At 48.4% G+C, this 72089-nt stretch overlaps 1 protein-coding gene across 1 annotated transcript; it reads right to left on the reverse strand.

Annotated features, from left to right (window-relative positions):
• Positions 1-29352: 29352 nt before the first annotated feature.
• Positions 29353-33137, reverse strand: LOC144132561 (uncharacterized). The gene has a single exon (XM_077665054.1). It carries the CDS (start codon positions 33060-33062, stop codon positions 32445-32447), a length of 618 nt encoding a protein of 205 aa, XP_077521180.1. The 5' UTR covers positions 33063-33137; the 3' UTR covers positions 29353-32444.
• Positions 33138-72089: the final 38952 nt, after the last annotated feature.

Consider the following 72089-nt stretch of genomic DNA (forward strand, 5'->3'; position numbering starts at 1 on the left):
CAGTTTTGGCGCAGAATAATTTATAGCAAGAGAGCTATTTAAGTCATTTTGTTGGAAGGTTTCTCATTATTCTGTACTTAATAATGTTGAATTTATGAATTCCTGCGCAATTTATTTTTGAGTAATGTTCTTCATTTTGATGAAGGCCGCGAAAGCCACTAGTCTGCGAAACGAAAGCTTAGGTATTCAAACTGTCGCACAGTGTTCGATCCCAACTCACCCGATTTCTGCCAGAGTCAAAGTGTGCGACCTTCAGTTTCATTTCTTACAAAGGTTGGTCATAAACTAATGCACAATGCACTCTATTTAGGAAACGGCAACCACTAGGGAATTGAGTATTTTATGTTGAAGCATTGGAGAATTTGTCCTTTGAAAATGCCAGTGTACATTTGATCCATTTGAATCGCTGCACTGCCGCCATCTTTATTCCCATGACACGACTGCGCGACCGTAAAGCCCGTGAGGTTTTTCATTTAACCACTTTTTCACAAAATCATTGAGCTCGTGGTTACGTCGAACCAGTTTGACGCGCACGTGAGTCTGTAAGCGTCCACAAATAAATGGGATGGTGGTTCATGAGAGAATTACTTCATGAAAGCATTGTGCACGCCCTCCATCAAAATTTGGCGAAGGTCGTCACATGCAAAGTTCCTGATTTGCATCACTTCTCTTGTCAAGAGCTGTGGAAACAAGCAAGCACAAATTTTTCTTTACCACAATCGTTCGATTAAAATTAAGACGGGCCCTTTAGACATACCCCTGTGCTGCATGATCTGGCTCGTAGTGATGCATCTCCCATTTTAGATGAGTTCATGAATAACTAATACATTTTCATCCGTTTTGTCGCTTGACGGTCCACCTGAGCATTGTAAGACATGGCTACTGCAATTACCATGTCTTAACTTCTGAAGCTATCAAAATACATTACTTTGATTCTTTGTTTTGTTCCAATAGGCAGGCGTCAGTTTAATGCGAATCGATGTTGCTGACTTGACGGCATATTTGTTGAGGAATTCAATCAATCAGAACCCATTGCCGTTCTAACGTTGCGTTGATCTTCCATGGTGGTTTGTGTGAAACAGGAGAAAAAAAAGTAGGCATATTTTAGGATATCAAGGTTGACTGGTTCTACCTGCAAAAATTAACTTACCGAGTGCTTACCATCACTTACCTGCAACGGATTTTGCGTTTTATGCCCAACTTCGATGGACATTTGCGAGGCGTACACGCTACGCGCTTACACGCCTAGCGCTGCACCGCAACGGACGTCCAAAGCTGCACCTATCTCCATGGCCAGTTGCCGGTGCGCGCCGGTAGCCCGGTGCTCGCGCATGGCCGCGCTTCCGTGTCGTTGCTAGACTGTAGAGGCGGACACGGCCAAAACTCTTTGACTGCCACTTCAAGCGTGTAGCTTTTGAAAGCGGCAGAAGTAAATCCATTCATAGACTGAATTGTAGTTTGCACAATTGATTTTTGTGTTGTCGGCCTGGACGGCCACAAGAAGTGGATCGTGACTCAACAGCATGACGAATGACGTTTTATTAATGGCGGGATGAGTTTTTATATAGAGAGATCACATGACATTCCAAAGCACTGATGCACATAGACAAGGCCAACTCTAATCCAAGTAGTAGCCGCCGCGGTGGCTGAGTGGTTATGGCGCTCGGCTGCCGGCCCGAAAGACGCGGGTTCGATCCCGGCCGCGGCGGTCGAATTTCGATGGAGGCGAAATTCTAGAGGCCCGTGTACTGTGCGATGTCAGTGCACGTTAAAGAACCCCAGGTGGTCGAAATTTCCGGAGCCCTTCACTACGGCGTCTCTCATAGCCTTAGTTGCTTTGGGACGTTAAACCCCTATAAACCAAACCAACTAATCCAAGTAGAACGAATCAGAAACCGAAACCTAGGACACAACAGTGTTTATTCAAACACGCACGCATCTCCCGCAATTTTCTTCGGTCTTTATCGTAATCTGCACCACGATCGGCATATAGCATCGCTTCGATCTCGGGTTTCCGTTCAGCTCGTCGGTATTGCGCTCCTCTCCAAGCATCATGATTTGGAATAGTGCCAGCAGTGTGTGAACGAATACGAGTTATACTGCTTGCGGTAAGAACAGCGCTTCGGCTCATTGTGAGGAGGTGGCAGGAGCGTCGCCAGCGGAGACGGAACCGCTGGCAGGTTCGGCTAGTGTTCTCGGCGCGCAAGCAAGAAGGCCTATATCACACAGCGGTAAGTATCTTCGTTTCCTCTGCAAGTGTAAAACGTCCGTGTAGAGTATTGAAAAGACATTCAGCGGAACAGTTGTCTTGCGCGTTATGACAGCAGCGGCACCCTAGGGGTTAAAACATTCGTCCCCTATGCCGTAGGCGCGCAGTTCGGTCGCCAATGCCGGCGGGTACCCACTAGTGATACACTGGGTACAGTTCTACAGAGATGCTTTCCCACTGGCCTGTGGTCGGCCTTGTGCATGGAAGAATGTTTTGTCCCATGCGGCTATTCCATCAATGGTTTGATTGCGTCTACACATTGCTGTCACTTATAGGTCCCCTAACAACTGCGGACGTAATTTAACTGGCAAAGTAAAGCAACGCAACAGAAAATACTGATACATTTTGTGATGCTGTGCAGTGGTACGTGCGGACAGAATTCCAGCAGCAGGTACATAGTCGGGTGTGCAGAACTGTGAAAAAAAAAAGTTCGCTGCTGTGTTAGCTATGGCCAAAATGAACTGCAATTGCCACTCTGGACAGCGAACCCAAACTGAAACAAATATGAGTGTTTGGATTTGAGATGCAATGGTTATGAAAACAAAGCCAGCTTCCAATACGCCATCATGCATGTTTTAATGTTATGTAGTGGTGTCCACAGATACCATTAACATACGAAGTGACATTCAACACCGGGAGTGGGCGGGAAGGGGGAGTTAGTGACAAAAAGGAATGGATGCTTCTGTGCAAATGGAACTGCAGTGCCGGCAATTGCCTTGTTGGATAGAACTCAATCAGCAGTCTTGTTCCAGTAGTGTAAGCATGAAGTACCAACTCGCCCAGCAACTGATTTTAAGCGTGTTCCTTCTGAATTGAATGGTAGACACTCAAAGCATATCCATGGTGTCCCAGCTAACTTCAGCCAGGGTTTATTAATACGCCGAAGCACTTTAAGACGACGCGACCAAATGCATGCTTTTGGCTATTTATGTTGCAAGTCACACTATTTTTGTACTGCGCTTAATTTCATAATTAGTCGAGATTAATTGACCAACTTCGCAAGCAAAGAAGATTACCAGCATTAGCAGCATTTGTCGCGAAGGGGTGTCATTGTACCATCGCACAAATGTTTTGCATTCAACGACTTCGGTAATGCTGTTGCTTTCCAAAGCTTAACTGCTGGCAGTTAAAATCTGCTACATTTGTCTGGAGCCCTGGTAAGGGTCACTCATTTCCCATTAGGAAACAATTCAAAGCGTACCTGCTGTTTCATATTACCTTCGTATCAGAGTTTCATGTGCCGTAAAAAAAAGTTTATGTGTAATACTTCACTCTAATTGCAGATCATTAGCGTCTTTATGCATGTTTCAGAAGAGAAAAAAAATCGGGCAAGATGCGATTAGGGGAAACGAATAAGTCCGCGAAGCCCCGGTTTCCATCTTTCTGCTGCATAGTGGTAAGTTAGAGGATGAGTACTTCGAGATTTATGCTCAAATAACGTCTAGCTGTATGGGTAGCTGAATCATCGTCCCGGAAGCCATGGGGGATGCGCACACAGTCAGCTCGTTTGGGAGAGGAGGTCGCCCTCCTAGCCCGTAGTGGCTATAAATCTAGCACGCAATAAAGCGTGACGTTCATTCCCCTGTACCCGTGCCGTCATGTTCTATGGCCGCAGCAGCCGATACAGCCGATAGCAAGATCCGATAGCGATAGCTAGCTATCGGCGGCAGCAACCGCTAGCTAGATGTAAACATGTGATCTTGTCGAAACGTTGTCTAGCGGGCTTAGAGTCTTCCTCGATCCTTGGTCATTTTCTTTCGGACTTGGTTATAAAATAAGACCCATTGAGCGAAAGACTGGTGTGAAACCACGAACAACGATAAAGAAATCGGCTACGAATGGCTTAGAATCCAGGAAATTAGTCGCCCAGTTGTTTCGAAATGAAATACTGCAAGGGACACATACGTTTTGCCTTAAGATTGTGATGCCATAGCGTTAAGGGGTCATACCCATATATACGTATATGCACAGTCATATAGATCCTAGGGAGGAGTCCCCCATGCCACTCCTGTCGCATTAATGCAGCGGTTAGACGATGTAAAACTGCCCTGCGATGGCAGGTGCGGCTACCGGTGGGGCATATGCGACACAGGTTGCTCTTCCCGAACATCCTCTCGCGACCAAGCATTAATTTAACGGCAGCCTGCCGCGGTCGGCAGTTCGCTCACAGTCCGTTTGACACGTTATGATGACGCCATGTGGTTACTTGACAAAGGTGCCCCACCAGGACTGCTTCTCCTGGGATCTTTCGCTTTGCACAGCGCCCACGACGCCGCCGCATTTTCTGTAGAACGGCAGCCTTACCACTTTCTCCTTAGTGATGAAACTCTTAAGGTCGACCAACTTCACGATTAATCTTTTCAGACATGATGCGGCTAGCAGTCGGCGCAATTGTCAGTGCCGCTCTGCGCCCGTGCCAATTTTTATTCCTTTGTGCAAGCACTGATAGCCGGGGGCGCCGTGTTAAGGGCGATGGTATAGTGCTGCTTCTCGAGCCGGATCTGAAACGCGCTTGACTAAGCGGAAGCGGCACCAAATGCTGATTATAGAGTATAGCATATACATGTCTGTGCTTCGAGCAAGCCTCGATGTTTGAAGCAACAGCGATGGTGCCAGGAGGCTGAGGGGCACTGTTCAAAATTAGCCATCAGTCTGGACTCTCCGAGCGCCATCCTAAAAGATCATGGTGGCGACGAAATTAGTTTTATCCCACGGTGGTGGCTCAGTGGTTAAGGCGCACGTCTACTGAGCTGGATAACCCGGGTTCGAACCCGACCGCGGCGACCGCATTTCGATGGAGGAGAAATGCAAAATGCCCCCGTGTGTTGTGCGATGTCAGTGCACGCTAAAAATCCCCAGGTGGTCGATATTACTCCGGAGACTTCCACTATGGCACCTCTTTCTTCCTTTCATCTTTCACTATTTCCTTTATCCATTCCCTTACGGCGAGGTTCGGGTGTCCGCCGATATGTGAGACAGTTACTGCGTCATTCCTTTCCTGAAAAGCCAAGCTTCAAATTTGCTTTACGCATACATGACATGTCTGTGACACTTAGAGGCTTTGAGTGGTCATTGGAGCTTTAGAATGGTCGATTTTAATCAATATAGTATATTGTAAGCATCATAACAGCGAACACGGCGAAGGCAAAAGCGGAAGCGCCTGTGAAGGCAGCGAGGAATGGAAAAGCGTCTCTTGAGATCAATGCGGTAAACATGGATCTATTGCGGGGTGCGAGTTGCGCAATACGGTACATTAACAATGCACCCCGTTTCACTAAATAAACAGTGGCCACCAAAAGTTCTAGCATGCGAGAAAACATGCACTAGGCTAGATGCATTTTTTCTCTAGACCACCGGTGCGGTGGACTAGTGGTTCCCAATATTTCTTATTAGTCACCGAATCCCTCACAATATAGCGCGTACCAAACCGCTGTAAGCGGCACTCATTTTTGAGCAGAATTGGCTGTTTACGTCGAGCTAACACAGTCTCCGCGTTTAAAAATGTTTGCGGTTTGTTCACGAGGTAGTAAGGCGTCAACAAGCAATAGCCATTAAGCAAAGCGTTTAATTTCCTCCCGTCAGCGCGGAGGCAATACCCATGACAGAGGCGACCAGCAGAAGGCTTCAAGCAAAGCATGAATGCGCCAAAATTGCGTGGGAAACTTTTTACGGGCTAAGCTGTTATAAAGAGCGTACCCGCCAGGCCGGAACTTCACCCTCAGCCGCATTTACAGCTGACAGCGCAGGTCAAAGGCCTCCTCACTCCCCCATGACCACTCGTTCGCCGGTGAAGCGTTGGTGTTGATGGTGGTGATGCAGCAAATCACATGACTTGGCCGAGCGCAATTCACGCACCGATGGCTGTTTTGTCTGTGCGGCTGAAATAAAATGAAAAAAATGAAAATTGGTTTTTTTTTGGAAAGGGAATGGCACAGTATCTGTCTCACATATCAGCGGACACCTGAACCGCGCCGTAAGGAAAATAATAAAGGACGGACTAAGAGAAGAAAGGAAGGAAGAGGTGCCGTAGTGGAGGGCTCCGGAATAATTTCGACCACCTGGGGATCTTTAGCGTGCACTGACATCGCACAGTATACGGGCGCCTTTGCGTTTCGCCCCCATCGAAACGCTGCCGCCGCGGCCGGGTTCGAACAGCGTTTCAGCAGTAGGGCGAAAACGATAATGCTCTCCGTGGGGCCAGCATACATGCTTAACCTACACAGGGATGTTACTCAAGGCTTAGTGTATTGCAATATGCGATATCTGACATTAAAAAGGGTCGTCCAAAAAATTAAAGCCGATTTGCGTAATATTTAATCAAATGCGAAGTAGCTGCGCTAGAACGACGCAAAGTGTACCGGCGTTCTTTCAGGCCGCTTCGCCGGCTAATCCGCCAAGACGCGTGATACGGCGTCGCCACCGTCTTCTTCGCGCTTCAAGCTCATGGAGAGAAAGGGAGATCAGCGGCGGATTGCACGAAGCAAATAAGGCCGTTTCCAGTCTGCTGATATTCGCCGAATAAAAAAAATCTCGGTTTTGATGATGATTCTCATGACTGCGGATTTTTATGGCGCAAGGGCATCTATCGCCAAAGAGTGCCGTGACACAAGGTATTTTCGACTTCGCAAGGTGGGGTAAACGACCCATTTCTCAAGCATTTCACCCTAAATAAGCCGATCACCAGACCAGGGGAAAGGTTGCACACATTGTATCACCGGTGGGTACCCGGCGGCGGTGAGGCTGGTGAGAAAAGGCACATAGCTAGTTCTCTATGTCGGTGGTCGCCTCAAGCACGCCACGAACACCCACTAAAACACTGAGTTAAAAAGCTTTTAGTCGGCTTTAGTGGTGCGCTTGAGGTGTCCACCGACAAAGTGAACTAGCTATGTGCCTTTCCTTTTCTAGCTATGCGCCTTTCCTTTTCTCAAATCCGACAGAGGTTTTAGATCTATACTACCCCAGGCTTCGGACTGCCATTGGCAAAATGCGTGATTACGGCTAGAAGTGCTACGCACAAAAAAGTCTGAGAAGGAATGTGGTGCTCTACAATGTGAAATTTGAGCGAAGCTCTGTTTGCGTTAGTGGCAAAAGCAGGAGTGTCCTCTCGAAGGCGCCACCTGTTCTCTGCTTCAGCACCGCGAACTCCTGGGTCCTCTCAACCGCAGACGGTTTATCAAGGCAACACTATGATCGGCTTGGCCGACGCGGACAATTCATCGCGTGCAGCACATTACACAGCATCGCCCGACAACGGAACGGAGCGTGGAGCCAGCGCATGGGCGCATGCTGCTGGGGACAGACCTCCCCACCCCTAGCCATGTCACCTGCGCTCATGGAAAGCAGATGAACGATGGCGCGCGCGCACAACTATGGCTCCATCTATGACTCCATCTAATGAACGGCACAGCCGGTCATGAGCCCGCTCATTACCCCCTGAACAGCTTTCACTCCTGCACCCAAAATTTTGACGTCATGTCTGGCAGGCTGACACAGCAGCTGCATCGACAGCGGCATTATTTTAGTCTCTGCGGTTCTTTCTTTCACGCTCCCTGCGCCGCGCGGGCCGCTTGGTTGCAGCGGCGTGGTCGCGTTTGTCGTCTCTCGTCGTTGTTTTGCGGCAATTTTGTTTCCGTGTGCGATGTGCAGTGGATACTAAAATGCCGAATGCCGAACAAGTGTCGTGTGCCGGAGTGCACCGGCAATTACGATGCGGCAGGAAGATACAAGTGTTTTCTTTCCCAAAAGACTACGACACTTCCAAGAAGTGGTTACGCGTCATTCTAAGGAAGGACTTCGTGCCCACTTCGCACACTAAGGTAAGAAATTGTTATTGTACTGTTATGTGCTCCTGGTTGCTTTTACTTAATCAGCACGTTTACTGTGATACTTCCGAAGCCCAGATTGATTGTGGCCACATTTATTTGCTGCAAACACGCCTATACACAAAGGGGCTGGCATTAGGCCATTGTAATAGGTGGATTCTGATATGTTTTCGAAACGTTTGTACGTTTCTGCAGGTTTGCGCCGATCATTTCGACACTACATGGATCAAGACGACGACATCGTACACGGATCCAAGAACAGGAAATGTTCTTACAGTTCGATTGCCAGTACCGTGGTTGCGCCGTGGATCGGTGCCTACCGTATTTCCCAACTGACCTTCGTACCTTTAAGCACCAGACAACCGCAAGAGAGAAGCACCCGATGCTAAGAGGAGCCGACTAGAAGCTTCCCAACTCGCCAGTGCGGTCAAAGGATCACTGACGTCATATGAACCGAAGCAGTAGAGAGACCAATTTTCGTCACTCGAACTAAAGGCGCGCCTGCAAGTGGCCGAGTGTAAGTTAAGTGCACTGTGATTCATAAAGAAAAGTGTACGATGTTTTTGAACATCACCAACGATCGCGAACCTTGGTTGAAGGCGTCATTGACAGTGTTCCAAAACCTCCAACTCTCCGCCTGCTACCAAGGATCTGCGATCAAAAATCATGGTAGCGCTTTTGTACCAGACTCGGTTTGCAAAGTAAGCTCCTTGCTGGAAATTTTGAACAACCTGTGCATGCTGTCTGACGAGTCTGGCGAGCGTTGTAGTTCTCGCCACCTGTCGATGCCAGTAAATTCCCTTCTAGACAAATTGGATGCAAGCATTAATGAAAACAAGAAAGGGGCTGTGAAATTTCTAAAGGAACAGCTAACACTGCTCTCCGCAGAGCGTATTCAGTACAGCACACAGATAATGGTGTTTGCATGCATTCTCCACACAATATCGCCGCATGCCTGCTAGTATTTGAGAAAAACAAGTACACTAGCCTTGCCCCATCCCAGCACTATTAGAAAGGTGTGCTCATCTGTACAAATGTGCCCAGAAATTGACTCTTGTGATGCAACTTTTCTTCACTATGTTTCCCAGAGATTTACATATCTGCAGCCACATGAAAAGACAGTGATGTTGATACTTGACGAAATTCATATCAAGCCTTGTTTTGATTACAAAAAGGGCAGCATAAGTGAAGCTGCAGTGAATTCCAGCGAGACAGCCACATCTGTACACGTGTTTATGATACAAAGTCTGCTGAGCTCATTCAAGGAGGTAGCACACATTCTTCCGGTAAAAACTATACAGGGCGACCAACTTCATGCCATACTGAAGAAGGCGATCATACGCTTAGAAGAGATTGGGTACAGGGTCATAGCCGTTGTTTGTGACAATAACTCTCTAAACACAAAGGTAATGAAGATGTTTCTCCCAAAGCGAATGCCTCGTCATGTTTATCCACATCCGGCAGATCCAAATCGGCCATTATTTCATGCGGTACATGCTGTACATCTTTTCAAGTGTATCAGAAACAATTGGCTGAATCAGAAAAATGCGGGGCCTTGCTTTCAATACCCATGCTTTGAGCTTTCAAACAATGATGTTCGTCCTGAATGCAAAATGACTGCCTCGTTTAAGAATTTGAGAGATTTACATAAAGAGGAGTCATCACTACTGATAAAATCTGGGTATGGCTTGACATCCAAGGCACTTAATTCGAGCAACTTGGAACGGCAAAATGTGAAGCTGATACTGCAGGTTTTTAATCCGCACGTAGCCACAGCCCTGGCAGCTCGCGGTGGTGAAGCTGATTTTCAACATGCGGCAGCAACAGAAAATTTCATCAAAATCATTCATCGCTGGTGGAGTATTGTCAACGTAAAAACGCGAAATAAAGGCTTTCATCATCGTACTGTTTACGAAGAACCCATGTCTTGCAGTACAGATGACCCAAAAGCAGCTTTTCTGAATGATCTCATTACCTGGCTTGATGTCTATGGATTTTATAGGCATGACACTGGGGTTCTTACCCAGAACACATTGAGTGCCCTAAGGCTATCTGCTCAATTCTTACTGGCATTGGCAAAGTACTGTATAAGTGAACTTCATTTTAAGTACGTCCTACTAGGGAAAGTTCAAACGGGTCCTCTCGAAAGTCGTTTTGGACAGTATACTCGCAAATGACTGGTGGGCAGTACCACATATCTGTTCGACAGCTTTGTGAGACAGAGGGCAGGATTCGCCTTCAAAGTGCCCTGCCAGAGATGAGCACTGATGGCTTCAGAAACATCGAAGAGACAGTGTCAGAGATGTAGGAACCTCCTTTAGTGTTCAAGTTGTAGACGCTGACCTTGATGCACTCCGAGAACGAATGCCAGTTATTGGTTATGTTGGCGGGTGTTGTGCGCATACTACAATGAAAGTTTTAGTGTGAAAGTTGCCGAGGACACTTTGTTGTTACCAGAAGTGAGACGGAAATGGAAGAAGACACCCATTCCTTAATCGCAAAACTGGACCGAGGTGGACTCAAGCTTCCCCCTGCCCTTGTGATTACAATAGTCATGTACACGGAGGTTGTAGTTACAAAGCTTGTGACACAAAGTGCCTGCACACAATTTCTCCATGGGCCCAACCAAAGTAATGTCGTTCGGCAACTGACGCTCAACTGCCTACCGGGGCTTGAGGACATAGTTGCATGTGAAAATGGGCATGCCTACGAGCTCCTTGTCACACTTGTTGCAAACTGTGCCGCAAACATAATGCTTAACAATTTATGCAAACAAAGGAATGATCAACTTCATATTATAAAAGAACAGAAGGCATAAGACAGAAAAGCCCAAGTCTTTCTTGAAAAGTAATTTTCCATAACTTGTACGTACCGCACATTTAATTACTTTAAATTGCACTGCAGGTATTTTATTGCAGTTTCCTCATGTGATTTCTTTGGCGAACGTCTGCCTGTTGCAGTGCAATGAGCATTCTTTTGTTTGCGTCATGCAGGCTTTCTAGCCAAGATTTTAAATGACAGTTCTTTGTTTTTAATCTGAAATTTTAAAGTGTTTTGGCATTTAAGTGCAATGTTTTTTTTTACTGAGCTGAACCTCAGACAGTGCCTGCTGTGGTAGGCGAATGACTTATTTGTCACACCTTTTGTGTGTATGTGCTCTTTTTCTGCAGTGTCTATTATTGTACTATTGTCGCAGTGTCTATATTATGTATTATTGTATTAGTGTCTATGTTAATGTGCAATGCAGTTTGTGCAGTGGATTCCTTTTGCATTCCCGTACCTGCAGCAGTGAAATAAGTGGTTCTTTGTGTCACTTATTTATTATAACCTAGTACACATTTCAGTCACAAGTGTGTTTAATGTACTGTGGTATCTTTGCATGTCTTCGACTCTACAAAGTAATATGTTGTGTTTTATGCCATTGAAGGGCGGCCACCTGTTTTGAAAAATGGATTAAATAATATTTTCTTCTAACCTACAGTTAAGATGCGAGTATGGTTTTCGTTTTCTACCTCTTGGCATTGCAATGTGCTATGTTCTGCTCCCTCTCATTCATCTCAAACTCGTAATGTGCCACAGGGCCTACTTTAATATACAGATTGGTATTGTAACTGTGTGTATCTCTTATCGCTGCAACAACTTGTTTTGGCTGTCAGTTGTTTACGATTTTATAGCTCGCAGTATAAAAGGCGACATCCGTCTACATTACAGCGCCATATCGATTTCTGTCTGTCATGTATTTTGGCCCCGAACGATGTGTAGTTCTAAATATCTGTAAATATGCATACAGACAAATTCTGCTGTGATAAATAAATATGTGTAATTTTGTCCGTAATCTCAATTATTTGTCTTTGCCGTGAAAAATCGCGCGGACCTGGCGTTCGACGAGCCTGTCTGTGGCATCAGTTCCAGCGAGGCGAGCGCGCGGCAGTCGCTCGCGGCCCTCAGCCGGCGCGCAGTGACGTCGTTGACGTCGCGTCACGTGACGCGCAGAACTGAAAGCTGTTCTGGGGGTAATGGCACGCTCCCCTCGTACTCCTCCCTCTCCTCGCGCTCAGTTACGCTTGCAACTCCAACGGATTGTGCGAGTAACGAACAATCCGTTGTAGCTAGGCAATGGTAAGCACTAGGCAAATTAATTCTTGCAGGTATAGTCATTGTTCCTTGATACTCTAACACTTGCCTACTCTTTCTTTCCTGTTTCACGCAAATCACTAGTGATGACCAACGCAACGTTGCAATGGAAACGTGCAGTGATTGAATTCCTCTAGGAATCCGCGGACAAGTCAGCAACACCAATTCGCAGCAAACTGGCGCCCGCCTATCGGAACAACTCAAAGAATCAAAGTAGCGTGTTTTGATAGTTCCAGATGCTTATACATGATATTCATGTGATTATACATGATGTTCAGGTAGAGCGTCAAGCGACATAGCCGATGAAAATGTGTTAGTCATTCATGAACTCATCCAAAATGACAGAAACATCACTAAGAGCCAGATCATAGTACACTCAGGTGTGGCATAGGGCCCGTCTTAAATTTAATCGAGCGACTGGGGTATAAAATAATTTGTGCTTGCTGGTTTCCACCACTCTTGACAAGGGAAATGATGAAAGGAAAGATGCATGTGGTGACCACAAAATTTTCATCAACAGCGCGCACAATGCTTTCATGAAGTAGTTCAGTCATGAAGCACCATCCTATTTGAGTGTGTGGACGATTACAGACACCTCCGCGGCAGACAGGTTCGACGTAACCACGAGCTTGATCAATGCATGTGTGAAAATCTGGCAGTGGCTTAGCTCGCCTATGCCAGAATATAGGTAGCGAGAGGTACGTTTCCCTGGCTGAGCTTGTTGTGGTCACTGTATATGTTTAGCAATGAGAGACGGGCATACACGTCTTTTATTCATTTTGCTTGACAGTGACGAAGACTGCCCGATGGTCTGTGAAGTAGCATGCAGCGTTCTCAATATTGTCGGCAGTATTTCGATTTGGTAGAGCCTCTTTAGTATACAAGTTCTAGAGTATTTTCCCATTGTGTAGTCTGGAAGTGAGAGTCCGAAGCTAAATTAAAGTCAGACTTTTCTTTCAAACACTGTGTGACATTCCTTGTGTGCTGCGAGGTTCCACGTTCCACGGCGCGGCGTAGACGGAGACCCAGATGACAGCGGCATCATCAATTACCCAGCCATGCTCTTTGAGTGACGACCAGAACAACCGGACCCGCCGCCGCCGCCGCGGGGAAACAGGCTTTATCCTCCCCAATTTCCGGTCACATTCCAGGACAAGGGAGCTGTCAGCGGGCCAGAGCGCGCCGTACCACAGCCGACGCTATGCGCTACCGCGAAGACAACATTCTTTCCCTCCTTCCCCTTTCGACGTGGGCTATCGCCGGGAAGGCACCCACAGCTTCCCGCCGTGCCTCGTGAACAAAAGCGCATTCCCAGAAGGGCCGTGACGGACACCTGTCATGGCGGACAGGCAGTACTCGCCAAGAATGTTGAAAGACAGGCGCTAGTGAATTAGCTCCGAAGAGAGAGCCTGTGTATACTCTCACTTGAGAGAGAGTGGTGGCGTTTTTGTTGTTTATTTAGTTTGTATTGTTAACAGACTCTGGGTTCGAGGCTAAGCCCAAACCAAGGGGTGGTCCCCATCTCGCATGTCATTTTGGATTGGAGAATTGATGCTTTGGGCGGGCCACTGGAAATGACCGCCCTTAGTCCTTTGTTAATCAAGTGCTTAAAAGCACATGTAAACGGATGCAGTGCAGTCTGAGCTGAGGACGACATCGTTCGCCAAGAGGGCCTTCAGCGCCGAAGCCCGACGGCGTGCAGCTTCTGCCAGCAACCGCTCGAGCCCAACTCCGGAGCCACTCCATCGCCCCCATGAAGTCGTCGGCACGTAAGCTCGGACGCCCCAGCCTCTGATGTATAATCTTAATCATGTGTAATTATTAAATATACCTGTTTGTTTAAACTGAGCCATACGGTGTCTCTTTGCCTCTCCGTCCCGTGTGGACCTGCGCATTAGGGGGGTCATCACACTGGTGTCAGAAGTGGGGTCTCAAAAGCAAATGTCCTCTGAATGCTGTGACATTCATGACTTCAAAATTGTAATCAAAAGGGAATCACGGGACTGATTGTGGGACTTTTACCCCCATTTGAAAGGCTTGAGGCACTGGAGGGCTTGAAAAAAAAAATGACTGTATCTGAGGGAGCTCCCACTCCACAGCCGTCGCTCGGAGCAAGCATGCTGGCATTAGGAAGCGTCATTCCGACGTTTACGGGAGATAAGACAGGGGTTCCAATCTGCGATTTCTTTTCCATGCTAGAAGAGATTGGGAAAATGGGGGGATGGTCCGATGCTCAAATGCTGGGAATGGCGAGGTGTAAGATGGCAGGAGCTGCTCATGACTTTGCCTGGCGAGACGAAAAAGTAAAATCCACAAAATCATTTGCGGAATTTAAGAAGCTCGCGTTTGAGCATTTCGACACTGAACCACGTCACGTGCGGGTACAGAGGTTCCGTGACGCCGGACAGATGGTAGGGGAGGACGTGCGAACATTTGCGTCGCGGCTTCAGCGCCTAGCACGCGATACGTTAAGCAGGGAGGAGGAAGGAGACCAGCTAAGGAAGAAATACGCGGAGGATATACTTAAAGAGGAAATGACCGCTTTGTTCGTGGTTGGTCTGCAAGACCCCGTGCGCCGGTTCGTGCTCTCGCGCAAGCCGAGCAATTTCGGCCAAGCCGTGGAGGCCGCATTGGATGAGGAACGAAATGAGGCGTTAACGACAGCCGCAGCGAGAGTACGCGTCATAGAGAGAGCGGTGCTCAACCCTGAGGTTGCTCTCTTGACAGAGCGGTTAGATCGCTTGGAACAGCTGCTAACTCAGCAGGTAGAACGCCAGGTTGAAGCGCGCGCTCAACAGCGCCCATTCGCTGGAAACCGGAGACCGCCACAAAGCTACAGGCGCGGTATGCGAGATTTTGAAGAAATCGTATGCTTCGCTTGCCAGGGTCGCGGACACATCGCCAGGTTCTGCCAAAACGTGCGCTGTGGGGAGCCACAAAGAGAAGCAGGCGAGACACGCCCTAAGCAAGCCGACAGCGGGACTCCAGATACCGAGACAAAAAACTAGTTAGTCCTCCCCAGCCTGAGGAGCGTGGGGAGGGAGCAGTAGATGATGAGGTGGTGGTAGTTTGTGTGGCCGACGAGGCATGCCCTGTTGTGCGTTGCAAGTTAAATGGTTGTTGCATGGAATTGTTGATAGATACGGGGTCAAAGGTGACATTGCTTAAGGAGAGCAGTTTTAACACGCTTCGAAGGAAGGGGGACCGCGAGGTGTTGGAAGCGTCTGGTGGTATGGCAACCAAATTTGTAGGCATAACGGGGGATCCTCTTGGCATAAGTGGACTCTACCGGTTACACTTCTCTCTCGGCGGAATTGCATTGGAGCACCCCTGCTACGTATGCCCGGACACGGTGTCTCTGCCAAACGGAGTGTCAGGTATATTAGGGCAGGATTTTTTGAGAAAAGGGAAGGTAGCAGTCTCATTCTCTGAGGAAGAGGTTAATGCGGGCGGCTCAAAAGTTCCGTTTTTGAACAGGAGAGGGGCTGAGATTCGCATTACCGATATTGACACCCGTCAAACAGTGGGATCATTGGAGAAGGTATATTCGCGGGTTGCCGTCCGGCTGGTCGAGGAGGCGGTCGTCCTTCCTTGGTCGGAGCACATTTTGTACGCGTTTGTGCCTTCAGATGTAGAGAGCGGCGCCGTGGGAGTGCTTGAGCCGGTCGACTCTCTCAGCAATGGCCTGAAGGCAGCCGCGTGCCTCGTGACAGTTAATGACGCCCACAGAGTGCCGCTACGGGTGGTTAACTGTAGCCAGCAGCCACTGAGCCTTCCCAAGAACAAAACATTGGCTTTCTTCACCTCTGCGATAGAGCAACGTGAGCCCACCGATACGGTACTCGCAACTGTAGAGCATGCTAGTCCTTCGGCTGCTCCAAAGGTGTCGTTCGATCTTTCTCACGTAAAATCCAGGGAGAGGGAGGCTCTGGCTGGTTTGCTGAACGACTACTCGGAGGTATTCGCCGCGTCCAACCTGGATTTGGGCTGCTGTGGCGTTATAAAGCACAGGATAGAAACCGGCACTTCATCGCCCGTTTACCAGCGTGCGTACAGGATTCCTTACTCCCAACGTGAGGAGATGGAGCGGCAGGTGCAGGACCTGATTGATCGCGGCATTGTCGAACACTCAAAGTCACCCTGGGGAGCACCAGCACTATTGGTGGAAAAGCCAGATGGCTCGTATCGATTGGTAGTGGACTACCGCAAACTAAATGCCGTAACTCGCATCGATCCATACCCCATCCCCAATATACAGGAGACGCTTTCTCAGCTGGGCTCTGCCAGGTACTTCACGGTAGTGGACATGGCGGCGGGATTCTGGCAGATAGCAATGGATCCGGCAGATGCCGAGAAAACGGCATTCAACACGCCCTCAGGGCACTATGAATGGAAAAGAATGCCGATGGGTCTGGCCAACAGCCCTGCTGTCTGGCAGAGAACCGCTGATGTTATCTTGGCAGGTCTTCTGGGGAGGCTGTGCTTCGTGTATATGGATGACATTATCATATACAGTGACAGTTTTGATAACCATTTGCGCGATATTGAGCAGATTTTCGTGCGACTAAGAGCAGCGGGTCTCAAGCTGAAGCCCTCTAAGTGCCAATTCCTCAAAAACGAGGTGAAATACCTCGGGCACGTTGTTTCAGCTGACGGCGTGCGACCGGACCCTGAGAAACTAAGGTGTGTCTCGGATTTTCCATCCCCGACTAGCGTCCGCCAGGTCCGGCAGTTTCTCGGCCTGATCGGTTACTACCGAAGGCACATGGAGGAGTTCGCCAAGCTCGCTAAGCCGCTCACCGCCTTAACAGCCAAAAATGTCGCCTTTCGCTGGGACGAAAACGCGGAGGATGCTTTTGGGGCCCTGAAAGGGAAGCTAATGAGTGCACCGCTTTTGCGCCACCCGGATTTTAATTTGCCCTTCGTTATGGCCACAGATGCGTCAAAGTTCGCAGTTGGTGCCGTGCTATCTCAGGTTATCGAGGGCAAAGAACATCCCGTTGATTTTGCTAGCCGACAGCTGAGCCCCACAGAGCAAAAGTACGGAGCTACGGAAAGGGAGTGCCTCGTCGTTGTCTGGGCAGTAAAGCACTTCAGATGCTACCTTTACGGCCGCAAATTCAAGCTAGTCACAGACTGCCATCCTCTGAAATGGGTGATGAGTGTCAGGGACCCTAGCTCGCGACTCGCTAGATGGAATCTACACCTGCAGGAATACTGCTTTGAAGTTGAGCACAAGTCAGGAAAGACACATCTGAATGCTGATGCACTCAGCCGCACAGCTGCCGTGGCAGCTATAGATGAGTTTGTCCCCGTAGTCGACCCCGCCGAATTACGCACAGAGCAGTGCAAAGATCCTGACCTGAAGCGAATAATCGAAAGCCTAGAGGGCGCACCGTCTCACCCCGAACAGCTAGGTTATTTCATTGGCAAAGACGGCAGCCTGTGTCGGCGCACGAGGCCAACCAGGAAAGGGAGACCAGAGAAAACCGCTTGGGAGAGAGTCGTCATACCTCGGTCGTGGACAGAAAGGGTTCTTCGCGCGTTTCACGATGCGCCATGCGCCGGTCATTTTGGCGTAGCGAAGACACGCAGGCGTGTGGAGCGTTTGTACTTTTGGAGTGGCATGCGACGGGATGTTAGAGACTACTGTGCGAAGTGTCATTCCTGTCTCGAAAGAAAAACACCCAAGGGACGAAGACCAGCTCCAATTCAGCCGTTCCCTGAGGTTTCGGCTCCCTTCGAGCGGACAGGTATGGACATAATGGGCCCATTGCCCACGACCACTTCCGGAAACAAGTACATTTTAGTATTTGTCGACCACCTTTCAAAATACGCGGAAGCGGTAGCACTCCCAGATCAGAAGGCAGACACGGTTGCAAGAGCATTTGTCGAACAGATCCTGCTCCGACATGGACCCCCGAGGCAACTCTTGACAGATCGGGGAACGAACTTCGTGTCGCAGCTAATGAGGAGAGTTTGCGAGCTGCTTAAGATCGCTAAGAAGCAGACAACACCGTACCATCCGGCTTGCAACGGCGCGGTGGAGCGACTGAACCAAACCGTGGCCGGGTTCCTGTCGCATTTTGTTTCGCGCGACCAGCGGGACTGGGACTTGTGGCTCCCGTATGCAATGTTTGCCTACAATTCCGCAGCACACGAGAGCACGGGCGAATCGCCATTCTTTCTTCTCTACGGCCGAGACCCGGACCAGCCTAGTGAAGTGCCAGAGGGCCCCCGTCGTGTCCCATACGCTTCACTGGACGACTATAAGGTTGAGCTAGAATCGCGCTTGCAAGTGGCGAGGGACATCGCAAAGGAGGCCTTAAAGAAAGCGGCGAAGCGCAGGAAGGAGGTGCACGATCGCAGTGCTAGAGACGCGCCGTTTGATGTGGGGGACAGCGTGTACATTGAAAACTGCCAAAGGCAGATTGGGCTAGCTCGTAAGTTCCAGACGAAGTGGAGAGGACCGTGCGAGGTTGTCGAGAAGCTTTCTCCGGTAAACTTCAGAGTCCGAGACGTGAACCGGCGTTTGATAAGGATACACGCAAATCGCCTCAAGTCGGCACCGGTTCAGTATTCACGAAATGAGGAAAGGGAAAGCGCGGATTTTGATGGGGACAGAAGTGAAGCGGAGCGCGCAGATAGTTCGCAAGAAACGCCCTCTCCTGCATTTGTTCGGCAGGCGCCCGAGGTGACGGCCGGAATGCCACCGGATTTACTTCATGCATTGCTAGAAGAAGAAGCGCGCGAGGTTGCCGCGCAGATAACGCCAGGAGAGGCTCCTGCCACGAGCCCTCGCGAGTCCCAAAGCAGACAAGGGGGCACAGACTTACTTAGTATGACTCATGAAGGCCGATATCCGCTGCGAAATCGGAAAGCTAAGTCGGACTAATGGCGTAAACAGAGCGGAGTTGTGAACTGGTTAGAATTGTGTAATGCCGCAGCTCATAACATTGCTATATGCGTATGTGTTAAGTTATCGGAGTTAATAGTTAAACCTTTCTGTCATTAAGTAACACCTTCACAGGAGAGCATGCGGAGCGCATGCAGAACCTGCCCTACTTCCTTTCGTTATCTATATTTTTGTCTGTACCGTGATCGTGCTAGAAGTGGGAGCTCCTTTGTAACTGTGGTAAATTTATTTCGTCCAGTTTGGACTAGAAAGGAGAGGCTTGGGTGCTGAGTTTCATGTTTATCTGTAAAAGAAGATCAGTGCTGCCCCTGGAGACGCCAGTTATGACAGCGGAGGCATTGGTGTTGTGCAGTGGTGTTGAGTGCAGCGAAAAGTGTTTCGTCGGACGCACTGTGCGAGGCGATTCAGAAAGACAAGGGGAGCTGCAGGGACTCAAATGTTCGGAGAACATTCTTCTGGAGGGTGAGCGAGTGTGACATTCCTTGTGTGCTGCGAGGTTCCACGTTCCACGGCGCGGCGTAGACGGAGACCCAGATGACAGCGGCATCATCAATTACCCAGCCATGCTCTTTGAGTGACGACCAGAACAACCGGACCCGCCGCCGCCGCCGCGGGGAAACAGGCTTTATCCTCCCCAATTTCCGGGCACATTCCAGGACAAGGGAGCTGTCAGCGGGCCAGAGCGCGCCGTACCACAGCCGACGCTATGCGCTACCGCGAAGACAACATTCTTTCCCTCCTTCCCCTTTCGACGTGGGCTATCGCCGGGAAGGCACCCACAGCTTCCTGCCGTGCCTCGTGAACAAAAGCGCATTCCCAGAAGGGCCGTGACGGACACCTGTCATGGCGGACAGGCAGTACTCGCCAAGAATGTGGAAAGACAGGCGCTAGTGAATTAGCTCCGAAGAGAGAGCCTGTGTATACTCTCACTTGAGAGAGAGTGGTGGCGTTTTTGTGGTTTATTTAGTTTGTATTGTTAACAGACTCTGGGTTCGAGGCTAAGCCCAACCCAAGGGGTGGTCCCCATCTCGCATGTTATTTTGGATTGGAGAATTGATGCTTTGGGCGGGCCACTGGAAATGACCGCCCTTAGTCCTTTGTTAATCAAGTGCTTAAAAGCACATGTAAACGGATGCAGTGCAGTCTGAGCTGAGGACGACATCGTTCGCCAAGAGGGCCTTCAGCGCCGAAGCCCGACGGCGTGCAGCTTCTGCCAGCAACCGCTCGAGCCCAACTCCGGAGCCACTCCATCGCCCCCATGAAGTCGTCGGCACGTATGCTCGGACGCCCCAGCCTCTGATGTATAATCTTAATCATGTGTAATTATTGAATATACCTGTTTGTTTAAACTGAGCCATACGGTGTCTCTTTGCCTCTCCGTCCCGTGTGGACCTGCGCATTATGGGGGTCATCACAACTGACTAAGAGAGTCCTGTTTCCTGTTGAAATCACCCAGTCACACGCAACTCTGAAACCGTGCCGTAGGCTGGTATACACATGGCAACCACATCAATCATCTGCTTGACAGATGCTCCCGGTGCCACGTAGAGTCCTTGGATGATAATGCCGCTTTTCAGAAGCCGAACACAGCAGGCTTCACCATTATTCACCACGATCGAAGGGAGATGTCTGACAGCGATGATATGTTGTTTCACGTACACACAGACTCCAGCGTTCTTATTCGATTAAAGCCAACTGCCAGGCGACAACCTCAGCATCGGAAGAGTTAATCTTCTCTTGTCTATACCGCCATTTAGTAGCAGCTGGACTCTCCTTCGCTGCGTACATGTCAAACGTTGTGGGGCGTCTATATCCACCTTTTATTCGTAACCCTGCGACTGCGACGCGGAGTTCGGTGATAGAGCGGCGTGCGGCGACGAAGAACGCGGCGCAGCTGTGGGGTCTCTCTGTTTACCATGGCATCGGCGCATGCGCACAACTGCTGATACGCGTGACGTCACGCTCGGCTTTCACGGTGGAGTGGGCGCGGGGCAGCGGCGACAGATAAGCGAACGCCCCACTTTGCTCCTCTTCGTTTGCCATGGTGCGGAGCATGTGCACAACTGGCCTCGCCCATGTAATGCGAATGCTCGACTGGTAGCCCAGTGCAGCACTCGCTACAAAAGCCGTGATATGAAACACCTCAAGGCTTTACGATTGTGGAATCGTGCCATGTAAATAAATAAGGCTGCAGTGTAGTGACTCAAATGGATCAAATATTCTCTGGCATTTTCAAAGGACTAAAGTTCCAATGCTACAACCTAAATTATTCACTTCCTTAGGGCTTACCGTCACCGAGTTACATTGCGTTGTGGGTTAGTTTTTGACCGACCTTTGTAAGAAATGACACCGAAGGTCGCACATTGAGACTCTGGCTGAAATCGGGAGAGTGCGGATCGAACGCTACTCGAAAGTTTAAATACATAAGCTTTCGTTTCGCAGACTCGCGGCCTTCATCAAAGTAAAGAATATTGCTCGAAAACAAGATAAGCAGAAATTCATAAATTCAAAAATATTAAGAACAGAATTATAAGCAATGTTCCCACAAAATAACTTTCCTTGCTATTAAAACATTCTGCGCCAACACTGTCTCAGTGTCCGATTAAAGAGCGTTAGCTACGGGTGCTTCAAGTGTTTACCTCGGTGTGCTCAGCAAACGTTGAGAAGGCCAAACCCAAACATCCACGGATGTTAACTTCCATTCTAAGGCACAGCAGCGCCATCTACCTCTTGGATTTTGTACTACTATTGCGATTTACAGCCACCTTCTCCATATCTGGTGCATTTCCTCGTTGTGTCAGTTAATCAATTCTTTAAACGGGTGCATCACAACACGACGAATCGTTTGACATCGTCCGGAATCCCCTACGACAAACGGTTGGGCCGTAATGAACGTCTGAAGGTCCTCTTAATGCGCGGTTTAGGGAGCGGAAAGGTCGTCGGTGCGAATCCCATACATATATATTAGTGTTCATCTCAATTTGTAATTTTATCCTCAGGATCATACCAAGTAATTTGACACCACTTTGAACATTCTGCATAAAACGTGTGGCCCCCGACTTTTATGGAAATGATGTTCCCGGACGCCTACCCCTTCTATGGCCACTATACTGGCACATATATAAAGGATCGAAAGTACAGGTATCAATTGAGGCGCCAGGCGCCCACTGTTGCTATGTGACATAGTGTCGTCACGTGGTATCTGTTTTGGTGAACCTGACGTTCATTGCAGACAACCGCTTCCTTGACAAATGTAGTAGTAAGAGCTAACGCACTTAAAGTTCCAAAGCCCTCCGACATTTATACAAGAAATCCCGCACAACAGCTACGCTGTAATAACGCATAACCGCATATCGTAGGCATCCTTCGTGCTTTCGCTTTATGTAGAGCATTACACATCGGAGTGTACACACATGCAATAAGTTTTCGGAATATATATTTCTCCTAAATATGCTAGGCACTGTCAGAGGTACCCGGTTTTCGGGCTTGAAGGAGCACACAGCTGCGCTGCTTTCGTCTTTGCTAATGCAGATGTTATGCATCTGATGCCAAAGCTTTTAAGAGTTTTTCTCGCAAACAGGTTCATGTAAGATACAATAATTAGTAACGCCCAGCCATGTCGTGTTGCAATGCGGTTTATGGTTAACCGGAGATTAACGTCCCAAAGTGACTCAAGCTATTAGGGACGCCGTGGTGAAGGGCTCCGGAAATTTCGACCACCTGGGGTTCTTTAAGGTGCAGGAAACGCTTAGTGCGAGGGGCTTCTAGAAGTGCGCCTCCATCGAAATAAAGAAAATTAAAATTCGGCGATTGGCGTCGGCGTTTTTGAGATATTTTCAAAGGCAGCACACTTGTCATTTTTATCGCGTTGTTGAAGCTATGCAGTTTAAGATCGTGTGCGGTAATTGCTATCGAGCTGTTAAGCAACGTAGTTTAAGGCTATGTGTGTAATTTAAATGGCACTGTTTTATATCAGCTAAAACAGCGAAGCAGCTGCAATGCAGAGTGTCTGCGAGCAAGAATGGACTACATTTGAAAAACCAGCAATTTTACTCCTATCTCGTCGATAGCGAAAGACAGATCCTTCAGCAAGCAAAACATCAAGCGAATGTATAGCACGTAGCGCTCATTACCAAAGCCTAAAAGCAACGTATGAGTTAGTACAAGTACCTCCCCAGGCTATTAACTGCGAAAACAGTAAAATCACTGGGGTAGTCCGTAAGCGTAGAGAAAGAGCGCGATGTTCATCGAAAATTGAATTTTTGCAAGGAGAAGTTGAAGCCCCTGAAGCGTACAACCAACTGCCTCCGCACCGTTTGCATGCACATTGTGCGAAGCGACAATAACCTCTATGCAGGTAGTGTCCTTTTTGTTCGAGTATTTTCGTAACAAAAGCTTCCAATTTTTTCGCTCCGCTTGCTGAATAGTGTGGTCTGTAGGGGAGTGTACATGCTTACTCCTGCTGAAGTTAAAAAGTTAAAATTACTCAAGGGAAGGGAAGGTAAATGACGGGCCCGTTCGACAAACTAAAGATGGATTCCAACAGTCACGGAAACCGAGGTGCATAGGGGAATCTTTTAAAAAAAAAATTCGCCTATGCACCTTTGTTTCCTTTACTGTTCGCTTCCTTCACAGACGCGCGCGCGCGCGCGCACACACACACACACACACACACACACACACACACACACACACACACACACACACACACACACACATATGCGAAATTGGGAAACGCTTCATTTAGGTAGCCATTTATTGCGAGTCGACGTAGCGGACAGAGCCTTTCAGACAGCCGGACACAGCCTGTCGGACAGGTTCTTTCTGAAACGTCGATTCGCAATAACTGTCTACCTAAATGAAGCGTTTCCCAAATACGTACTTGACCTCTAGCAACCAAGTACGTTTATGTGTTTTCGAAGACTGGGGTTTGTGCACCAGCGAACTCGGCGATACCGTTCACAAACAGTTGAGCGGCTGGCAGCAGAAGCGCAGTTAGTCTAGACGATGATGATGACGATAATTGCCTCTAGACAGCCAGAGAGCTGGAGCCGCGCGCCGGCACTTCGTTTTTAACTTTTTCTTCTGCTATGGAGGCAATATTGTCACGGACTAGAAAACGACTAATACCCCTGTCACACGGGCACTTTCGATCCTCATTGAGTCAATGCTCATCGAACTCAATGCAGATCGACGGTTGTCACACGGCCACTTTCAAGCGCAATCGAGCTCGATCCTGCTTGACTCGATGCCGATTCCTCAAGAGTGCTTGAGGTTCCAAGCACAATCGAGAACACTCTCGCTCTCATGAAGCTATAAAAATAAACACAAATTAACAAAACCAAACCACAATTGTTGTTGTAATTGATTAAAATGTAACAGCACATTTTTCAGGTACTATGCCTGCTTATATGCAAACATTTGAAAACAATCTCTACACCACGCTCCAAGCTTCGCCGTCAGTGTAAACAAAGATGGCGTCCTCCTGCTCGTCGGCGCGGAAACTGTGGAGCGAGCGCGAGACAGCCGCTCTCATCGACTGCTGGCAGGACCGCCTAAATAATTTGCGGTGCCAAAAGAGAAACGCCGCAGTCTATGCAGAAATCGCGGAGGCGTTGCGGGCCCTCGGGTTGCATCGCACGGCAGCAGACGTGCGCCACAAAAACCTGGCGCAGATACGCAATGTACCGATTTGGCTACGGATTTGGCTGCCGCTGCCCCCGACTGCACAGTGTTGCTGGACATCGCCATGTTATGGCTGTCGGCGGAAAATTTGGCGCCACCTAACACACATGAGAGAAATTTCTCAATGAGCATTGAAAATGCCCGTGTAGCGCCGGATGTTTCGAGCGTACTCGAAAATCTCGATGCATATCGAGCTCAATGAGGATCGAAAGTGCCCGTGTGGCAGGGGTATAAGTAGGCAGTGGCGCGGCACAGAGCGCTCGCGCTTGGCCCGCCGCTATTAAATTATTCCATCGCCATTTCTCATGTAGTCCTGCTTTCACCTGCTTGCCGTCACGTAACATTTGGTGGAGGTGCGGAGTTCATCCCCATCCTGGTCCTGGAGCTTCGGCGTCCTGCGTGTGCCGAAGTCATCGGGCGTGTGTTCCTGTTCGCACCGCTCGGCAGTGCCCAGCCCACCAGACCAGAAGCGGCCACGCCGTTCACTCCAGCCCCGTCCCCCGCCCCGACCAGAAGACATGACGACATGAGGGCGCCGCTGCAACTGGAACCTATATATGACTCCACCGACCCTAGAAGCCGCCAACATATTCGAACACATCCCCTACCTATGCCGTTCGGTGTGTTCTTGGGCCTCGGCCGTCTGCTCAAGTTGACCTACGCATGGCCTGAAAGCTTCCTGGACAAGCGCTCATCTGATCATGATCTACTTGTCTCTTTCATAGTGACGGCAAGCCTTGCATGTTATTCTCTTCTGTGTTTCTCCCTCCTGTCACGCCCATCGTCACGTCCTACGTTTCATCTTCACGGCCATTTTTCTAGTTCGCGCGATCGGGCGATCGCTCGGCAGCAACGGGCAGTGTCACGGACTAGAAAACGACAAAGTAGGCAGTGGCGCGGCACGGAGCGCTCGCGCTAGGCCCACCGCTATTAAATCATTCCATCACCATTTGTCATGTAGTAATGCTTTCACCTGCTTGCCGTCACGTAACAATATCAGGCGCGTTCATCATAGTTCACTACAATGGTCCCGGGATGGAAGAGGAGCCATCCTGGTGACCTAAGGAGACGGCAAGAGGAGCACGTCGTAATAAGTCTTGAGGTGACTGACATGGACAAGTTCACGGCCGCCATGACGCCAGTCCGAAGAGGGTGCGAGCGGCTCTACGATATAATTGAGGGGGACGTCGATTCGACGACGCAGTAAGGGCAATGATATTCTGTGCGAAATTTGGAAGACTGTCCGAGTGTAGTGGAAGGGACCCAAAGCCAAACTAATGACCCCAGAGAGAAAAGTGCGACGTTTGATGTGCATCGTGTCCATGCTTTCGGCGACCTTGAGATTCCGAGGTGAAAGAACGGGCCAGTTGGCGAGATTCCTCTGCGGGCTTGGCGAGTTTGGAAAGGAGGCGTGCATTCGGAGGCGTCCGCAGTGTACGGCAAAGTCATGTTCATTGTGGAGAACGGCTCACACCCACACAACAGGTAGAGAGGGGAAAATCCAGTGGTTGAATAGGTGGCGGTATTGTACGCGTAGGTCGCAACAGGCAGGACAGCGTCTCAGTCAGACTGATCTGACGAGACGTACATGGTGAGCATGTCGCCGAGAGTGCGATTAAAGCGCTCAGTCAGCCCGTTAGTTTGAGGGCGGTAGTGTTGGAATTGAGGTAGCAGCATCACACCGCTGCCACCAGTTGTTGGGATTCAGGTAGCCTGACTGGGCCGGACTAGAGACGAGGACCATCGGAGGAAGAAAACTTGGAAAACTTTATACAAAGACTATTTACATAATGTACAAGTACGGGCAACTGAGAGTGCTAAGTAAAGAGAGCTTCTCAGTAAAGAGTAGCAGTCGCGAGACTCTCCCGCCAAAGGGTATCTCTCAAGAAAGGGGCTCTCTTCTGGTACGAAACCAGCAGCTCGTTAAATACTCTTCGTATTCCCAAGATCCCTAGCTGGGGAACACAGTTCGAAGAATGATGTCCAATCACACGATGGCACTGATGGTACCATCCATGGCAGGGCGGTCCTGATGTTCTCTCGCAGTTCGGTCGAGGGAAAGGGAACAGGTCCCGGTCACGTTGTAGTCCACGCGACCTCCAGGTGGGCGCGCACGTGTGTCCGGACCGCGCCCATGTTGACCCGGAAGGCACCTGCGTGACACAGGAATGCAGGGTCTCCCAGCAGGGGTTGAAAGATCTTGTACTGATGACCGGAAGGCGGAACTTCTGTCGAAGGCGCGGCACTCGTGTAAATGTTCAACCCCAGCGTGACTGAAGAGGGCAACACTGATCTTGTACTTCATCGTCTGAGGACCGGAACGAACATGTGGGGACGCTATTATCGTCGCTGCTTCCGGCATTCCAGCCACGTCTCCCCCAGAGGGCTCACCTACCCTCACGGTGGTCCTCAGGGAACCCTCCCCATGTCCAAGGAAGGAAGGAAGGAAGCACAGGAAGGAAGCGCGAGCACAACAGTAGGCAGTGGCGGTCCGATGAATGAAACGTTACTGCTTGAGGAGGGCTTCAACCATATGCGAAAGACACGACCTCGGTCACTTAGCAACTCGCGCGGCGCACCGTCGCGAAGAACAAGATTGTGCAGCAGGAAAAGGGCAACGACGTGAGCAGTGGCAGCGGATAGGGCGGCGGTCTCTTCATACCGGCTTAGGTGGTCGACGCCAAGAATTATCCAGCGGTTCCCAGAGAACGTGCAGTGGAGCGGGCTTTAGAGTTCAACACCAACACGATCGAATGGGCGGGCCGTGCACGGTAATGGCTGCAAAGGGCCGCTGGAACGGGGCGCGGAGACTTGCGTTGCTGACAGGCGATGCAGGAGCGGACGTATTGGCATATGTACCCCCGTACATTCCCCGTCAATAACGTTGAGTGAATCTTTGGAACGTCTTCAACACACCACGTGGGCGCATTGAGGGTCAGCGTGGAACGCGGGACAGACCTCAAAATGTAAATGGCGAAGGATCACGAGGAGCCACAGTCGATCATCTTGCGTGTAGTTACAGCGGTAGGGCAAAATGCGATGCTTGGTGGCGCAGAGTGCGCTAAGGCACAGCTGTGTGAGTGTTGGTGACGATGTCTATGATCGACACAAGCCACGGGTCTCTGCGCTATTCCACAAGCATATTAGACGCGGCAAGAGGCAAGAAGGCCGGATCTGGCACCGATGAGCATGCAGCGGCGCTGGGAAGAGGAGATCGAGATAGACCGTCAGCGTCCATGTGCCTACCGCCAGAGCGATATTCAACGCGGATGTAACTCCTGAAAGCGGAGAGCCCATCTGGCTAGGCGGCCGGCCGGGTCTTTAAGAGACGCCAAACAGCAAAGCGCGGGAAGGTCCGTGGCGACATCATAGTGGCGGCCGTACAGATAGGGTAGAAATTTCGTGAGCGCCCACACAATCGCTAACCATTCCTTCTCCGTAACGCAATAGTGGCCTTGCGCCTTGCTGGGCACCCGACTCACATATGCAACGATATATTCCTCAAACCCATCTTTTCGCTGAGTCAAGACAGCTCCAAAACCGACACCGCTTTCATCCGTATGTACTTTGGTAGGGGCTGTGGGGTCGTAGTGGCGAAGTATGGGCGGCGAGGTGGGAAGACGGCGCAGCGTGGTGAACGCGTCTTCGGATTCGGGTGACCAAGCGGACAGGTGGTTGTGTTTTCCATGCAGTTTCGCGAGTGGTGCAATGATCGACGCAAAATTGTGGACGAAGCGCCGAAACTAGAACCACAGACCGATAAAGCTCCAAAGCTGCTTGGTTGATGTCGGCTTAGGAAACTCCGCAACAGCGCGGAGTTTGGCCGCGTCAGCGAGAACGCTTCCCTTAGATATGATGTGACCCAAGATGGTTAGCTGCCGGGCGCCGAAGTAGCACTTCCTCAGATTGAGCTGCAGGCCGGCGTCGGTGAGGCAAGTCAGAATTTACCTGCTGCAGGCGCGTGAGGTGAGAGGAGAAACATACCGAAAAGACAGCGATGTCGTCCAAGTAACACACGCACGTGTGCCACTTTAGCTTGCGTAAGACGCTATCGTTCATTCTTTTGAATGTAGCTGGCGTGTTGCACAGGCCGAATGGCATAACGATGAACTCGTAATGGCCGTCAGGGGTAACGAATGCGGTCTTCTCTCGGTCAGCGGCAGCCATCGGGGCCTGCCAGTAGCCCGAAGACAGGTCAAGGGAGGAGTAGTCTGCTCTTTTCAGCCAATCAAGAGCGCCGTCCATGAGGGTGAGTGGTCTTTGTCGGTAATTTTGCTGAGTCGTTGATAATAGACGAAAAATCTGATAGAACCGTCTTTCTTCTTTAACAGCACACCGGAGAGGCCAAGGGCTATGAGAGGGACAGATGACGCCACGGTACAGCATGTCCTCAACTTGCTCACTCATTAATTGACGCTCATCCGCCGACACGCGATACGGCCGCTGCCGAAAAGGCGGGTGGGAGCCGGTCTCAATGCGATGAGCCACGGTTGATGTACGGCTTCAATCAATCAATCAAAGGAAGCTTTATTTCATAATTCACAAAAAAATTGTACAAAATATTTGGACCGATAGCCTACATGGCTAGTGTCCGGTCCAATACAAATCAAGTCATTTAGGCATTCAGGCAACCACATAAATATGTAAAGTGAAAAAAAAATGAAAACAGCGAATTAACACAGCAAAAGCATCCAGTGTCCGATCGCATGCAAAAACAAGGCATTTTGGCAAACGTACAAGGAAGGTATACACCGGCATTTTAAGAAACACAGAAACACAAAAAGGAAATCACATGATTACTTGATTATGCAAGAAATATAATTTAGAAGATAGTTTAAAATTTCTGGCAAGCTTTATTTCCAATGGCAATGTATTCCAGACTTTCGTCCCAATGAACTCGATTAATCTCTCACCGTATGTGTTGTGATGGATCGGAAGATTAAAATTACCATTAGCAGCATGTCTTGTGTTGCGAACAGGCAAAGTGAATAAGCTCATCGGGAGTGGAGAGTTAGTTGTTAACATGCAGTTTACTAGAAGGGAGATTTTATAGTCGCGTAGGGCGGAAAATTTTAGTACTCGAACTTCTTCAAACAGATTGTTACTTGGATGATGCAATGGAGAATATGTTATAATCCTTAGTGCTCGCTTCTGTAACCGTTGCAGAGGTGCGAGATAAGTTGAGTATGTGTGGCCCCATGATTCGCAGCAATAACTCATATGACAATGAACGAATGAGAAGTACAAGCTTCGTAATATGTTGCGAGGAAAGTATTGTCTAGCCTTAATAAGGACGTAGCAACCAAACGCAGCTTTATTACAAACGCTGTTCACTTGATTCTTCCAGTTAAGGTTATTGTCAAAGATAACACCAAGATATTTAAATGAAGGAACTGATTCGATTATACAATTGTTCAAGGAAATCCTAATATGGTTAAAGTCAACGTTTCTTCTTCTTGTATGGAAGACGACATATTTAGTTTTCGCAACGTTCAATGTTAATCTATTGTTACTGAACCAGTTGGAAACAGTCATTAAATCCTGCCTCATGTCGTCTTGCATCGCAGAAACCGATTTACCTGTGAATATGAGGGCCGTGTCGTCTGCATACATGAGAACCTGCGAAAGCGAGACTGAACCTGGAAGATCATTTATATAGATGGAAAACAGTAGAGGCCCCAGGACAGATCCTTGGGGTACTCCGCATTTTATATAGCTATATGTAGATTCAAGGTTGTTAATTACCACTTTCTGTTGTCGACCTGATAAGTAACTGGTGAAAAATTGCAGTGTGTCATCAACAATCCCATAGGCGGCTAGTTTCCTCAGTAATATTGGATGTGATACAGTGTCGAACGCCTTCTTCAGGTCTAAAAATATACCAATTGCGATTTCGTTTTTATTAAGAGCTGAATTTATCAACTGGGAAAGCGTTAGAACGGCTGTAGAGGTCGACCTGTTTGGGACGAAACCGTGCTGCTGGTGACAGATGATGTTATACTGACTAAGGAATATTTTTAGTTGAATGGCAATTAGTTTCTCAAAAAGAGTATTTAGAATGCTTAGTACAGATATTGGACGATAACTACTTGGGTTGTTTTCGTCTCCAGATTTATAAATAGGCACAACTTTCGCGATTTTTAGAATGTTTGGGTAGCAACTAGTCTCTATAGCATGGTTAAATATATGGCATAGTGGGTTGGACAGAATGTCGATATTATGCTTTAAAACTGAAGTCTGAATACTGTCGTGCCCAGCCGCTTTATTAACTGGCAGTGCGCTTATTACAGATGTAATTTCCTCGACAGTGACTGCATTTAGATTAAAATCGGTGTGGACAACTCTGGGTAGGGTAGTAGAGGCGGACTGAAAAGAGAACTGGTTTGCAAGAGATTCACCAACATTGGAGAAGTAGCTATTAAAGTCATTGACTACCTGTACGGAGGGGTCGTTAGGGGTAACGCGTTTCTTCGGTCCAAGTCCTGTGACGTCCTTAACAATTTTCCAAACTTGTTTCGAGTCAAGGCCAGGTTTCGTGACTAAATTACTGTAATACATTTTTTTCGCTCTCCTCATCATCGTAACAGACTTATTCCTATAAAGCTTGAATTGACCGTGATAATAATTGTTTGTTTTGTTTTGCTTCCATTTGTGATAGAAGGAGTCTTTTTTCTTTAGAACCGCAAGTATATGATCAGTTATCCACGGGCACACAGCTTCTTCGTAGTTACGACGTGTGCATTCGCGCTTGGACTTCATTACGGCATTTGATACGCAGCGGATAAAATTTTCACACTCTATATTCACATCACTGTCGTACAATTTCACAAAATCAATGCTCTGCAAGAAGTTTCGAACGGAGGCGTAATTTACTCGAGTTCTTTTGTCTCTAGAATACGTTTTGCAATGCGGATATAAGTAAGTGCGTGGTAAACACATGAAAGTCGGACAGTGATCAGCAATAGCTATATCACAAACGCCAGCGCGTACAGTCATTTCATTGTTGCAGAACATATGATCAATAAGGGATGCAGATGTCTGTGTTATACGAGTAGGTGAGGAAATAACGTTTTTAAGGTTAAATGACTGCATGAGAAGCAGGTAGTCGCACTCGGAACATCCATCTTTTAAAAGATCGATGTTGAAATCACCGCATATAACAAGTGGAGTATTGGTTGTCATTAGTGGGTTGAAGATAGTTTCCATATCCGAGAGAAAGTCCTTTACGCTTGCGTTGGGAGGCCGGTATACCACACCAATGTTAAGACCACAGCCGAGGTGTACAAAAAGAGATTCGACAGACTGCTTACTACATGAGCTATCTTTTACAACCTGGTAATCAACACTATTCTTTATGAAAAGCGATACACCCCCACCGCGTGATTGGCGGCACCTTGGTAAAGATATCATGGCATATCCGGGTATTTCAGCGGTTTCATTTTCCTTTAACCATGTTTCTGTAATTGCAATAATGTCATAATGAAAGGAGAATTGTGATAAATAGGAAAGAAGAAGGTCTAAGTTTTTATGTATGCTGCGGATATTACAATGCAAAATAGATATGTTTTCCCTTTCTATCCAGGTTTGCTCGATTTGCTTTACACAAACAGCCATTGTGTTAGAGAACTTGTCGCAAGTCTTCTGCACTTGTCACGTGAAGAACATGTGAGTTTTCAACTTTGCGCATCAAAATTTTTCCGTCTGACACCCACGTGAACTTCCATTTTTTCTCTTTCTTTGCTTTCACCGCCATTCCCAGCAATACTTTATTAGCAGGACATAAGTGCTCATTCACAAAAACGGGCGTATTGCCTTCAAAACCCAACTGAGAAACATTAAGCCTTTGCTTCTTTGCAACTTTCAGAATTTTATCCCGCACTGAACGGGAAAAAAATTTGACAATTATGTTCTGTTCATCTTTTTTCTTTGTAGGTACACGATGAATAACTTCAATGTCAGACTCGACCACTTCAGTGTTCAGGCATCCAGAAATCGTTTTCATGGTGGAGATGAGGTTCTCGTCCGCAACCACAGGAACACCCTTTATCTCCAGGTTATTTCGGCGACTGTATTGTTGCATATCAGTCAACTCTCTCCTGACTTTCTTTAATTCTGATGTCAAATGGGCGTTAGTACTCCTTATTGCCTCATTTTCTGCTTTAGTGACAGCAAGTTCTTTCCTCATCTCCACCATTTCCGATCTGAAACCCTCGAACTTTTCATTGATCAAGCTCATAGATTCTTTCAGCGATTGTAACTCTGTTTCAATCACCGTTTTCACCGTATCTTTCAGTTCCACATGCTTGGCATCAAAAAGAGCGGATAACTCATTCAGGGCATTTGCTAGTTCCTTGATCGTTGACGGCGCTTTATCAGACATGATTCTCGCCAATAGTGGAGCAATCCAGCAGCCAGAGATACGCTCTTTAACCTAACAGGAAAAGACTTCCAGCACGTACCTGCACAGAAGGAACGGGGGGTTAACCGCTGCCCAGTCTCGCGGCTGCCTGGATTGCTCCAAAATGACGACCCCCGTGGACCAACGCAGTCTTTTATAGCTGAGCGGTGACGTCAGACCAGGCCAGACGCGTCAAGGGGGAGTTTCCGCAGGAACATCTTGCGCCGACACGTGTGTACCGCCGCAACAGCACAGTGATGTGGCAGGGATGAGGTGACGATGGTCCAGCCGCAAAAACACTTGATCGCCGTCGAAGCTCTGCACAGAAGGAACGGGGGGTTAACCGCTGCCCAGTCTCGCGGCTGCCTGGATTGCTCCAAAATCCCCTGATGGGCTGATGGGCTGCATCGTAAGCGGATTGGAACGTGGGGAGAAGGGCTGAAAGCTGCTCGCGGTACGTGGACGGAGGATTATCGTCGATGGCGGCGCGGAAAAGTTCGTCAGGCTCAGGCTCAGTAGCGGGCTCGGAATGCATGGCGTTTACTGAGGGACGGCTGGCAACTTCGTGGACGTTAAGGCCAGAGAGAGTGTAAGCATGTCAAATGCAGCCAGGGGACTTATTATGGAGCAGGTTAGGGGGACACGAGGACGGATTGTAGAACAGCATCCTCTTGACACCCTGGCGGACTTTGAAGACAGCAAAAGGTAGCGGCAGGTTCTTGCGGCGTACAAAGGAAGCAGATGGCGTAAATGGAACGGTGTCATCTGATGTGGCCCGGCACGACAGGGAAACAAGGGCAGATGCTTCTGGTTCAACTTAAACAGCTTCAACGATGGCGACCTTGAGTGACCAAGGGGCAGAGTTTCCAGTAGTAAGCTCGTCAGAAAAGGCAGACAATTCAACTTCGGCGCAGGCGCAATCGATGACGGCGCTGTTGCGTGACAGGAAATCCCACCCGAGAATTATATCTTGTGAGCATCAGAACCGCACAAAGAATTGGACAGGATACAATATATCCTCCATGATGACCCGCGCAGTGCATGAGGCCAGAGGGGCAATGCGCTGTCCCCTAGCGGTGGGGAGCGAGAGACCGGGATGACGTCGTGATTTCGCGCGAACGGCGGCAGAGTTTTTCGTAAATCATTGATACCGAGGCACCAGTGTCGATAAGCGCATGTACCCGCAGTACGTCGACGATAACTTGAAGAACGTTGCGTGGGGAAAACAGAGGCCTTGCGCTTTTCGAAAAGCGCGCAGTTCATGCCTCCTGAAGTGCGGAACTTAGTTTACCTCTTCAACGAAGGGAGGGTGACGGCGGATTGGTCACAGTAAGCGGCGACGTGGTGATGGAGAACGTCTGGTCTCTTAAGGACGACGGTCGTTAGCGTACGCGGCCAGAGCCGAGGATGAAGGAGCCGAATGATGCATATGAGATTGATGCATAGTGGTTGAGTTGGTTGGCGAGGCCGCCGTGCGTCGGCGACAGTGGCGGGCAATATGTCCCGGGAATCCACACGAGTAACAGATTGACCGGTTATCCGATGTGCGGCACGGGATGTAAAGCCGCTGCTGGGACAGAGGTGAAACCGGTGCTGGTCCTAGAGGCGGGGCCGGGCGCAGGACGGACTTAGGGGGCGGAATAGCCATGGGCACAGAGCACGCCGCTACTTCTGCGTAGGTCATCCGGGCGGGCATCGGAGGTAGTTGGTGATAGTGAGCCTCGGCGTAGGTTAATAGAGCAACCGAAGCGACTTGATGTGTAGAGGTAAGAGCCTCGGAAACTTCATGGCGGATGACCCCCTGCAATGGCGCCACAAGAGGAGACGCGGCGTCGCGACTGAAGGGCATCAATGAGAGCTGACGCGCGACTTCCTCCCGAATAAACTACTTATCTTCGGTAACAGTTGCGCCGGGTCGGTATCAGACTTGAGGGAAGCAAGACACTCCTGCTGCGAGAGCTGAGAACGGGTAAGGTTGCGTCACTTCCGAAGTTCGTCATAGTGCGTGTCGTTCTGTTGTTGTAGCAACGCTGCTTCTGTCTTATTTCTTGCAGTCGCTGTAGAACGGCGTCAGTGAGGATCGTCTTCGGCATCAGGTGACAGGTGAGGACCAGAAATCGTGTTCTGGTGCGACGCCCCATTAACCTTTGAGCTGAGGATTGCAGACGGTCGTTCCTCGGAGTGTTCCTCCATTCTGACTATTCACTGTAAAAATAAAAGTATTAAACATGCACTTGTTGAGCAGATCTTCAGCTTCTTGAACGGCGCGTTCTGCCAACCCGATTCCCCGAGGGTGTTATGGGCTAGATGTGATGTGGTTCATGTCGAACTGATTCGTAAAAGATTGGAAAGATTAGAAGGATTGGAAGTACTAGAATGAGGTATTCATTGCCTTCGTGGTGGTGGAAAAGGTCAACGCCGACAATTTGCCATGGCAAATTTGGTAACTCGTGGCTAAGCGTGAGCAGTTTTGCATTTCTCTTTTTCTACTTGTCGCAAATTGTCGATGACTTCACTACAACAGCAATGTCCGCGTTCATGTTTGGCCATTACATCACCTGTCAGGCTCTCACCTAAATTTTATCTTCGCCACAATGTGCAGCAGGTCAAGGACTTCTCTGCGCATGGCTCGAGGAATGACAAGCATGTTGCTTCTGACAAGCAGCCTCTGAGTAAAAGTCTCGCGGTTGTATATGCTGCGCGGGAAAATGTCAACAAATGAAGGGCGGCGGGCATTACGTCGCTTGACATCCCTGACAAAATACTTGCTTTATGGGCGTAAACCTCTGGCTGGCAGACGTGGTTTGCCGCCTGGACTGTGCAGTTAGTAAGAATGTTACCATATACAGCCCCACGAGTAGCCAAGCCGCATTGTGTTAAGCAAATCAAAGCTTGCACGGTAAAGCAACAAACAAATAAGGCGCATGCGGATTTGCGGTACTCGTCCAAGCGCCCGAGTTTACCATTGCAGCGCTCTCATTCGCGCGCCATGAAGAAATAAGTAGAAAACACCGTTATCGCACTTATCGCAGCTCTGTGTTTGTCTTTCTTCTGTCATCCACGCGTTTTTTCCGCTGTATATTTCCTTTTTCTGTGATGTAATCTTAACGCAGCCCACTTCTGTCTAGCTAGCATTTGCAAAACGCCGCTGTATGCTCATGGTTTTGGGGTTTTTTTCGGCCGCCCTTCCGCACCTCTAGGCGCGGTAGCTGCCTTCGTTCTACCAAGAAGTGAGGCAATGGCCGAAAGGTGGCGCTAGTGGTAGGCAGGGAAACTCCAGAGCAGTTTCCCTATACTGCTTCTTTGCTGGTATAGCCGCTGCAGCTGGACACCGCACCCGCAACCGCAAATGAAGAAAAAAATGAAAAGAAAAGAAATAAAACGAAGAGGAGGAAGGGGAAGGAAGAAGTAGCGGAGGCAGCCAAAAGAATGTTGTCAGTGGGAGCGACCTCCGCTCATAGAATACCCAGAAATGTGAAAAGGTAAACAAAAATATAATATAAAAAATAAAACAAGAGGATATGTAGCCTTCGCGGGAACAAAGGATGAGTTGAATGCAAGATGGAAATAACGAGCCGAAACAGACATGAAAAAGGGGTATGACCTAAGACGATACATCAGTTGTGGTGCTTTGTCTATTAGGGTTGGAATTTTCGTTTGTCTCTGCCATCGAAAGAGATGATAGGGTGCCGTGGTTTACTTAGCTGCCCTTTTCCACTGCGTTAAACTTGAAAATAAAGTATGATTCTCGTTGTTCGCGCTCCCGAGTGTTTTTAAACCCACTCTGTAATAATGTTACTTTAAGTTTATCAAACTCATGGCCTTTCTCGCGGAGTTGTCTCGAAATAGGGAGGCAAGGGAGAGATTCAACATGTCAGCGGTTTTATTAAATCTTAATCGGAAGAAATTGCCTGTTTGGCCTATGTATTGCATTTGAAATTTGCCGCACTTGAGCATGTAAACAACATTACTGGAATTGCAATTTAAATCTTCTCGGATAACATGTTAGAAATCTGAATCGGTACTTTTAGTCAGTGCTGTAGTTTGCATGTTATTGCAAACATGGCATGGGTTCTTTCGGCACGGTGTGCAACCCACTGGCCTCTGTTTATTAACCGTTGAGTGCACAAGGTTGTTTCTAGATTTTGTGGCTTTCTGTATGTTACGTAGTGAACGATTGCAATAATTTTGAAGAGCTATTCACTTTGTTCTATGATATTGAAGTGTTTTTAAGGATTTTTTTAATACTTGGAAGGTTGTCTGTGAACGTCAGTACAAGATAAGAGCGATGCGGTGTTGGCAGCGGTTCCGAAGGGATGTGATTATAATTAGTAACTTGCACTTTTTAATGGCATCGTTGATGATAAAGGACGGGTAGCGCTGAATCCTTAAAGCTTCGTTCATGTGATTAGCATTTTTTTGAAATTCTTACGATCGAGAGCAAATGCGTTTCAATCGGGTAGCCTGTGAGAATGAAATTGAAGTTTTGCAGGAAGTTTTGCAGGAACCATTAACCTTTGCTCAACACCAAACCGCCCGACACCCACTGTGCAGGGCGATACGCCACCAGTTGCCACTCTGACAAGTCCCAGATCACGGAGGATTCCCATGTCAACACCAACCGAACCACCACTGTGCTCACAGCAAGCTTCCGTCACCCTGCAGAACTTCGGTGACGAGGTCGCCACGCCGAACAAGGGTATAACCTCAGATGACGCTATGGCTCAGCCAAACGGCTGATGTTAAAGTAAAATTGACAGGCCGACCAGGTTCACGCGCCCACCATCTCTCCTTCTCCTAATGTCACACCTTCTAGGAATTTTTGAAATTAAGAAAAATTATTGCCAGCTAATCGGGCAGGAGCTCCACATAAAATATCTTCAAATACATCTTAAATCAGAAACTGTACCTAGAGGACATTTCGTCTCTCTGTCCCCATTCATGAGTAACCTTTCAGGATGCCATCAAGAAGCATGGAGCAAAGAAATATTTAGGGCTTCTTTTAACCTTCTGAAAATAACAGTGGAGCACTTTGAACAGACGTTAGCATCAATAACACTTGAGGAGAGGCGAACGCGTCCAAACATGGTACTCTAAGCGTCCCAGACAAATGAGCTTGTGGTCTTTCATTTGAGCAAAGTTAAGCAAATTTGGACGAAGAAACTGAAAAAATTCTCTCGTGATGCCATTGCTGTTGAGGCAGGTATAGAGCGCAGATTGGTATTGCAACTAGCAACCAACGTATCCGCTCCCTACAATAGTAACGAAAGGGTAAACAAACATACAACCACATTAGACCGAATACCTGGAGAGCCACACCTTCCGGAAAAATTGTGATGAAGACGACGAACTGTGCAGTGGCGCGGGTAGGAGCGCTCGAGCTAGGCCAGTGGCCATAAAATCACCGCATTGCCATCCACCATCACTTCTCTTTCTTCGGATGGCCGCCACGTAACATTCGGTGGAGGTGCGGGGTGTCATCGGCATCCTGGTCCAGGAGCTTTGGGGTAATCCTTCAGCCGTGGTCGCTGGCCGTTATTTCTTGGCCTGCGTCGCCCAGCCGTACTCCAGACTTTAAGACTCGAAACGACCTCGCTGTAGCCCCCTCCTCGCCCGCCCAGACAACTCAACACGACGAACTGAACCCGACGCAAGGATCTGACCTATCAAGCCCACCGACCCAAGACGCCACTTAAATCTGAAGACACCATTTTCATGCACAGGCCGTTCGGCGTGTCCTGGGGACTCGACCATCGGCTCCTGGCGACCTGGGGCCCGGAAGCTTCTTGGACCAGGAATCATTCAGCCATCTCATTCGTCGCGGCGGCCAGCACCTCACCTCACCACTTTCTCGTTCCAGTCCAACCGTCCTCTTAAGGCCGTAACTACTTCGCGCGTCTCTCTGTCACCGATCGAGACGATCCCTCATGTTGCCCCGGATAGTGTGGCCCAGCGGCCATTAAATCACCTCATTGCCGTCCACCGTCGCTTCTCTTTCTTCGGCTGGCCTCCACGTAAGAATATAATCAACCTATTAAACTCACAACTCACCCCTGATGGAAAGTTCTTTCTTTCACGCGGCCTAAAATTCTGCCCAAATTATGGCCAGTTACATGAATGCCAATTACTCAAGGATCTGGATGAGTTTCCCTGAACACTTCGACTATGGGAATAATTTTCGACAAACAAACCGAAACAATGCTTGGTGCCCCGATTTTCAGGAACAATGAACAACCAGAACTGGCAGGGATCTACTGGATCTAGACCCATATATTAAAGCGGTACAAAAGGACATACTTCACGCCTTCGGGACACAACAAACTGGCCCACTCAACCTCATAAAAAAAGAACGTAACGCCTTAGACTCGCTTAGGAAACGAACCGACATCGTCATTAAGCCCACTGACAAGGGTGAAGGTTTAGTTATTTTGGACAAAGATGATTATATTCAGGACGGCAATCACCAACTCAACGACTCAAAATTCTATAAGAACCTATCATTAAACCCCACCTCTGAACACCATAAGATCATAGCAAAAACACTCAATAAACTAACTGATGAAGATGAATTACCACCACGAATAACTAAGGGGCTGACGGCAAAAAATGCCCCCAAGGGGCGTTTTTACAAGCTTCCGAAAATACACAAAGAAAATCAGCAGAGTCCACCTATTGTTTCTTGTGTCGGCACACTGACAGAACCATCTCATATTACATCGATTCTCTCATGAAACATATACTTCCGAAAAACCCGTCCTAAATACGCGATACTAACAATTTTTTGAGAGAATTATCCGATGTCACCTTCCCTCATGGCGCTTTCCTAGTTACCCCGGACGTGGTGTCACTTTACGCTAACATCCGACATGACGACGGATTTCAGGCCATGGTCGGAGCATAGAAAGAACACAGAATCCTAGACTCTTCCAGTCTAAGTGCCATCGAGACACTTGCAAATTTGGTCCTTAAACTTAACACTTGCGAATTCGACCACTCATATTATCTTCAAACGAGTGGTACGGCTGTGGGCACAAAAATGGCACCAAATTTCGCCAGTATATTTACGAACAAAATTGAATCAGACTTTCTTTGTACATATACCCAACCAAACCGGCTTTTTACAAACGTCTTCTTGATGACATATTCATAATTTGGACAGAAACAGAGGAAGAACTAATTCAGTTTATCACCTCATTCAGCAACATACATCCGAAATCTCTTTCACACACACACCTACCCAACGAATAGAATTAACTTCCTTGGTGTTTTGGTTTGTGTTGAAGGGGGTGCATTAATCAGCAGCGTTTATAGAAAACCGACAGACAAACAGTATCTTCATTTCAACAGTTGCCATCCACACCACTGCAAAACTTCAATTCTGTACTCACAGGCTACCAGATTTGAACGCATTTGCTCTCGATCGGGAGATTTTCAAAAAAAAATGCTAATCACATGCGCGAATTTCTAAACAAACAGCGCTACCCGTCATCTATCATCAACGATGCCACTAAGAGGGTGAAAGTAACTAATCATAATCACATGCCTGCGGAATCCCTGCCAACACCGCGTCGCTCTAATCTAGTATTGAAGTTCACAAACAACCTCCCAAATATTTAGAGCGAGAGAGAGAGAGAGAAAAAGACGAACGGAAAGGCAGGGATGTTAATTAGGCTACGCCCGGTATGCTACCCTACACGTGGGAAGGGGAACTGAGGGAGAGATAGATACGGGAAAGAGCAAAGGGAGATCACTTTTCCACATGTCCGTCGGCCATTACTTGCAGGGTACACAGGGCACAAACTGATAGTTCACAACCTTGCACCCAGTCCTGATTCCTTTAAAAGTTTATAAGTGCCTTCAAAGCTATCCTATGCGATGAAGGCTTACTCCGAGGACCCAGAATCTCGGCTTCAGTAAGGGGCCAAGGATCTAAACGGCCCTTTTCCAGACAGGAGGACACGCTCACGCTGAAACCGAGGGCAGTTACAAAGTAGCTGTTCTATTGTTTCGTAGCACCCACAGATCTCTCTCTGGAGAGTCTGCCATTGCGACTATGTGGGAGTAGGCATTTGTAAACGCCACTCCCAGCCACAGACGACACAGCAGCGTAGCATCGCAGCGGCAGAGGCCGGACGGAGGACAGAGTTGAAGTAAGGGGTCTAGGCAGTGGAGACGTTTTGCGGAGCTTCAAGAAGACCATGACGGTAAAATCTCAATTCAGCCAAACATTCACAGATGTCTTGCTGCGCCGGCTCTTGTAAACGGTATGTCATGACCATTTTCTTGCGTTTGGCGTTGAGGATGTCTTAATTCAGCTACGAGTGTATTGTGATCGCCATGGCGTAAAACAGAATGAAGACATTGTAGGGATGCTTTTGAGTCGCATAACACAGCCCTTTTGTGGGGTGTTTGTGCACCAATGTACTGCACAGCGGCACGAAGAGTGGCCAATTCTGACCCGGTGGAGGTTGTCCGATGCGAAGTTTGCTGGTTAATACTGGTCTGTCTCGCAGGAATGACCACGGCGTATGTTGAACTTGTACCTAGCTGAGACCGAACTATTCATATACACATGAGTGTGGCCACTATATGCGGAGTGTAGTAGGTAGAGTTTCAACTGTTTAATGGCCGGTGTCGATAAGTTGGATTTTTTTGTTCTGCCCGGAATTGTAAGGCGCACACATGGCTCTCGCAAACACCACAGCGCAGAGCAACGCCGTGCTGCCGGGGTGAACTGTGTTGGGATGGACGACTGCTGGGCTGCTATAACCTTTGAAAATGCTGCGTGTGGATTTTGAACCGCCGCTGACTCATGTGGTGCTTGGGAACCCTTAATAGATGACGTATGTGGATCCGCAGGCTGTCAAGGGTTATATACGTCGAGAATGTCTATTCCTGGGCGATAGCAATGATAGCAACTGTTGATGCGCTGCGAGGGAGACCCAGGCATGTGCGAAGTTCCTGACCTTGTATACTCTGGAGGGCACGCAAATTCATCCTGCATGTGCTTGAAAGCTCTGGTTTACTGTACCGCAAAAATTCCAAAAAGAGTGCTCTATACAGCTGCAGCATTGATAGAATCGACAAGCCCCATAATTTTCCGCCAAGAAATCTTAGCAGGTGTTTGATAGAGATTAGCTTTTTCATTACAAAGCTGCTGCGGGCTCCATGATAAATTCCGGTCCATAATGATTGCTAAAAAACGATGAGAAGCACGATAGACAATGGCTTGGTCGTCAATAGTTAGCAGATAATAATAATAATATTTGGTCTTTGGGGAAGAAAATGACGCAGTATCTCTCTCATATATCGTCGGACACCTGTGCCCCGCCGTAAGGGAAGAAATAAAGGAGGGAGTGAAAGAAGAAAGTAAGAAAGAGGTGCCGTAGCGGAGGGCTCCGGAATAATTTCGACCACCTGGAGATCTTTAACGCGCGCTGACATCGCACAGCACACGGGCGCCTTGCGTTTTGCCTCCATAAAAACACAGCCGCCGCGGTTGGGTTCGAACCCGGGAATTCCTGATCAGTTGCCTAAACTGCAGATAACGAGTCATGCTTTTGCGCGTAAATTCCCCTATAGCGCACTTCTCGGCTTACAAGCTCGAACCTTGCTCTCGGAGATAGCAGGAAGTTGTGGTTGCGGCCCTCTGAAGTCTTGCTTGCACCTGGAATATTAACAAAATGTTTTTAAGAATATTAACAAAATCCTTAAGAGCACTTCAATATCATAGTACAAAGTGAGCGGCTGTGTTCAAAATTTTTCCAATGTTCCCCCAGGTGACATACAGAAGGCCAAAAAATTTACCAAACCATCTTGTGCACTCAACCGGTGCACGGGTTGCACACCGTGTTGATAGAACCGATGCCATGATTGCAAAAACATGCAAAGCAGAGCACTGGCTAAAAGTACCCATTCAGATTTCAAACTTGTAATCAGAGAAGGTTCAAATTGCGATTCCAGTAATGTTGTTTACATGCTCGAGTGTGGCAAATTTCAAATGCAATACATAGGCCAAACAGGCAATTTCTTCCGATTAAGATTTAATAAAACCGCTGACATGTTGAATCTCTCCCTTGCCTCCCTCTTTCGAGACAACTCCGCGAGAAAGGCCATGAGTTTGATAAAGTTAAAGTAACATTATTACAGAGTGGGTTTAAAAACACTCGGGAGCGCGAACAACGAGAATCACACTTTATTTTCAAGTTTAACGCAGTGGAAAAGGGCAGCTCAGTAAACCACGGCACCCTATCATCTCTTTCGATGGCAGAGACAAACGAAAATTCCAACCCTAATAGACAAAGCACCACAACTGATGTATCGTCTTAGGTCATACCCCTTTTTCATGTCTGTTTCGGCTCGTTATTTCCATCTTGCATTCAACTCATCCTTTGTTCCCGTGAAGGCTACATATCCTCTTCTATTTTATTTCTTATATTATATTTTTTGTTTACCTTTTCAAATTTCTGGGTATTCTATGAGCGGAGGTCGCTCCCACTGACAACATTCCTTTGGCTGCCTCCCCTACTTAACCCTTCCCCTTCCTCTCCTTCGTTTCTTTCTTTTTTTTTTGCGGTTGCGGGTGCGATGTCCAGCTTAAGCTGCTATACCAGCAAGGGACACTGCTTGACAGCTGCTTGACTCTTCCTTCGTGTTTGGGTCAAGATTCCTTTGCTCCCTGACCTTCCCGCCAGAATAAGCGCACTCTCTCTCGCTCTTTTCATTTTATATCCTTCTCCCCCAGCCCTTCCTCATGCAGCTAAAGCTGCACTTTGCTGCTTTTTGCTTGTTTAAATTTTTAATTATTCTGTACTGTCTTTTCTTTTGCCTGCTCAGGGTCTAACCCTACAAAAAAAGGGAGACACCGATAAAGTAAATCACTCTTCAAAAAAATCAGTCCTCCAATCGAAATGGCGAGAAAAATAAAAAGTTTCCTTAAACGACGCGTTGATTTTAAGCAGTCAAGTGCGTCATTTTTTCGCAACTGCGTGTGTGTGTGTGTGTGTGTGTGTGTGTGTGTGTGTGTGTGTGTGTGTGTGTGTGTGTGTGTGTGTGTGTGTGTGTGTGTGTGTGTGTGTGTGTGTGTGTGTGTGTGTGTGTGTGTGTGTGTGTGTGTGTGTGTGTGTGTGTGTGTGTGTGTGTGTGTGTGTGTGTGTGTGTGTGTGTGTGTGTGTGTGTGTGTGTGTGTGTGTGTGTGTGTGTGTGTGTGTGTGTGTGTGTGTGTGTGTGTGTGTGTGTGTGTGTGTGTGTGTGTGTGTGTGTGTGTGTGTGTGTGTGTGTGTGTGTGTGTGTGTGTGTGTGTGTGTGTGTGTGTGTGTGTGTGTGTGTGTGTGTGTGTGTGTGTGTGTGTGTGTGTGTGTGCGCGCGCGCGCGTGCGCGCGCGCGACGAGCGGCACCGTCGTGCGGCGTTTTCTGCCCGTGTCGCTTGCCTCGCCGATCGGTTCGATGCGCAACCACCGACTGAAAGCACATCTTCGCTGGTGCACGCACATCGCGTATGTCGCCGTGGCTAGCATGAGGTCTAATAAGTTTTAAAATTCTTAATTTTATAGACTGCCATACCAACTAGTCCCCTACCACAACCGTCTGGTTCCCACTAAGCTGACTCTTAGCATTGCTACGATACGCTGTCGTTGATTGTGCTGGCGTCGTCGTCGGTCTAGCGGGACAGACCAGTGCGTCAGCGACGGCATTTGCATATACCGACGAGCCCACAGACCATCGATCGCTGTCGCATCGGCCTATAGTGTGACCGGACGCTACCTATACCGAAGAAAAACTGCGTTACTGTTGTTATCTCTTTTGCGGCACCAGTCACTCATATATGGGGACGACTGCTACATCCATCGCCCGCGAAATTACAGGGGGGAATGGGACCTCGCTGCGCACATTGCAGCAACGAGAGCAGACTACATTGCTCCGTGTATGCCCTAGTGACGTCACGGGAGCATTCAATATGACGGTCGCTGCCAGTGGGAGCAGTCTCCCGGTTTCAATTTCGATCGCATGTTTTGTAATATACAGCGTATCCACGGTGGCCAAATTTAAGAAATTGAATCATAAGCTCTTCTATTAGTTACTAAAACACAACACTGCAATATGAAGAACGACCATGCCATGGTTCCTTTAATGGTGATTTCCACTGGTCGACCTGGACCGACCGCGCGAATTCCGCTGATAGGTTGGAGCATCTCCGTTCCATACGGAGCGCACTAGGTTGATCTGCCGACCAGTGGTGGATCTCACCGAAACTTGTAGTCGGCGATTCGTCACTTCCGAAACACTTGTTATTTTGGGTTATTTTTAGCGTGTGCAGGAATGTCAGCGGGGAACACTGAGCCGACTGAGCGCTGTTTTGCGCACGTATGTCGTCTTCGTCACCCGCATCATAGCGGTTACAACTTTCAATTATGGCATCGTATGGAATGGCAATAGCCATCGCATTGTCTGACGAGAGCTCGTCGGAATCTGGGTCCGCGAACTCGGACAGCAGCAGCGACAACAAAAAATACCTCTTCGAAGCATTTTTCGAGGAACATTTCGCAGTAGCCCCTGCGAAGGGCAATTTCCTCATTGTAAATTTCCCTGTAACCACTCTGCAGACATGCGTTATATATTCCTTTATGAACTTACCTATACCATAACTGTGCTCCTCATTTCCTACGATGTTCACCAAAATGCAGTGCACCTCAGGTGTAACATGAGCAAAGCGACTGGTAGGTTCCATCGCGAAATAAGTGCCTGCCTCTCGACGTCCGCTTACGCTTACTTTGGCGCCAGAATTGCCAGACCTAAACTTCCGGAACCAGTACTTCCGCTGCGCGTTCTACATGTTTCGTTGGTCGACAACGGTCGTTGTGCTCCAGGACGGTTTGGGGCGCTCTTTTGCTATTCGAGCGCCTTGCTTCGGATCCACCAGTGGAATTCGCCATAAGAGTATTCACCACCGCTACCCTCGTCCATAGCGGCGGACGTAGCACGTCCTGTAATAACGCGAGTGTGACGTGGAACATCATCTAACGGCGACGGCTGAAACTGTGCGAGGACGCTCTTATGCCACCTATTGCATCAATACTGCCAGAACCGAGACCCTCGTTAAGCTATTAGCTGACACGCAAATGAATTGAGAAGCTCGCTGGACAAAGATGAAGGAAGCGAACAGTCACCGAAACCAAGGTGCATAACGGAATGTTTCAATTTTTTTTGTAATTTGTAGTGCCAATCATTGCTAGAATAATACTTCGATTAATCTGTCGCGTAAAGAAAATTTCTTATGAATCCGCAGGAAAACAACCTTCCCGCCGGTGAATCCGAACCGACGACCTTAGAATATTGGGTCCGGTGTTCTACCAACTCAGCTACGGCGGCAGCTGTCCAATCTGCTGCTTTCGTGGGCATATAAGTTTTGCGAGTAAGCGAGCCTTGAGAGTGTTCACCAGCGCCACCCTCCTTCATAGTGGAGAACGTAGCACGTCCCATAATACCGCGTCTGATGTGAAACGTCATCTAACGGCGAGGGCGGAAAATGTGCTAGAACGCTCTTATGCTACCTATTGCATCGACTACCAGAACCGAGACCCTCGTTAAGCTATTAAAAGACAAGAAAAATGAAATGAGGGCTTCGTTTGACAAACATATGAAGGAAGTTAACAGTTATAGAAACCAAGGTGCATAGGGGATGATTCTATTTTTAAAGCGAAGACTTTACTGGCCGGGAACTTGCGATTTCATCGTGGCGGTACTCCAAGGAGGCACATGACTTCACACGCGCGCGTCGCAGCGGATATTTCTCTCTCTCTCTGGCTCCCTAGTCACTACTGCACATGCTCCACTAGTAGCACCCAGCCACAGGTGTTCTGCCGCTGCCCAGCGACACGCATTTTCTCAAAATCCAACTTTCAATTTTCAGTTTTCTCTTTCTTCTTTCCCTCCCGCCTTAATTCTTTCCTTTACGCCCCAGTTCAGATACCCACCGAGGTGTGAGACGGTTACTGTGGTTTTTCCATTCCTCAAAAACCAAACAAAACAAGAGAGCCGACGGCGTTCATAGAGTTCTATGGCGTTGACAACATTGCAAAGGCCATTCAATTTCACGAAAGGAAAGGCGCACAACAGGTTCCTTGGGTCAGTGAAGACCTCAATGTCGCTTTCATGTACGTGGCCTTGGTGTCAAACTGCAAAAGCCTGCTTTGATTGCCTTCCGCACATTCTATAGGCAGCGCGCACTCCCTGCCACCCTGGGAGGTGGCATGCAGTTAATGGTTGATCACAAGAGATTGATCACCAAATGAACGCTGCGGCTTAACTATTGCTGCAGTGCCGCATGTCAGCCACAAAGCTGTCAGCGCTAATGCATTCAGGCCATATCTCTCTCACCACTGCCGTATGTATCAAAGCACAAATGAGGCGTCCGCATATCCAGGGAGCCAGTTATGGGCCTTTCCTTTCCTCAAAGCCATCGCCATCTAGAACATCGTCAACACCAACGCCAGTGAACACCGACATCTTTCGCTTTGTATATCCTGGACAAGCTGAGCTAATCCACATTTTTTTGTAATTTGTAGTGCCAATTAATGGGAGAATAACACTTCGATTAACCTGTCGCTGAAAGAAAATTACTTTATGAAGCAGCAGAAAAAAAAAACCATGCCGCAGGTGGGATCCGAACCCACGACCTCCGCATGTAGCGTCCGGTGCTCTACCAACTGAGCTATGGCGACGGCTGTTGAATCTGCTGGTTTCATGGGTATTTATTTCTTGCGTGTATGCGAACCTTAAGAGTGTTCACCAGCGCCACCCTCCTTCACAGAGGCGGACGCAGCATGACCTGTAATACCGCGAGTGTGACAGATTAATCGAAGTATTAATCTCCCAATTGCTTGGCACTACAAATTAGAAAATAATAGGAGCATTCCCCTATGCACATTGGTTTCGTTGACATGGCTTCCTTCATGTGTGTGTGTGTGTGTGTGTGTGTGTGTGTGTGTGTGTGTGTGTGTGTGTGTGTGTGTGTGTGTGTGTGTGTGTGTGTGTGTGTGTGTGTGTGTGTGTGTGTGTGTGTGTGTGTGTGTGTGTGTGTGTGTGTGTGTGTGTGTGTGTGTGTGTGTGTGTGTGTGTGTGTGTGTGTGTGTGTGTGTGTGTGTGTGTGTGTGTGTGTGTGTGTGTGTGTGTGTGTGTGTGTGTGTGTGTGTGTGTGTGTGTGTGTGTGTGTGTGTGTGTGTGTGTGTGTGTGTGTGTGTGTGTGTGTGTGTGTGTGTGTGTGTGTGTGTGTGTGTGTGTGTGTGTGTGTGTGTGTGTGTGTGTGTGTGTGTGTGTGTGTGTGTGTGTGTGTGTGTGTGTGTGTGTGTGTGTGTGTGTGTGTGTGTGTGTGTGTGTGTGTGTGTGTGTGTGTGTGTGTGTGTGTGTGTGTGTGTGTGTGTGTGTGTGTGTGTGTGTGTGTGTGTGTGTGTGTGTGTGTGTGTGTGTGTGTGTGTGTGTGTGTGTGTGTGTGTGTGTGTGTGTGTGTGTGTGTGTGTGTGTGTGTGTGTGTGTGTGTGTGTGTGTGTGTGTGTGTGTGTGTGTGTGTGTGTGTGTGTGTGTGTGTGTGTGTGTGTGTGTGTGTGTGTGTGTGTGTGTGTGTGTGTGTGTGTGTGTGTGTGTGTGTGTGTGTGTGTGTGTGTGTGTGTGTGTGTGAAGGAAGCCAACAGTCACCGAAACCAAGGCGCATAGATTAATATTTATTTTCTTTTAAATTCGTAGCAATGATAACTGGGAGAATAATACTTCGATTAATCGTCGCTTAAAGAAAACAGCTTACAAAGCAGCTATTCGCCTTTCCTTTTCTTAAAATCATGAGAGGTTTTATACCACCCGGCCCTGGCTTCGGACTGCCATCGGCAAAATGCGTGATTGCGGCGATAAGCGCAACGCACCAAAATTCTAAGGAAGGAAACGATACTCGCGGAAGTGAAATGTTAACGAAGCTTTGTCTGCTTTAACGGCGGAAATGCCAGGGTTCTCTCGAAGTCGCTGCCTGGCCTCTACTTCGGCACCGCGAACTCCTGGGTCCTCTCAGCCGCAGACTGTTTATGAAGAAAACGCTGTGAGTGGCGTGGCCGCCGCGGACAATCTGTCGTGGGCAGCACATATCAGTCAGTCAGACACGCCTACCTTCCCAGCTCAGGTACGCAGACCCGGGAGCGAGTAGGGGGCTCCGCGACTAGAGGCCTGTGTGGTGAACCTCTCGGTTCTTCGAGGCCTCGGTCGCCAGGCGGATGGCTTCGAGTTGGTCTTCGAGTTTTGAGCTTCGAAGGAGAGACTCCCAAGCTTCCTCATTAGGAATGTTTACGGCAGCCCCAGGTGAGTAGGGGCATTGCCAGATTATGTGGTTTATTGTCCCTCTCTGGTCGCATTGTTTACATCTGTCGTGTTCTCTTGCGTCTATGTTAAGGAGGTATAGCCAGTGTGGGTTCGGATAGTTGCCCGCCTGGAGTCTTCTCAGACACCTGGCTTGTTCGTTGTCCAGTTGTGTGTGCGGTGTGGCGTAGGATTTTCTACCCAGTTTATAGTAGTCGCAAATGTCTCTGAAGGTGGTCAGCCGCTCCTCGTGCACTGAGTGGTCGAGCCGCTCTGCGCTCGCCCGGTAGTAGACGTCTCGAGCGAGCGCGTGTGCGGCTTCATTCCCCGGTGCCGATTCGTGGCCAGGAGTCCAAATAATTCTGACCTTACGGGAAATCTCCCTGGATTCAAATATTTTCTTCGTTTCTGCCGCCACCCTTCCTTTCGCGAGGTTCCAGAAGGCCGTCTTGCTGTCACTAATTATGGTGTTGGCTTGCGTCCCGACACACGCGAGTGCAATAGCCACTTCCTCTGCGATGTCAGCATTTCTTGTTTTGATCGATGCTGTAATTAACGGGATGCCTGCCCCATCTACCACCGCGGCGACCGCGGCCCCAGATTTTTCGGTGGCTGCGTCCGTGTTTCGAGTCCATTTCTCTAGCTATGGCCTTGGCTCTGCTTTCCCTTCTTTCCTTGTGGTGAATTGGGCTCATGTTTTTTGGCATCGGCGGGATGTAGGGGTTGTCTCTGTACCCGTTGTTGAGACTAACTTTCGGGGCGGTGCCCCTCTCGAGTTGAAGCCCCACCCATCTCAGTATTTGTCGCCCGGTGTCAGACAGACTGAGCCGCTCTATCTGTGTGGTTCGTGTGGCTTCCGCCAACTCGTCTACTGTGTTGTGCATTCCAATGGCCAGTAATCTTGTAGTCGAGGTTGATTGAGGGAGACTGAGTGCGTTCCTGATACTCCTTCTTATTACGGATGCTTCGATCTTTTCTTTTTCCTTCGCATTTAGGTGCAGGTAGGGGATGACATAGCAGATTCTGCTGGTGATGAAAGCCTGCATTATTCTGGCTAAGTTCCCTTCCTTCAGACCTCTGTTTTTGAGAGAGATTCTTCTGATGAGCCCTGTTACTTGCGCTACGGATCCTTGCAGTTTGTTTATCATGGTCGTGTTCCTCCCGTCGGCCTGGATGATGAGTCCGAGGACCCTGATCTGGCTGACTGCTGGGATCCTTAGGCCTTCCACTGTAACTTCGATGTCGGGTTTCTGTCTGCTCTTGGTGTAAATCAATAGCTCAAATTTTTGAGGAGAGCAACTGAGGCCGATTTTCGCCGCGTAATCGACCACAGCGGCCGCCGCATAGGTGGAGATTCTCTTGAATTTCTCCGTCTGATCCTCGGTTGGTCCAGATATTAATGTCGTCGGCGTAGAGGCTGAAATTGATGTTTGGGATGGTGCCAAGTCTTTGCGGGAGTTTGATCATCGCAATATTGAAGAGCAGGGGAGACAAGACGGATCCTTGAGGTGTGCCCTTCCCAGCTATCTTTATACTCGATGATTTTGCTTCCAAGAATGTCAGGGTGACCCTTCTCTCCGAGAGGAAGCTGCTGACGTAGGCGAAGGTTTTAGCTCCAACGTCTATGTCTCCGAGGTTTTCAAGAATGGCCGCGTGGTGAACGTTGTCGAAGGCTTTCCGGAGGTCAAGCCCCAGAATAGCCTTCGTGTCACCTGAGTGCCACTGATCGACGATGTCATGCCTCAGTGGCAGCATTATGTCTTGCGTGCTGAGGTGTTTCCTGAAGCCGACCATTTCGTGCGGCCAGAGCCCTTTGGACTCCATGTAGTTATAAAGCCTCGCATGTATCACCTTCTCCATGCGCTTTCCAACGCAGGAGGTGAGAGATATGGGTCTCAGGTTTTCGAGCTTGTACGGTTTACCAGGCTTGGGGATGAATATGACATCCGCGGTTCTCCATGGCAACGGGAGTTTTCCTTGTTCCCAGACTAGTTGCATGTAGTCCGTGAGTTTAGTGATCGAACTATCGTCCAGATTTCTGAGAATCCTATTGGTTATACCATCTGGTCCTGGAGCCGTGTTGCGTTTTAGGCTGAGAATTTCCGCTCTCACCTCCGCCTCCGTTATAGGCCTGTCCAGTTCCGGATTGCTAGCTCCAATGTAGGGTGGGAGGTCCTGATCCACACTGTCGCCAATGTATGTCCTTCTGAGTTCCTCGAAAAACTCTTCTTCGGAGCCTTCGAAGATGTGTTTGATCTTTCGTTGAGTTACTTTTGCCTGCGTTTTAGTCTGCTCCGGGCACAGCAAGTGCCTAAGTATGTTCCACGTTTGGGGGAGGCTCATATGTTTCTCCATGTCGTCACATCTCTGGAGCCAATTCTGTTCGCATACTTTGAAAGCCTGCTTCTCCATTTCCTTTTTGTGTCTGTGTAATCGCCTCCTAAGGTTCCTGTTCCATCTCCTTTCAGTCTCTTTTCCATGCTCTTCTTGGCTTCCCACATATGTAGTAGGCGCGAGTCCATCGGGGCAGGGGCATCTTCGTCCTCGATCGTTCGCGTATTATTCTTGACTCTCGTTCGTATTTCTTTGGTCCATTTCTCGATGTCTTGGATCGCGTCTTCTGGTTGTGACTGGGTTCCTTTGTTCCTGAATTTATCCCAATCAGTCATTCGCTGTGACCATTTCCTGTTCGATCCGAGTGTTTTGGCGAGGGAGAGGGTGTGACTGAGTACGTAATGATCGCTGCCCAGGTTACATCCGGTATTCCCCCACATAAACTCTTAAGTTTCTTGTGAATGTGAGGTCCGGCGATGTGTCCTTAGTGACACTGTTGCCGTCCCTGGTTGGGGAATTGGGGTCTGTGTGGAGAGTGAGATTGAGGTCGTGTGCATCCTCCCACAGCCTTCTGCCCTTAGCGTCTAGTTTGTCGTATCCCCAGTCTTGATGCTTGGCGTTAAAATCTCCCATAATAATTAGTGGGCACGTGCCAGCGGCTTGAATCGCTCTATTAAAGAGCGGCTTGAAGCGGTCCCTGTAGTTCCATGGTGGGTTGTATACGTTAAGCATAAAGATGCTGGGGGCGTGTTTGTTACCAGTGACGATTTCCACCAGTACCGATTCTATGTCTTGGAAGGATGTGTCGTGCCATATGGCCGTGATGTCCTTTCGAATTAGTGTAACTACCCTGGTGTCATCCCCTCTGTTGCTTCCATAGGCCTTGAAGTGCCTCTGTTTTGGCCTTTCTTTATTTGTTTCTTGAAGTGCGATGGCTAAAGGAACCTGGCCAAGTAAAGAAATGTAGTTTTCTAGCAGCGCTCTTTTTTGTCTGTAACTCCTGCAGTTCCATTGTAGAATGGTTGTGGGGGTGCGAGTGCTTATCCTGAAACGTGGTGGGAGATTGTTGTTTACGTGACTAGCCATTATGGGCCTTCCAGACGTACTGCCGCTCCACACCCGAGCTTTTCATGGAGTCCCTTGATTTCGCTTGCCGTGCACTGCATTTGTGCATACATTGCTTCCATGGCCTGTCTCATTTCAGCCACGATACTTTCTAGCTTGTTGTTGATTCCTGTCATGGCGGCTTCAAATTGTACCTTCGTAACGAAGATGTCATCCATTTTTTCCGCGCATTTACGCTTGCTAGGCGGGGACTGTGCCTCGTTGCGGCTCCCTGCCCCTTCTGTTAGCGGTGTTATTGTAGGTTGGGCAGTTTGTGACAGCGGTGTCTCTGAGCAGTGTGGCCGCGGTGTTTTTGGGGGTGTGCACACCCTGTTTAAGTGTTTGTACTTCCTGTTTGAGTGTCATAATGACATCATTAGGTTCTTTCACTGCTTCTCTGAGCTCGTGGTTTTCTTTCTCTATCTTTTTTATGTACTGGTTAGGCTGGGAGTCTCTCCTATCGAAGCTCACCTTTTTTTCTCCGTCCGAGTCGTTCTTGAGGCCCCAGGGGTCTCCGGGCGTTCTCTTGTTCTTGTCTGGCTGGGTGGAATTGGACTGGCCCACTATCTTCTTTTCCCTGGACGCGGACCGTGATCTGGACCTGTAAGTCGAACGAGAAGGGGAGGGGGACAGAGGTGGGAAGTGGTTTGGGGATCTGCTCCTGCTCCTGGCCTTCCTCTCCTGGGATGGTGTCTTGAGAATTGGCACTAATTTAAAATCTTCTTCTTTTGCTAGCATTTCCTCCGCAAGCTTCCTTTCCCAGAAATTCTTCTTTACCAGGTACGGTGTTCGAAACATGGCCTTGCACGTCTTGTCGCCAAGGGGGTGCGCCTTGCCACACAGGGCGCATCGAGTCTCCTTGCAGCTGTGATCCTTCTGAGGGTCTTTTTCACCGCAGGTTCTGCATCTCTTGATCGAGGTGGGGTTAGGGCACACGTCCATCCGGTGTCCCAGGTCCCCGCATCGATAGCAGACTTCGTAGCGTTTCCTGTACAGGAAGCATCTCTCGTAGCAGCCGAAGAGCTTTATAGTCCTTGGGACCCGCTCCTCTTGGAAGACCAGGAGGATCGTAATCGACTGGGGGCTAAGTCTTCTGACCGCGATGACTTTCGGGTTTATTCCCAGACTTGCGTTAAACTCGAGTTCTGCTACCAGTTCGGCGTCAAAGACGCTGAGGTGGACGTTGTGAATCACTCATTTTCCCCTGCTCTCCGGGATTGTCATCATCATCATCATCCTTACTACACCCACTGCAGGGCAAAGGCCTCTCCCATGTCTCTCCAATTAACCCTATCCTTTGCCAGCTGCATCCACCCTTTGCCTGCAAACTTCTTAATCTCATCCGCCCACCTAACCTTCTGCCGCCCCCTGCTACGCTTACTTTCTCTTGGAACCCACTCCGTTACCCTTAAAGACCAGCGGTTATCTTGCCTTCGCATTACATGCCCTGCCCAAGCCCATTTCTTTCTCTTGATTTCGACTAGGATGTCATTAACCCGTGTTTGTTCCCTCACCCACTCTGCCCGCTTCCGATCTCTTAACGTTACACCTATCATTTTTCTTTCACTGGCTCGCTGCGTTGTCCTTAACTTAAGCTGAACTCTTCGTTAGCCTCCACGTTTCTGCCCCGTAGGTGAGTACCGGTAAGATTATGCTGTTGTACACTTTCCTCTTGAGGGAAATTGGTAAACTGCCACTCATGATCTGCGAGAATTTGCCACATGCGCTCCACCCCATTCTTATCCTTCTAGTTATCTCCCTCTCATGATCCGGATCAGCTGTCACTACCTGCCCTAAGTAGACGTATTCCGGCACAATTTCTAGGCTCTCGCTGCCAATTGTGAACTGTTGTTCCCTTGCTAGGCTGTTGAACATTACCTTGGTTTTCTGCATGTTCATTTTTAGACCCATCGATCTGCTCTGCCTGTCTAACTCGTTGATCATGATTTGCAGTTCACCTCCTGAGTGACTCAGCAAGGCAATGTCATCAGCAAATCGCAGATTATTTAGGTATTCTCCATTTATTCTTATTCCCAACTGTTCCCAATTCAGGCCTCGAAATACCTCCTGCAAACATGCGGTGAACAGCGTTGGCGAGATCGTGTCTCTTTGCCTGACGCCCTTCCTTATTGGAATTTTATTGCTGACTTTATGGAGGACTATAGTAGCTGTGCAGTTGCTATATATATCTTCCAGTATTTTGACATAAGGCTCTTCTACCCACTGATTACGCAATGCCTGTATGACTGCTGAGGTTCCCACTGCGTCGAATGCTTTCTCGTAATCAATGAAAGCTATATATAGAGGTTGGTTATATTCTGCGCATTTCTCTATCACCTGATTCATAGTGTGAATATGATCTATTGTAGAATATCCTTTACGAAAGCATGCCTGATCATTTGGTTGATTAAAGTCTAACGTTGCCGTGACTCTATTAGCGATTACCTTAGTAAATACTTTGTAGGCAACGTATAGTAAGCTGATCGGCCTGTAATTTTTCAAGTCCTTGGCGTCTCCCTTCTTATCAATTAAGATAAAGTTTGCATTCTTCCAAGCTTCTGGTACAGTCGAGGTCATAAGGCATTGCGTATACAGGGTGGCTAGTTTTTCTAGCACGATGTCTCCTCCATCCTTCAACAGATCTGCTGTTACCTGATCCTCCCCAGCTGCTTTTCCCCTTTCCATTGCTTCTAAGGCTTTCTTTACTTCATCTTTCGTTACTGGCGGGATGACGCATTGCTGTGCACTGCTGTCTTTCTCATTAGCGCTCTGATTACATTGGCTACTGTACAGGTCTGTGTAGAACTCTTCGGCTACGTTAACTATCTTATCCATATTGCTAATGACATTGCTCTGCTTGTCTCTTAATGCATACATCTGGTTTTTACCTATGCCTAGTTTCCTCTTCACTGCTTTTAGGCTACTTCCGTTCTTCCGTTAGGGATTGTCATATGTGCCTTGATTTCCGTCTTGCTTCCTTCTTCCGTGGTGATGGGAGTTATTTGCTGGTATTTTTCCACCATTTTCTTGTCTTCAGTAGCGATTAAAAGGGTCTGCTGGGCATCGTTGGGCGAGAGGATGTCCCTCCGAGCGTCTCCGTAGGAGATCCCAGTCTCCTTGCACACGTAGTACAGCAGCCTGGCGGCTCCGAGCCTTGTAAGGGGAGCGAGGCCCCCTTGCGGTCGCCGAATTATCCGCGTTGCGCCATCGGGGATGCGCACGTGCTGTTTTCCAACTGATTTTTCCGCCAGCTTCTTTCCCGCGGTGCGTTTGAAATGGTTCGGCCTCTCCTGCGTGGCGGCGCCACTGACTTCCGGTTGCCGCTCCTCGCGTTGCATTGGTACAGCTTTTCCTCCTTTCTTGACCTTATACCAGCCTTCTGGCTCGTAGTCTTCTTCCGCGGAGGTTCCCCCGACTTCCGCGTCCATTTCCGCTGCTTCGGACCAGCCCACCAGGGGCCCTACAGCGATTATTTTGGGCCCGAAGGCCGCCGAGCCTACTAGCCCTAACGCTATGCTGAGCGGTCCGGCGTGGTCGGAGCCTCAAAGTCCAATAAAACCCGAGCAAGTGAACCCACCTCCGAGAGTATGGTATCCTCTTGGTCGCTGTACGTTCCGATTGACGAATCCGACGAGATTTTGGGCCGTGGGCGAAAGTCAAAGCGGGTGGTAGAGATTTTCGACGGAGCCCATGCGGAGCTTGTCCGATCGGCTCGACCGCTCGCAGCGCCCCCGCCTAGGTGCTTTCGAAGAGCGCGTGAGACACCGACTCGACGTTCATCGCGTTTTTACTGTCCTTATTCCGTGGCACGCTTTGAGGCTGCGGCCACTCCTCACATAGTTGACAGGTCGCAAACACAAAGAAAATTAAAACCTTATCTTGCATTTACAAACTTTTAAAAACGCGGTGCTGCCACAGTCGTGCAGCGCGGTTGAAACAACGAATGAGTCACGAGTCCCCTGACATGAAACCTCCGGGAGAGGAAGAACTTAAGACGGAGAAAGAACGCGAGCGAGAATGAAGGCGCACTTGAGAAGGAAGAAACAGAGGGAAGAGAGGAGTCCAGTGTTCGCTGATGAAGCCGGCGCCTGGGCGGGAAATTCAAAACTGAACTCGGGACAGCACAACATGCCTTGCCTTATAGGCCTGCCTTTCACGAAGGACTCAATGATCACATATCATGATCTCACCAATCATTTTAAACTAGAGAGGAGAATTTTCCCCCCTCCAGACAAAAGACTTACTAAAGAACCAGAGGTTACGTGGGGTCGTCTACAGACGAGATCGATACGCACCCCATCACTCCTCGCGCACATTTATCCAGATCTTTACAACCCAAACTGCAAACACTGTGGCCAACGTGCTACCTACGATCACATCCTGTGGGACTGCAAAATAGAGCCACCTCCGGATGATCTAGTTACAGCTCCTTCTCTCGAGCGGTGGGAGACCGTGCTGGCTAGCTCTGACCCCAGAACGCAAGTTTTGGCGGTGGAGTGGGCTGACAAAGTCGTCGAGGGCTATGTACTCTCGACCACTTAACGCGACCTCTTGCCGAGCTCTTCCCGGCGAATAAAATGTTTTACAATCAACATGCCTTGCATAAAGATGGACTAAACCTAGCCCGCGCTGGCAGGCCGGAGAAGATGATCATGTTGCATGGCTTCCATGGAAGAACACCGAATGAAAGTTGGAAAAACTCTGGGGGAATTGATGAATATAAATCCCAGCACAGTAAATATTCCTCAAAGCATAGCGAATTCTTCTTCAAGATAGCATAATGCAGGAGCACTTCACACTACCTGAGAGCATAAGCTGGCAATAGGACTACCGCAGATCAATTCTGAACACACATTTCGGTTGAAAACACTAGAGCAGTGGCCAATAGACGTATAAACCGCTTTAAGAATCATCTGTTGAAATCGTCTAATATTTCTTTTTAATAGCTTTTAAGCGGTGCAGGTAATTGGGTGTGTTCCTATTTCACGCTGTACAAAGCAGCTGAATGTTTATCTTCGAGAAGTGACAATTACCCACGTGAGCGCAAAGCGCAGCTCTCCTTTGGAAGCAACGCGTTCGCTCGTGCTTGAAAATTTGGAAACAGAGTATGCCCGCCATCTTCAAATTTTCACGAAAGGTTCTGCAGACAAGGTCAAACAAGCTAGCGCATTGGCTTTTTACATTTCTTAATCGGACTATAAGTGGTCTGTTCGTTTTATGCTGTCGCATCTTCCACAAACGCCGAAAGTATTGCTATTGAGGCGGCTCTACGGAAGTCAGGGTCTTGTCCGGCTCAACCTGTTGTCATTCTGACTCAAGATCCGCCCTTCAGAGGTTAGAGCGCGGATTCCCTACTGACGCCTTGTCTATAAGCTCTCTGCGCTTGGTGCGGAACCTGCAGAGCACAGGCTTTATATTTCCAATGGGTGCCCTCTCACATAGGAGTCAGCGGCAATGAGGTCGCAGACAGTCTCGCCCATGAAGCTCTGTCAAGGAGTCCATAAAAAGAGTACCTCAAGATGTAAAGAGTTTCCACTGAAAAACATTTCTCGATCATTTCAGTACCCTGTGGAGTGCGCCCCATAAGTCATGTGCGACCAAGGGACTGAGATCCCAGGCGACTCTACATCGAATTCGCACTGCCTCTGTTCGCACTCCTGCCTGGATGAATAAGACCGGCATGGCATCGTCTCCGCTATATATTTTATGTGGTGTGTGCGATGACATCGATCATTATATTGTATACTGCCCAGATTACAACGCGGACAGGTATGTGATGTTCTCTCCCTTCAACAAGACACGAACCCTCCACAGTACAGTTCAGGCAATTGTCTACCCGAGTGGACACCCGACATGCAGAAGGCAGGCTGCACGCCTTCTTTTAACATTTCAGCAGGACACTGATCTTGTTTCTAAATGGTGGCAGCAGGAACGGACTATGGTCTACTGTGACTGAATGAGTGCGTAGATGGTGTTTTCAGGAGTGGACTGTGTTGCACTGTGAGTGAATGTGTGTATGAATTGTGACGCTGCAATAGAATATGTTCTACTGTGACTGAATATGTGCATATATTGTGACTTCTGGAGTGGACTGTGACGTGGGCTGTGCGGAGTGATTGTGTGCAGCATAATAAGCAAGGCTTAATCCCACCTGTATCATTCAACATCTCAACTCAACTCAACTTCTGGCACGTGGAGCACTACATTTGACCGAGCTTCTTCTGTCGCTTGGCACATTAGCAAAGATGACAGGTCCTCGGAACCAGGCTAAGGAGTGTCATCACTAGTGTAACCGTGAAACGCAAGGCGACGCGGAGTTCCGCCTCCGCGAAGTGCTGCGGACGAGTCAACCTTTGAATCTTTTACTTGAAGAATATAAAACGTCGACACTGTCTGGAGCGCGGGCTCGCGAATCCAAAGCATTTGAACACACGCGCGAAACACGATGGTGGGACTCCATCGTTTGAGCTTATGGCGTAAAATTTAACGGCAGTCCGTTCGTCTTGTTCGCTCAGTAAGCGACAGATCGTAAAGAGATGTTAATAACATCGAAGTCGTAGTTGTGGGTTTGACCACCTCCTTTTAGTGGGAAAGAGCTACTTGACGATGTGTTACCGGCGCACAAAGTGTGTGTGTGTGTGTGAAGCTCAACCTTGAAGATAACCTTTGGGAGCTTACCATAGTAGCAGCAGGCCATGCAGAAGTAAAATAAATATTGCCGAGACTGGCTTTCGAACCCTCTGCGAAACACAGAGATGAGCTGCGCAGACAACTGGACGAGGGTGCTATGAAGTCAGAGCTAACGGTGAGTCTAAAACGGTTGCTAGACGTGCCAACGACCCAGCAAGCAAACCTGATTAACCCTTTGACGGCTGGTTGCACCTTGTGTTAAACTGCAACACTCTCTTGCGCTGCGTACTGCACATCGCCGTCTTCAACAACTTCCGTCGGTGGAGGAAAGAGATTAGATAAGCTTAAACGCAATCAGAGCTGACGCTGTGTCTAATACGGTTGCTAGACGTGCCCACGGCCCAGCAAACAAGATTAAATCCACGCTTTCGCAGGTCTACTTGGTTTACCGACTTTAAAAACTTCCTACCGTTTTTGCTAACCTCCCAGTGAGACGATATTATGCGAGCAGTAGGCGCTGAAATTTCCTCCATTTTGTAGCGAAAACTACACTACGGTAGCATATCGAGCATTCAGCGTTTCGTCGCAGTGGCCACCATGGCGGCGCCGCCACATAGCTCTGTAACCTGGTTGGTCTTGTGGTGCGTGGTTGGTCACGTGATGCGGCGCGCCGGCAAAGTGAGGGAGAGAGAGTGAATCCGCTTCCAGGAAAGAAGATGAAGAAGGAACGCCCAGCGAAACAGAGCGGCGAAAGACTCGCTTTGCAATTCGACTGAGTGAGTTCCACTCGGCCAGCTGTAGCTATCGCGCCTCTCCAGCTTTAAGCAGAAAATTTCGTTAGGCCCAAGGTTATGCTTTCTCTGCTTCTGTGCCTGAAAAGGCAGATATCGATTCTGAGATAAAACGTTCCGGCGTAGAAGCATTAGACAAAAAATGTCAGTGGCTTAGCTCGGCTAAACCAAGATATATGTAACGTAAGCAAGTGTGAAACTCTCTGGTTGGCCTTGTTCACATATTCCACAACGTATGAAGCACAGGAATAAACGTCCAGTATTACATGTAGGTCCGTGTTTGATTTCAACACCGAGGCTATCCGAGGATTGAAGGGGTCGCGTCACTCTTACGCCTATTCTCTTGGCTAACGGCACGTTGTTCTTCGGCTTCTTGAACCCGTTGCTGAAGCCTCTCGGTCGCATTTCATCGTTCATCACGGGCCACCTTAAGCGAAGCAGAACTCAGGTCTCTCCTCCGGCTGCGGTCGCTGCTGCTAGCGGTCGAGACACCGGACATTAAACGTGCCTGTCCCGCGGCGGCATATTTACGGCGGCGTTCGAGCAGTCGTTCGGCGTGCTGTTCGTCTGTTTCCTGGCCGATTCGTTTCCTCTTCACCTCGTTCCGCTGTCGATTTCAGGCCTCCTCTACCTTATCAGAATTTTCGCCATCTATTCTGTCGCCTCAACTGTGGCTGCGGCGCACGCCAGCTCTCCTTATCAATCCTGTGACATCTTATCGCGCATGCGACGCAGCCGTCGAAGCCAGCGGAGGCGAGCGCAACAACTAACGCGGTATCATGCCCTACCAAACGGCGGCGGCGGCGAGCGGCGCATTGACTTCATGACAGTAACCTTCCGCGGCGAGGCGCGCGTTGTGACGTCTAGTGTCTCAATGAAGTACCGCCACGGTGAAATCGCAACTTTGCGGCAACAAAGCTTTCGCTTTAAAAACATTTATCGCTGAAAAACTGAACACAGTCGTGTCTCTTCAGTCATCGGCACCCGGTGATATGGTGTTGTGCATGAGCATCAATGCGCCGCTAACCTCACGTCGTGATGCAGTAGCTTGTTCTCTGCAATAGCGCTGACCAATGATCAGAACATCATTTCATAAACCTATTCATTGGATGTATTCTCAGGTTTTTCAGAAGAATCCTCCAAAGTAGAATTGATTTGTAAAGTGAAGTAGATATTCATTGCTGAGTAACTGCCCAATATTTCAAATCTGTTCCATCTTTGGGGATTCTCGTAAACAAAATTTACTATCACGTTTTACACATTCAGTGATTAATTATTTCGCTCTGGCCCTACCTCATGCTACCCGTAGTGTTTAGCTGAGCTGGTAGACTGACTGCGCCAGTGATCCGGTGGATCACCGTTCGAAGCCCGGACGAGAAAGAATTTTATGCGAAGCATAATAGGGACACTACTTAGCTCAACCATAGCCCAGCCTGGCGCGGCCGCGACCACCAAGGCTAACTCCCGCTCCTCCCGCTAGGGGCGCTGCAGCCGAACACGTGGTCTGACGTCACGCCAGCTGTGGAGAAACGGGGCTCAACTCGCGCGGTTGTCGCGCGGCCGCGACCACCAAGGCTAACTCCCGCTCCTCCAGGAGCTTGCTAAACAACGAAGAGACTAGCCTGACTTACGGGCAGGCGATACCGAATCCTTTCACAAATCTATTATGCTTCGCATCCTAGGCTTAACCTTAGCTAAGCTAGGCCATTTTTTTTCTTTAGTTGCGGTTTTCTAAAGAACAATTCTTTCTCGTCTGGCTTTCGAACGCTGAGCCACCTGCTCACTGGCACAGTCACTTCACCAACTCAGCTTACCGGCATGGCTAGCATAAGGTAGGGCAGCTCCACTACAGCACCTCTCTTCCTTTATTTTTTCACTCCCTCCTTTATCCCTTCCCTTTCGGCGCCATTCAGGTGTTCAACGATACTTGAAACAGATACCTCAATATTTACTTTTAGCCAAAACCAATTATTAATTATTATTACGATGTTTCTGTGCAAGCTTTTCTTTGTAGCCATCTAGCTGCGCATGGGTAGATGCCGCTGAGCAATTACTCTCTTAGAATACATTTTCACTGGTTGTGCTTTGGAAAGAAGAGAAGCATTGACTGCGATGTATACATGAGAAAAATTTTCTGGTAGGGTTAAATACATGTAATCATGTAGAAAGCATTTGCATCAATATATGCAGAAAATTTGCTCTCGAAAATTATGGTACATTGAAAGAAAGCAGGGTTTTCATCCACTCTCTCTTTCTCTCATTGAAACTACCATTTAACAAACAGAAAGACTTAACTGACTTGCGCAGCTTCTCTGCCGTAGTGGCCCCTCCTACCCGCGGAACGTCTGCATTCTCTTACAGCTCAGCACATGGCTGTATACAGAAGATAACTAGTGCCCCTAATGAGTGTACAGAACGCCAGCAATGACATCAACTACCCACTACTCAATAATAATAATAATTGGTTTTTTGGGGAAAGGAAAAGGCGCAGTATCGTCTCAAATATCGTGGGACACGTGAACCGCGCCGTATGGAAAGGGACAAGGGAGGGAGTGAAAGAAGAAGGGAAGAAGGAGGTGCCATAGTGGAGGGCTCCGGAATAATTTCGACCACCTGGGGATCTTTAACGTTGAATAGATATTAACGGAGGTTCACTTTTTAACAATAATATTAATTGGTTTTTGGGGAAAGGAAATGGCGCAGTATCTGTCTCATATATCGTTGGACACCTGAACCGCACCGTAAGGGAAGGGACAAGGGAGGGAGTGAAAGAAGGGAAGAAGGAGGTGCCGTAGTGGAGGGCTCCGGAATAATTTCGACCACCTGGGGATCTTTAACGTGCACTGACATCGCACAGCACACGGGCGCCTTAGCGTTCTCCTCCATAAAAACGCAGCCGCCGCGGTCGGGTTCGAACCCGAGAACTCCGGATCAGTAGTCGAGCGCCCTAACCACTGAGCCACCGCGGCGGGTTTCACTTTTTGGCAGAATTCATGTTTGGGACAATATGAGGGAGCCTGATGAGAAGGTTTCGAAAGCTTTCAGGTCACCTGTAGAAAGCCATTAAGCGCATTAAAATGTAGTTAAATGCTCCGCTCACATTTATGTATGTCGATTCGTAACTGCACACGCTTATCCGTGTTAATAGCGCAGACGGCAAACGAGAGACGACGTCGTACCGCGAATTTAACCATCAGCCTATTCCTACTGTTGTCTATGCCACTTCAAGATACGCTCGAAGGTGCACTGAAATTTTAAGTGATTGTAGTTAATTTCTTACCACTTGAGCGCATGCTGCACAAAAAGTTTCAGCGTCTTTCATTTTCTATTGACTCGCACAATTGGCCATTATAACTAATGTAGCCAAATATTTCAATCTTCAAGTACAAAGTTTGGAAGGGAGACCCGCAGTAGGTCAAATTTCAGTGCGAATGAAAATTGGTTTATGAGGAAAGCAAATAGCGCAGTGCCTGTTTGCCACATCAGTGGACACCCAAACCCAGCCGTTGGGGAAGGAATAATGGAGGGAGTGAAAGAAGATAGTGGAGGGCTGCGGAGTAATTCTGAATATGTGGCAATCTCTAAGTGCACTGCTAGAACACGGCGCACGAGCGCCTTTTCATCTCCATCGAAACACAGCCGCCGCTGTCGGGTTCGAACCCGATGACAGTGAAGTAGGAAGGGGTTTTCAATAAAGTAATAATGAAAAAGGAGAGAAAAGATTTTGCAAGCCCCGGCATCTGCCATCGATACTGAAGCACCTTAGCTGGGGCAGCGGACATAATGGATATCAGGCGGAATGGAGAAATGAAATAAAAGAGATGAGGCGACAGGAAGAGAGATCAAGAGAGGTAATATACACAAACTATTTACTCAATAAGAAATGCTTCAAGGTTGAGCACGTGATAAGTTCGTGGTGGTGAAATAAAAAAAAATTAATGCGGAATAGCACACCTATTCAAGAATATACAAAACGAACGATATCGCAGTTCACTGTGTTCATTGGTGTTGGCGTTGACAATGTTCTAGACGGCGACCGCTTTGAGCAAAGGAAAGGCGCATATCTCGCTCCCTGTATATGTGGACTCCTCATTCGTGCTTTGATTCGTGTTGAGAGAGAGATGTGGATGAATGAATTAGTGCTGAGAGCGTTGTGTCTTACATGCGGCACTGCAGCAATACCTAGGCCGCAGCGTTCATTTGGTGATGAATCTCTCGCGATCAACCATCAACTGCATGCGACCTCCCAGCGTGGCAGGGAGGGCGCGCTGCCTATCCATTGTGCGGAACGCAAAGCTGGCTTTCGACACCAACGCCATGTACATGAAAGCGAGATTAGGCCTCCAAAGAACGACGGAGCCGGTTGTGCTCCTTCCCTTTCGTGAAAATGAACAGCCTTTGCAGAGTTGTCAACGCAAATGAATTCTATGAACACCGTCGGCTCACTTCTTGGGTTTTTGAGGAAAGGAAATGGCACAGTAACAGTCTTACATATCTCCGTGGGCACCAGAACCGTGGCGTACAAAAAGGGATAAAGGAGGGAGGGAAAGAAGAAAGAGAAAACTGAAATATGAAAGTTGCATTCTGAGGAAAGGCGCGGCGCTGAGCGGTGGCGGAACACCAGTTGCTGGGTGTGACTAGAGATCAAGAGAGAGAAAAGGCGACGGAGTCGGCGGCGGCTTCCTGCGCCGTGCGTGACGTCCCTCGCGCTCCGACATACGCCGGCTCGTGCGAAGCTCGCTGTTAACTCGCGTAGTGAAGCTTTTCGCTTCAAATTACACGCACACAGCAAAATATTGACAACAACCGTAGTGGGGCGTTTAGTTGTTCATCGTCCAAAGTATAACTCTGAAAGCGTTCGGTAACTGCGTGTAACTACCTGGCGGAGAACAGACGGGGCGTCCAACCCGTCTGTTCGAGGAACGCACTGAGGTTATTCAGGGTTCGCTCGCGGGTGCGCGCACTGCCCTGCGGCCACAATAGCTTCTTTAGGAAGTCTGGAAGCAAGCCCAGCGCCCTATAGGCTGCAAGCATATAGCGACGAGCATAGGCGTGCGCGGCACAGTGAAGAAGCAGCTCCTCTAGTGTTTCCACTGCGACACATCCGTAACACACATTACTTGTCGCTATTCTTTCAAATAGCATAATTCCAGGAGAAATTTACACTGAGTGTATAGTTGGCAATATGGCTACCGCAGATAGATTCTGAACATACATCTGGGGTGAAAACACTAGAGGAGTTGCCTATAGACGTATAAATAGCTTTAAGAATCATCTGTTGAAAGCGTCTAATATTTCTTTTTAATACCGTTGCAGCGCTTGTAGTTAGTAAGGTGTGTTCCAATTTCAGGTTGTATTATTAAAGCAGCTGGATGTTTCTCTTTGAGCACTCAGGCCCTTAAGTGAGATTCTTCTGTCGCTTGACACAGTGGCAAAGATGACAGGTCATCAGAAAAATGCCAAGGAGTGCTGTCACTAGTGTCACCGTGAAAGGCACAGCGACAAGACGATCCGAATTTCCGCTCATGCAAAGTGCTGCGGAAGAGCCAACCTTTAAACCGCTGAAATGAAGATCAGAAAACTTCGACACTATATGGAGGTGCGAACTCGCGAGGCATAAGCTGCTGAGCACACGCGCAAACCACGACGTAGGGCTTGAACTCCGTGGTTTGAACTTTGAGCGTAAAATTTAACGGCAGCTTTTCGGCTCGTTCGTTCAGTCAGCCACAGATCCTAAAGAGATGCTGGCAACTTCAGTGCTGCATCTCTGGTCTTAACCATCTCATGTTAGTGCGAAAGGGCTACTTGCCGTGATCTAACCAGCTCACTGAGTGTGTGAAGCTTGAACTTGAACATGACCATTGACTTCGCTAGTGCTCACCGTTACCGAATTACAGTGCATTGTGCGTTTGTTTCTGTCCGATCATTGTAAAAAACGACACTCAAAGGCCGCACACTCAGACTGTGGTTGAAATCTGGGAAGTTGGGATCGAACACTGCGCGACAGTTTGAATACATAAGCTTTCGTTTCGCATTCTAGCGGCCTTCATTAAAGGGAACAACATTACTCGACAAGAAGATGCAAAGGAATTCATGATTTCACAAATATTAAGTATAGAATTATGAGAAATCTTCCAACATTATGACTGAAATGGTTCGCTTGCTGTAATAAATACTGCGCCAAACTGCCTCAGTGGTCGGCTTAAGAGCGTTACCTGCGTGTGCTTCAAGCGTTTACATCGGTGTGCTGAATAAACGGGGAGACCACCAAGTCCAAACATCCGATAATGTTTCCTTCCCGGGAACATCCCGTCTAAGCCCCAAGCAGCGCCATCTATGTCACAGATTTTGCATTACTATTCTGAATTGCAGCCACCCTCGCTATTTGCGGTATATTTCCTCGTTTTATCTGTGAATAAGTTTTATAAACGTGCGCATCACAACACGACCATTCGTTTGACACCCTCAGATACCACCCTCAACAAACGATTCGCCCGTAATGGCCGCCTAAATGTCTTCAGAATGCACGGTTTGGGGGCCCATATGTTATCGTTGTGAATTCCACATATATTTTGGATTCATCTCAATTAGTAAATTTATCCTCAGGAACATGCCATCTCATTTGACACTACTACGAACATTCCGCGTTAAACGGGTGGTCCCTAAAAATGGTGGTCCCGAGGAGGAAGTCCCACTTGGAGGCTGCTTTACTGGCCCATGTATAACGTAGCGATATATTGTAAGTATAGGTATCAAGTGAGGCGCTATGCGCCCACTGTTGCTATGTGATATAGTTTCGTCACGTGATAGTTGTTTTTGTCAATCTGACCTTCATTGGAGACAGCCGCGTCTTTTGACAAACGTAAGTACTAAGAGCTAACGCGCATAAAATCCCAAAGCCCTCCGACATTTATACATGGAGTCCCGCACAACAACTACGCTCTAATAACGCATAACCGCATATCGTAAAAATTCTTCGTGATTTCGCTTTAATCAATGCATTACACATTGGAATGTAAACACAAGCAGTACTTTTGCAGATTATATATTTCTTCTATATGCCAAATGTATCCGGAGTTCGGGCTCAAAAGAGCGCGCAGCGGCACTGCTTTCCTCTTTGCATACGCGGACGTTATGCATCTGATGCGGAAGCTTTCAAAAAAGTTTTAGTCTCGCAACCATGTCCACTTTATATATAATAATTAGTAACGTACAGCAGTGTCATGTTGCAATAAAGAGAATGAAAATACGACGATTAGTGTCTGGTTTTTTAGAAGCCCCTTCAAAGGCTCCACACTTGTCATTGGTATCGCGTTGTTGAAGCAATGCAGCTTAAGACCGTGTGCGGCAATTTTTATCGCGTTGTTCAGTAACGCAGTTTAAAGCCATGTGCGGTAATGTGCGGCAATGCAGAATGTCTGTGAGCAGTAATTGACTCCATTTGAAAAACCAGCAATTTTACTCCTATCTCGCTGATAGAGAAAGACCGAAGACGATAGAAAATCCTACAACAATAAGAGTACAAACCAAATGTATAGCATGTATAGCAGGAAGCGCTCATTACCCAAGCCTAAAAGCACCGTATGAGATGATGCAAGTTAAATACCTCCCCTGGGTATGCATTCTGAAAAACAGTGCATACAGTGGGGAATTCATTAAACATAGACAAAGAGTGCGATGCATGCACATAGCGCGACTCGGTAATAACCTGTATGGAGCAACTGTCCTTTTTGTTCGAGTACTTTCATAACAAACGCTTAAAATTTTTTCGCTATGATTGCTGAATAGTGCAGTCAGTAGCTGTGTGTAGATTCGTGCTGAAGTCAAAATGTTAGTATATACAAATATATGTATGCATGCCGCAAAACATACTCACTGCTGGTAACATAAGTAAAGAGTTGAAGTAAACTTGAAACTTTTATTTACCAACGGTTGCGGAGACCGAACTTCATCCGGGTAAGATGATGTGTGAACACAAATGTCCGCGTTTCCTTAGCATCGAATGCACGTGGTGAGGAGAAAACGCTCTCCTTTGAGCAAAAAACAGATCACAAAAGATACAAACAGCGAGCGACCAGACTCCTCCCGTCGACTGAGGGAAAAGAGGAAGGTTGTCAAACGAACAGACGATAAAATGAAAAAAGGAGAGAAACAAAGAGAAAGCGGAGTTAATTGACACCGGGGGGGGGGGGGGGGGGGGGAGGGTTACAGGGGTGAGTTTGCCGCAAGGAGACACCGACAAGAGTTGTTATTGGGAGAAGCTTCCCTCGGCAGAAATGAGATGTTCGAACACGAGGAAAGAAATTAGCACGAACAGGAAAAAAAGGAAGAAAAAAAGAGAAAAGAACAAAGAAACACAAAACACCACTGCTCGCATATGCATCAGAGCGCAACCCGCTCGCCAGGTGTGCAGGGGTGCAGAAAAATATTGGACAAACGAGTCAGTCACGAGCTCCACGTAGAGTTCCTCAAAAAATGCCTCGACTCAAATACGGTACCCAAAACCCTTTCTGGGTCTAACTTCGTGATTAATAATTTCTCGAAAGCCCATAGCCTACCTTGGTACCAAGAACTGCTTAACGCATCCATAAACCTGCTTAAAATAACTATAGATCATTGCGAAGAGGTGTTGGCATGCAGAGACGGGCTCGTCATAACATGATACTTTCAACAATAGAGACCGCCAGCGGTTCCGTGATGAGGGCTTCCCGAGCGTCTCTGTGATGTCTCCCCCTCCGATCTCAACCTCCGCGGCCGTCTGCAGCCGTCACCGCGGGTGCGGCGTCTGCTGTCGCGTCCGCCTCTGTTGCTACTGTGTCCACCTTTATCGTTGCTGAGTGCGGCCTTGCTTCGCTGGCGTCTGAGTTTCTTTAGTCGTTCGCGGCAGTCCTTCGACCCGGTAGCGTGGGCTTCACCACAGACCACACACTTGGGGGCGTAGGAATGTCCAGTCGGCGGGTTTTGCTTTCCGCACTGGCTCCACACGCGCACATTCGGTGTGGGGCGCACGCCGGAGCGGTAACCTTGCTTGAACCACACATAACACACTTGTCTCGTGCGGCGGTACAGGTATCATGCCCTCTCACTCCCGTAGTAGATAACGTATTTTGGGATAATGTGTCCGTCATAAATGATGACGGCCGTCTTGGTTTTTCCTAACATCGGGGCGCTGAGTATGGTGACTCCTTGGGTGCGCACACGTAAAGGGGCCTTGAGTTCTTCCGGCGTCGTCCCTGGATCTATTCCATGTATCATGCCACCTTGAACATCTCCCGGCGCGGCCACGTAGGTGTTCATTTCAAATGTGCATCCCTCGAATTTGAGGATGGTAATTCGCCCCACGAGTTGTGCGGCTGGTTAATGTGGGGTTCATGCGGCTGGTTCATGCTTACGATGATGATATTAGATTCCGACCGGAGCCTGATGATTAAATCTTCATCTTTGCATTGGTGGTAGCCCGATGCGACTACAGCGCGGGCTACCTGGTGGGTGTGAAGCAGTCTGACAGCCAGTCCCTACTTCGGCCGTAGCATAATTTTGAAGTCGTTTTTAGCGAGCGCAGGCAGCCTGCGCCTAGGCTGGTGTCACATTCCTTGTCCATTGTCGTTTCTGACGGCGGCGGCTGGCCCTCTGTCGGTCGGGGTTAGTGGAGTTGAGTTCTCTCCGCCAGGATTGTTTTGGGTGTTAGGGTTGTTTCCCGCAGCGATCCGTCTGCTTTTCTTTCGGAGTTTCTTTGGCGTTCGGACAAGGCCAAATACCAGCTCGGACAAGGCCAATTACCAGCTGGCATCATTGTTGTAAGTGTTGGGCGGATCCTGCATGGCGGACGACGCATCATCGCTGCTCACCGAGCTCTCGGAGTCAGTGGTGTCGAGGTCGTCCTCATCAATCTCCTGAGCGTCTAGGAAGTCTTGGGCAATCCTTCCATGGTCTGATCGAATGTGTAGTTCGCAGAGCGGGGTCGATTCCAGGCCGCACCACCATTGCCGTGTTAGGCCGAGCGGCCCATGTGCTTCCGTAGTCGAAGCTAGGCCTACCGGAACGGCGAGATCAGCTGGCAGAAGCATCCAGCGGAGCCCTGGAATAGAGGCAACCAACTATTGCGGAAATGGACTCATCTGAACCGCATAAAAGCACCTGCGCTAGAGCTCAATAAGTTTATCCTATCCTATCATCTCCCATCCTATCCTATCCAATCCTATCCTATCAACAATAGAGGCTGACGAGCTTAAGTTTTTCAAGTCGAGCAAAATCACACACATATGGGTTAAAAAATGCGAAAAATACTCGCGACATAACACACAGCTTGATGAAACTAGAGGATGCGCCGTGAAATCAATCACGAAGAGATATAATGCAGCCTAACTACACTCACAAGTCTTCAAGAAATCACCTAACCCTACTTAAGCAAACACTGGATGTCTCAGCCTTCAGTTGAATATTATTAACCTCTCAGACACTCGTCTGAACAAAGAGGAAAAATCAGTTTTGTCACATGGCCTGAAATTTTTGTCGAAATACAGGCCGATATAATGAATACCAATTATATAAGGATCTCGACAACTTTTCTCGAAGTCAGAGACACTAGGAATACTTCTCCGATAAGCCGATCCAGAACAGTAACTAATTCCCCCTTCCCAGGAACAATGGACCCCAAGATTCGGCAAGGATAAGCATCTGGACAAGTATATAAAAGCAATACAGCGAGACATCAATCAAACTTTTCAGACACACAAAAACCTTTAAAGAGAAGAACGTATTGCCGTAGAATTACTCAGCAAACGAACGGATATCGTCATTAAACCCGCTGACAAAGGAGGCGGCATGGTATTTCGATACAAAGAAAAGTACATCCGGGAAGGATATCGTCAGCTCAACAACTCCAATTTCTATAGCTTACTTCCATCATATCCCACCATTGAGCACCGTAAAATCATAGCAGAAACTTTAAAACAACTACAGGTGAAGACGAATTACCATCAAGAATAAGTAAAGCGCTGCCGGCGTTACATGCTTCTCCAGGCCGCTTCTACATGCTCCAAAAAATACTCAAAGAAAATCATACGGGTCAACCGATAGTTTCTGGCATTGACACACTCAAAGAAGCAATCTCCAGCTACAGTGATTCTTTCATCAAGCATATCCCTCCCAAACATGCATCTTACATTCGTGTCACTAATCACTTTCTGAAAGAATTATCTCAGTTTACCGCTCCCGAAGGTGCCTTTCTGGTTACCCTAGATTTAGTACTCTGTACACCAACATACCGCATTATGACGGCATTCGAGCTCTGGTCACATCCTATGGAAAACAAAAAAGTGTTAATGCTACTAGCCAAAGTACCGTTCCTGCACTTACTAATCTGCTCCTCAAACTCAGCTCTTTCGAATTCAACAACTCCTTTTACCTACAAACGAGTGGTACTATTATGGGAACAAAAATGTCGCCAAACTATGCCAACATATATAAGCATGGCATTTAATCGGAATTCCTCCGCTCATATCCAACAATACCGGCTTCTTATAAACGCTTCCTAGACGACATTTTCACGGTATGAACGAAAACCGATGACCAAGTCATCCAGTTTATTTCAGCATTTATCGACCTACATCCAAACATCTGTTTCACACACACTTACTCCACCAGTCAAATTAGCTTCTTGGGCATCTCA

The sequence above is a fragment of the Amblyomma americanum genome, chromosome 5, assembly GCF_052857255.1.
Source record: "Amblyomma americanum isolate KBUSLIRL-KWMA chromosome 5, ASM5285725v1, whole genome shotgun sequence".
Taxonomy (NCBI): Eukaryota; Metazoa; Arthropoda; class Arachnida; order Ixodida; family Ixodidae; genus Amblyomma; species Amblyomma americanum.

Bases quoted from the DNA above. Each gene is read 5' to 3' on its own strand.
- LOC144132561 (XM_077665054.1), bottom strand. From the start codon at position 33,062: ATGAGCTTGATCAATGAAAAGTTCGAGGGTTTCAGATCGGAAATGGTG.